The following is a 69,280-nucleotide window of genomic DNA, read 5'->3' on the forward strand; positions in this document are numbered from 1 at the left end:
GAGAAAGAGGCTCCACTACGGTCCCCCAAACCCGACCCACCCCAAGGGCCGCCCTCCGCGGCCTCTGCCCCTCACGCTCGAGGCCGCCTCACGCCGCGCACCGCCTCGCGCACCGCCTCGCTCTGATTGGCTGCACCGCCTGTGGGGGCGGGACCGAGAGAGAGTGGCAGCCAATCCGCGCCGCGATGAACGTTTCCCGCCGGGTGGGGGCTGCGCGCAGGCGCGGCGGGGCGGGGCCGGCGCGGGCGTGAGGGAGGGAGCGAGCGGGGAGGGCGTGAGGAGCGAGCGGCGGGAGGGAGCGGGTGAGGCGAGGGTAGTCCCGCGGTATCCGCGGCGCCTCGCCTTCCAGCGGCTTTCTCTTCAGCGAGCGCCTTTCCTATTCCGCGGAGCCCCCATCCCCCTCTCCGCCCCTCAGACGAAGTCCCCCGGTCCCGCCGCTATGTCTCTCGGCCAGCGCCTGGCCCGACTGGCCGCCCACCTGCAGGACCCGCGCAAAGTGGCCGCGTTCCAGCGGCTCTGCGGGGTGGAGGGGCCCTCGGGCTGGGCCGGCGCGGAGCAGCGGGGACCCGTGGCGAACGGCGGCCCCGCGGGCGGGCAGGAGCATCCCACCGGGAACGGGGCCGTGCCCGGCGCGGCGGGAAGCCCGCGGCGCTGGAGGAGGAGGCCGCGCCGAAACTCGCTGACGGAGGAGGAGGACGGCAGCCAGGAGTTCGCCACTCGCAGCCGCTTCCTCTACTATCTGTTCAGCCTGGGCACGGAGCTGGGCAACGAGCTCTTCTACATCCTCTTTTTCCCTTTCTGCATCTGGAATGTGGACGCCTGGCTGGGCCGGAGGCTCATCATCATCTGGGTGTGGGTGATGTACCTGGGGCAGTGCACCAAGGATGTGATCCGCTGGCCGCGCCCTGCCTCGCCGCCCGTGGTGAAGCTGGAGGTTTTCTACAACTCCGAGTACAGCATGCCCTCCACCCACGCCATGTCGGGCACCGCCATCCCCCTGGCGCTGCTGCTGCTCAGCTACGGCCGCTGGCAGGTAATGCTCGCACCTCCGTGTCCTCATCGTGCGCCTTCCAGCCCCGTGTGGCAGACCTGATTGCTCCTCAGGAGGGAGGTGGCTGAGTTTGGTTGGGAAAACGTCACATTCGTACCTTTTTTCCTTGCCTCACTGTTAATTTTTTTTGTCGTTCTGCTCAGGTAACGAGAAGTGTTCTAGTAGTTCTGTCTTGTGAATGGAAGCTGTGCTGGTTTTGGGGATTAGCTCAGCACGCGTGAAAAGTTCGCAGTAACAATCTGCGTTTTGTTCCGATGAAGGTTTTTTTCCAGCTTGTCCATTTGCGCAAAGTTTGGATAAGCATCTAATGTTTTCACACGCATTTGGTTTTACAGAGTGAGAATTTAGTGGAGAACCAGTAACTAAAGGGCTTCTTGTTGATCCTTCTTTGCTTCGAGTCACTTTGTAGCGTCATTGAGTTGTGGCTTTAGCGTTTTCTTTAACGATTTTATTTTCATTAACCACGACCTGGAAATGATCCTAGTATTTGTACTTTCAGGAGGTTCTACCATCTATCAATGTGTTCATAATTAGCAGGAACTGATAATCTGCGATATTTTCATCACCTTCATTCAGCAGAATCTCTAAAATCTGGCTGTTGCACTTGGGGTCAATAGATAAGTTAAAATAACACTGTTGATCGCCTGCTTTACGCAAGCAGTGGCATGTGCTTTGGCGCTGGCTGCTGGAAGTGCGGCAGCAGCAGCAGCTCCAAAGAAAGCACATCCAGCTCTAAATCACTGCACTAAACCACTTTCAGCAGCAGCTGAGAGAAGGCTTTCCCAGGTAAACGTTTTAAGAAGTTAGGCAGTAATTAGACTCTTAAGTTGTTAGTGTTTACTAATCCTTACTGTAATACCTGGTTTAAGGTGGATATTAGTCATGTCGGTAGAGAAAACTAACTCTGATCCTAAGCTTCGTGCAGGGGCTTAACTCTTGTCTTCCCAGTTACAGGTAACAATCACCAGTTGTCTGCTGTGGCTCTATCTCAGCATCTAGAACGGGTGACTGAAAGGAATGGCATGATTGAGGGTTAGAGATTTTATTTGGCCTCTCTAACCAAAGATTATTGATGTTTCTGCAAGGTGAATGCATGTGCCCAGAAGGAAGCTCTTAGGGATTCGGTGAAGTATTATATGCCGGAGTTATGCAGGCATAATAATTACATATATATATATATAAATAATAATGTAATGTTCTGTGAGTATTTGAAATAAATATTTGAAGTTTTGCCACTGAGATGTTTAATCTCAAAGTTGTTTGAGGTGACCAAAATGTGTATATATGCGATTATTGCTTGTTAGATGTGTAGGGCTGGTGGCAGCTGGAAGCGCAGACTGGATTTGCACTCTTTGCGTGTGGGAAAGCTCATTGAGCAGTTCCAGCCCATCAGCTTTGCACAGACCGATGCCGTGTGTGCAGAGCAGAGCCCGTCTCGATGGCCTCTGCAGGAGCAGCAAACAGGCTGTGAAATGTGCGAAATGGTGTTTTGCCAATGAACCCGGTTCGATCTGTGCTTTGCCAGCCCTGCAGCCTGTGCAACGCTGCTAATTGAGTGAACCGTGCGTGCATGGTGAGGAATCATAAACATTCAGCCTCGTGTTCCTGTGGGACTGTGCTTAAGGAATGCAGAAGGAAAGTGTTTGAGTCTTGATTTCAATTCCTTTTTCTTAGAAAACGAGTATAAGACCTCTCTGAAACCAACTTCTGTCCTTTCAAAATACTCATGTAAAAAAATCACTTCTGATTTTTACATTATTTCCATAAATTAATCAGTAATTAACCAGTGGCATGTCAAGAGCCTTTTCATTAACCTTTCATCTTCTGTTCTCCCTGTTTTACTTGTGTTGAAAGGGAGTAGAACCTATGTGACACCATTTTGTCGTGGAAAATGGTGTTTTTCTGGGAATGGTGTTAAAAAAGACTGACCTCAGAAATTCTTGGAAAGCTATTAAAGAGGTTTTTAGTATTATGTTTATTAAATTGTACGAATTTACTAATAGGTGCAGGTTGCTGGATTTAAACCTGTTGGTTTAACCTCTTTCTGTGTATATTTAGTATAAGGAATACTCATGTATACTTATATTTAGTATGAAGAATATATTTAGTGTAAAGAACACAACTATGAGGTGGGCATTTAGAATTTATTTTAATAAATCAGAGCCTGATTGGGATGTGACAATGTTGGGACTGTTGTTTCAGCAGATCACAGTGGGCAGAGGCTGAATTAAAGCAGATACAGGTGTAACTCTGCAGGGACTTTTTCTCTGGAATGCAGGCAGCTTTGGGTTTGGCACTTTGGAGTTTATACTAAACCAAAGAAAGCTCCCCTTGCTCTCAAAGATGTTACACCAGTGAGGAGGGAATCTCCTTGTGTGGCTGATTTCCAGTTTGCCTTCAGTGATCTATGACTTCCTCCTATTGTGTGGTAGTTGTTGTCTATCCAAGGCAAACTATTTCAGTCTTTTTCTTGAAGAAAACAGAGAAAATGTGCTCCTGTTTTTCTAGGTGTGGCCCAGATTGTCCATTTAAGAACGTTTGGATTGCAGTAAGTTTTTCTTAGCCTCTTGACTTTGTGCTTTTCAGTTTTTCAATGCCTTTAAGCAATTCTGTTACAATTATTTTTACATAGTATTCAAAAGGATTTTTGACTGTAAAACAAAAATACTTTCTAAAAATGCAGTAGTTCTATTGAAGTAAAATATTTTCAGAGATAATGTATTTTAAAGATGGTTTTGGGAAATTATCACAATTAGAGACTTTGGGCATAGGGAATATTCAGTGAAACTCTTTCAGACAGAAGTGAGTTAGATATTAGGATAAATTCCATAGTAGCTAACTGTTCTGTCCATTGTATCCAAATTTTTCAGTTTCTTCTTGTATTATGAGAGCTTGCCTGAAACTTTTGATTCTACTTTCATAATCCATGTTCATTTATTTATTTAATATGTTACATTTCTGCAGGGAAAACTATTTATTTCAACAACACTTCAGTAACCATGAAATATATAGCTCATGTCAAAGACTCATGAGAATTTGGGAGTGTTAAAAATTGATTTTTTTTTTTTAAAGTTGATTTTTTTTTTCCCCACCCTCTGTTTGAAGTGCTGATACCCTGAAAGAGGAGGGCAAGCATTTAAAAGACAGTGTGGTTGTAGATCTTGATATGATGTAGGAAAAAACAACCTTTATCACATTGGGGAAAACTTGATTTCTTTGAAGTCTTGACAGTTTGAGCCAGGCTGGGCTTAAATCATGTCCCAGATGGGATGAGGAAGAGATAGTGTGAACTGCTAATTATCCACAAAATCTCCAAAGGCTCAGGCTGAGATTACTGGAAAAAGTATTTTTTATATTTTGTTTGATTACGTTGAACTGCTGATTACAGATAGACACCAAGATGTATTTTATTAGAAATAGTCCTGGAGTTGGGATGGTACCTGAATGTGTCAGAACTCTGCTGGCTTTTGAGGAGAAAAAAATAAGTATCAGCCAGGGGATATGTAGATTAGTAGTTCGAGCCCACCCAGAGACGCCACTTGTAGATTTCTATGTTTTTCTTTTCGCTGCTGATTTATGTTTGGTTGATTTATGTCTGGAGAGAGATAGCTCAGAGATGCTACTTGTTCGGTTTTTTGGCTGTTTAGGCTTGTAAGGTTTTCTGTGAGCTGTTTAGGTGTTTTGGAAAGGCTTAGGGATGGCTTTGAAGAGCTGACGCTTCAAAGGACGAGGAGAGATTTCTGATCTTGTCTCGGTCTTGGTGTTTATTAATTGTTTATCTAAAAGATTTTTTTTCAGCCCGACAGAGGTCTGCACAGCAAGTCAGCCATGGGCACACTGCGAGCCCCCGGGGCGGTCACTTGTCTTTATACTCTAAGTTACGTGTACAATATTTATCATTTCTCTCTAATACTTTCTACTCTTATTAATTGGTGCACTTTTAGTAATAACTAATCTCAAAGTGCCACTACTACTACAGAAGATGGAGGCTAAGAAGAAGAAGAGGAAGAACAGGATACGCTTCAATTCTTCTATCTTACTTCTTTAGACTCCTCTGTACTAAAATCTTAAACTCTGTGTTTTACACTTTAACTTATCTCTTCACTATTCACTCAGTGAAATCTTCTCAGTCTTCATACAGGTGTCATTTCTTGTGTAGGATCAAAATCTTGCTACTAGACACTTCTGGTAACATTTTAGGATTCTCGAGCCCCCCAAGGGTGGTCTCGGCTTCTCTGCACCTCTATCTTGAGGTGCTGAGATCTCACAGGGATACAGAAAATTCACAAAAATAAAGAAAAATAAATGTCAGCCAGAGGATAGAGACAATTTGCTTGTATTCAGAGTTCCTCTAGGATGCAGCCTGGCAGCAGCAGTGGCTGTGTGCATTGGGAAATGAGGGGTTTGCCCTCCCTCCTGAGCTCAGTGAGGAACTGAGCTTTAATCTGCCTCTCACTGGAGCCACCGAGCGAACTTCAGGAGCCCAGGGCTGGGTTGATGAGCAGCAGCCTTTGACTGCATTAACAAGGCTGATTTACCTTCTGCAGCAGCTGGTGCTGCTGAATGTGACAGCCTTGCCCTCCCTGCTACCTGGCTGGCAGTGTTTGATGTGCAGAGCCTGCCATCAGTGACTGACCCGGATAAACAGCACTGCTGAACCTGCCCTGGGTGCATCTGCTCTCCAGTGGCCTCTCTGATGCAGTTTTCGTTCCCAGTTTCATTTGCTCAGTGCTCTTTTGACTCTCTGTGGTCCTGGTTGTGTAAGGCTCTTATGTGGTACCACGTGAAACTCCCTTCCAGAAATGTTTCATCTGCACTGTGACTTTTATCGGCCAAGGCTGCTGAGTGTAATTAAATGAGATGGGTTTGACAGGATCTGTGTTGGGATTTCAGGGAGATCTGCTTTGCTCTGTGATTGTGGCTGACCCCTATTGAAGATTACCTCTAGAATTGTCTGCCTGCTCTTTCATTTCCAAACTCTCTGATCCCCACTGGAAATGGGGAATAATTGGTTATTGGGGGTGAATAAACAGCCTAATCACAACAGTGCTACAGTGAGAATTTTGCAGAAAGGGGCACACCCTTGTTTTAAATGTTTGTCCTTGGTGAAAGGCTTGCATTTGCAGTGAGATTGATGTAGTGATAAACTGGAAGCTGCACACAGAAAACCATCTCTCACACACGAAGTGTGTGTGCAGAGCAAGTGCAGCCCCTTCAGAAAGAGACACATCACCCCTCAGAGAATCCCAAATGGGCCCTTGGCTAAAATACTGAAATGTTGGCAAAGAGATGTGTGCATGCTTGTCTGATTGGTCTTCATGAACATGTTTCCTAAACAGTCCGACAAAAACTCTTCTGACATGGGGAGCACAGCTGAAGGGATGATCTGAAAACACAGGATTACCCACACAATGATTTGAGAGAGAGAGAAATGGGAATTTGGAGGGTCAGCTCTGGCCTTGTCTTGTGTGTGTGTGATGTAAGGTCTTCCACGGGCCATATTAATGCCTGTAGTTTGTTTGTAAGGGAAACTGAACAAAGTTGTTTTTTGCAGGTGTTAAAAGTTTAAAAAGAGCAGAGCCAGTTCTGACAAATGTCACTGGGGAATCTCTGCCAGAGGAATACAACAGCCTGTCTCATTAGACTCTGTTGATTGTCATTAAATGTATTTTTCAGTTTTGCCTAAGCAAATCTTTAATTAATGTAAAGGGTCTTGGGAGAAAACATGTAAAAACAAATGCTCTAAGGTTGGATACAGAGTTTTTGATGAAAAGGTATTCAAAGGAAATACTTCTCAAGCAGTTTCTGTTTCTTGGTGCATTGTACACATGTAAAAGCACTCCTTGTCCGTTAAATAGGGTGTGCTGATTAAACTGAGAGAACATTTTGCAGAAAAAATGTAGTTTTAGGTACTGGGGCATAAACAGAGCAAGCCATAAGTAATTCTTGCTAGCTGTGTTCAGAGAGGAATTATTTTTTTAATGGCTGCAATGAAACGAAATAACAACCTAATTCCTATTGTTACTCCTCAGTTTGTTTTCAGATTAGGTGTAGCAGAAAATGAAATGTTTTAACTTCCTTCAGGACTGGCATTGAAAAGTTTATCTTGGAATTTTAAGAAGAGGTTCTTGTAGTGACATGTAACACTGAGGTTTTTATGTCTCTTGTTATTAATGTTGGTCAGTGCAAGAAAGGAGAAAATCATTGATAAATGTAGATTAACCAGTGGTGTTTACCACCTGGCCCATTTTAAAGAATTTGTTTATTTTTCCTAAAATGACTGGTGGTCTCTCTTTTCTAACAATCCTCTTCTCCCTTTTCTTCTGCTCTCTTCAAAAAATCATTTTTATGCTTTGCTTTTTGAACTCATCTGTCCAGCCAGGTCTGGAGTTATTCCCATAAACACTGATTATTGCTTTTCATGACTATTGTCAGTACATGGCCCAGATACCTTATTAAAAGCCTGGTGCTTCAAGTGATGTTTGGATTCTTTCTGTGAACTTTAGCCCAAAATAATTGTCTCAAACTCAGGTTGCACTTCTGAGTTATGATATGATTAAAAAAAGATCATTGAATACTGTAGAACACTGAAAATATTAGAAAGTTACTTTGGAGTCATTTGTGGGTGCTGCAAACTTCTCCTGTGCTTTAAAAAGGTAAAGAAGTGAGCATTTAGTGTCTTTTAATAGTGTTCCCTTATGAAAGGAGGAATTTTCTGACCTAGGTCAAAGCTTTTAGGACAGATTGTTTCCTTATAAGCATTTTTAAACAATGGTTATGTTATTAAGACTCTTGGCAAAAAGATCAAGGAGCAGGAGGAGGATGGGAGGGGTTTTGTGTGTGGTCCAGTCAGAGGTTTGCAAGCCTGTTGTGGAGGATGTAGTGGAATTTTCTATAGGATGAGAGAAACATAGGACATAAAGTTCTAAAAACTTTATGTCCTAAAAACATAGCACATAAAGTTCTCAAAGACTTACTGAGAGTATTTTCACTGCTGTTTTACAAATATGAATTTAATTCAGTTTCTTTGATCAAAACAAGATTCTGGATATGGGAACAAAACTGGGGTCTGAAACACAATGAGTAGTTTATTCAGTCAGCTTTATCCCTGGCTTTACCTTAATAGGTGAAGTTAAGAAATCAATTAACTTCTTAAATTTTTTTAAAATAACATGCTTATTGGTTTGGGTGTTTTTAAGTTATAAAAAAGAAAGCAGTATGCAGTTAAAAAAGAAACCATACTCAGAATTGTTGAGGTGGCATGTTGGCTGTGGGGAGGCACAAGGAGTTTTTGAGGATATACATGAGATGGTCCTAAAAGAGGGCATGGAGACAGGGTTTGACATGTTAGTGTCCAAAATGGGCTCCTCCTGAGTATCTGACTGAAAGTGATACCAGGATTGATCAAGATTGAAGATACATCAATTCTTTTATCAAAAAGAGCAAGCTGAGAGAATGAGACCTGGTTTCTGTGTGTACCTCTCCAGCTGTGATCTCTGACAGCCTTCCACACCCTCACCTGGAAGCACACGTGATGCCACTCTGCCTCCTGATGCCCAGGTGAGCAAAACCAGCAGTGAATTGGGGAAGGGGGTAGAAGCAAACTTGTGATCTTTTGTCCTTTGGGCCTCTGTAGGTCTGATCTGGCATGCCAGGAACCATGGGACTAAACCTGCTGGAATTCAGCTGTCTTGCTTAATATCTCTTATTAAAATAGAAACCCAAGTCAACACAGTAAAAAGTGCTTATGACTTTCTTTCCTGAGCACTTGATACAAGTTTATATTCAAATTTTTACATTAGTCTTTTATAAAACATAGAAGACTGTAAAATATATAAGACTGTAATATAAAAGACTAGTAAAAGCTGTTTTTTTTACTTTGAATATTCATTTATTATTTGGAGAAGAGATTTTTGAAATCCATTTTCACAAAACAGTATTATTACAAGGCTTGCTGGTACCTCAGCCTTGCAGGCAATAATTTGGAGCTAAGTTTATGGCATCAGCTTTTTTTCCAAGGATCCAGGTGATGTCCCTGTTGTTGGTGTGACTCACATGCTGCTGAGCTCAGAGGTGTGTGGGAGTGCTGATGTTCTCCTTCAGTCACCTTGTGCTCTTAGCCCTGTGTGTGAGGACCAAACACAGCCTGTCTCACCACCCCAGGGCAGATTTCAGCAGGTGTTACCAGTTTGATGTTCTGGGAATTCTCAAACCCAGTGGCTGCTTTGAAAGGTAGGAGTTAAAACAACCAGGGTGTTGTGCTTCATTTGTGATCAGTACTTAAAAGGTGCCTGCAAGAAGGATGGGAGCCAGATCCTGTGGGCCTCTTGTGGCAGGAGGAGGGTGATGGTTCTGAACTGAACGAGGATTCATTTAGATCAGATGCAGGGAAGAAGTTTTGTGCTTCTGCAGGTGAAACACTGGCACAGGTTGCCCGGAGGGGAGGTGGGTGCTCCATTCCTGGAAACATTCAGGGCCTGCTTGGGTGGGGCTCTGAGCAGCCTGTTCTAGCTGAGGGTGTTCAGGCTATTTTACTGTGTTTTGCTACAGAGAAACTAAACTAGCCCGTGTTCTCAGGGTATTTATGCAGAATTAAAGATATGACAGAGCCAAATAATCTTTCCAAAACATTCTTCAGAGCTGGAGTTTCTGTTTCTTTCTTACTCTAACACCCGTCCCCTGTGAGTTCCCTGACAGCAAGCATCTCTTCTTTCATTTTCAGAGTTATTGTAGTCTGCCTGCTGTTTACAGTCACCTGCTGAGGACTCTTAAAAGCAGACTTCTCACCTAGCTATTTCCTTCATACTCCTTGTTCTCAGGATTTTGCTGTTTAGCTGCTCTGACCTCTTCCCTTCCCCAGTCCCAACCTCTCACCCACAGTGTCATGAGCAGCTGCTGAGCCTGGTGCTTCATTCATCTTCCTGCTAAAGCTCCTGCCTCTCTCTGTCAGGTCCTGCAGAAACAGGACAAGTCTTTATTAAAGAAAAGCCTTACCCCTGATGGGGCTGTGAAAGCACAAAAATGTGTATCAGGAGACAAGGATGGACACAGGTATCAAGTGATGGCAAAGCAGTTTGAAACTCGAGGCTGCTCTTGGGGGGTACAGCTGTCCCTGCACAGGCAGCGCTTCTGTGGGGCTGCAGGGAGGGTGTGTGGCTGTGCAGGCAGCATTCCTGCTACCCTGGGACCAAAGCACAGGGACAGAGGGATGTGGCTGCACTTGGGAGGCACCAAAGGAGCTGCTTTTGTGGCTGCTGCAGCAATGTTGGTGTCTGATAACTCTGCAGTTGTGTGTGACAGAGTTACTGGTGCATTGCCTGGGAATAGCACAGTTCTGAAAGGCAGGAAACTGAGTTTGTTCCTTCATCACTGCAGTCAGAAATGAGTCACAAATACACAGTTCTGTTTAGATCCAGTTTGTAGATGAACGTGATAGAAGCAAAGATAAATGTTGCTACAGGAAATTGTGTTCCATCTAGACTAAACTCTACTATGAGCTGTTTAGTATTTGTTATGTTTGTGTTTAGTATTTATTTTAATGTGAAATCTGCTTCTTATGTGAAACATAAGCTTCCTGATTTTCTCTTAGTTTGAGGATGTTGTTTTAGTTTTGTTTTGCCAACATGGTCCTGGAGTTGAGAATTCAGTGAAAGTTGGAAAAATGCAGAAGAGTGATAATCCTGTGTCAAACCTTTTACAGAAAGACTGATTTTGGAACTCTACAATCTGTTAAATGGCCTTCACAGAGGACACAGAACTTCCTCCAGTAATTTTAAGGATATTTTCTTGGATTTCTTGGATATTCCCTTCAGGTTACCTATGAAAGGAACAAGGGAAAGGGCAAGAAAGCTGCCTGTAGATTTTGTTCCTAGGCTTGGGTACATCTAGGCTGCCTGTTTATATTGAACGTTTATTGTAGGAAGAGAAGCAATTTTGGAAACTTGCCATTTTATCTTGTGACTGTGTCTTTTATAGAATAGTGGCAAAAGAGGAAGCTGTATCCTGTCTTGTACATTTTGCAATAGTGGGGAAAGCATTTCTGACTGTGCTGTAATATGTAAATTAGCATAGCTTTATCCAAAACCTGAGCAGGTTAAGAAACTATGTTTTTCCACATGATATGTGCTTATTAAAGCAAAGTATTTAATTTCTTCCTGATCAACAGTCCTTATTAATTAAAAAAATGTGAGAAGGCAAAAATAATTGGAAGTAATTGTTATGATTTTTGTTTAACAAATATGGCTTGTAGGAGGAAATTTATGTGGGTTTGGAAAGAACAGGAAAGGTTACTGTTTTAGGAGTTTCATGCTGATGCCCAGAGATTGAGTCAACAACTGCAGAAGCCCTAAAACAAAGAATTGAGGAAGGAATTGAATTTCTTTGTAATTTTGTTATGAGTTCCTTCTTTTCAGGAAAACAAGTGAAGCCTTGATCCTGCCTGGGTAATTGCTGACAGTACAAATATGTGATGGAGCTGCTTCACCCAGTGTGAAACTGCTGCAATTTAACACACTTGTGGGCAGTTTGGGATATCAGAGCATGGCAGGACAACTGCTACAGAGATTGAGATGTTTCTTACTGCTTTGAAAAAGTGATCAAAACACTGAATTCATATATCCTGAATGCAAATAAAATGGGGAAGATTAAAGGTTTGACTTAGCAATTTATCAAAAGATGCTGTGCTAGGCCTGTGGAGGTAGGGCAAGGAAAAGGGTAAGCATCAGTGGCATTAATTGGAATTAATTATAGAATATTCATAGAGTGATTTTTTTTAAATTTTTTTTTTCAAATTCTAATATGGTTTCTGCATTTTTCTTCCCTACCAGTATCCCCTTGTGTTTGGACTGATCCTGGCATTCTGCTGGTGTTTTTTGGTTTGCTGTAGTCGAATTTATATGGGAATGCATTCAATTTTGGTAAGAAAATAATCTAATCTACTACTGAACTTCTGGTTTAATCCTGTTCTGATTTAATAAACTTCCATCACATTGAAGGTTTTACAGTGCAGTAATTATATACAGATGTATTTTTGTAATGTTCTACCATACAGAAACAGAAGACTTAAGATTTCTTCAGCATAGAAATTGATAAAACAGCTAAAAGTGGCTCTGACCCTACTTATACTTGTCTTTTATAAACTCAGTCCATGGTTGAAACTTAACAGGTGTTGAATGTCATCTTTTAGTGCAGAAATTGATAACTGCTCTAAAGTGTAGAGTAAATTTTCCTCTACAGAGTAGAGATCATTCTGCAGGATGAGAAAGTGGCTGTTAAGGTTCACTCCACGTCAGCTGCTCAAAGCATGTGCAGTTTGGAGTGCCACTCTACATGCTAGAGTTTCATTTACCAGAGTTTCTAAATCCAGGTAACAAAGTTGGCATCTTTGAAAAGCAAACTCATTTATTAAACGGATGAAAACTCCCCAGACTGAAACACAAATGTATGCAAGGTAGAAATGAGAAAACAAGAGCACTACAAAATGGCAATTGTGATGCAAGATCACTTATGAGGGTGGCTAAGGACGTTTTTGAGGATCACCTGCTAGAAGCAAAGCTAACAGACAGAAAAGGGTAAGTCTGGTAGGGAGTTTAAAAGCTGGTAGATGAACACAATGTAAAAAAGAACATGGGAAAGTAAGACAGCTCAGAAAAACAAAACGACATTTTTGCATCAGTAGTTAGGAGTTTCCAATCTAAACCACTCTGTCAATATGATGTGATGCACTGATAGTTCAGCTGACACAAAATGTCACAGAACAAAGTCGTGCCACAAATAGTGAGCAAGCAGACAGAGCTGTTTTGCAGTTTCACATCTGAATCCTCTGCAGAGTTTGAGGGAGTGGAGTTCACCATGTGGTGCCTGCAATGTACATCAACCACAGTGCCTGAGTTTGGGGGGAGTAGGTGGCAAATAGAGCAGAAAGTTTTTTTTTTTGTTGCTTCTGAAATGAGCAAGTCTGATGTTTATATCAGTCAGTTTTTTTAGAGCTTTTATCAAGCTTTCAATTAGTGGAAGCAAATAAAAATGATTCATTGAAGCTGGTGCAATACAAACCCTGCTGATTGAAGTCCCACCTTCTGGCTCATGTGGAAGAGCTGATAAGCATGAAAGTGAAGGCAGGCCACTTTGTAGTGCTTGGATTGCACAAATTCTTCTTTAACAATCAAAGGTGACAAAAGTAGCAGTGAGTTCCATGCAACTGAGTGATCAGTTAACTGAAATTTAATGCTGGAGTAAAAAAATCATTGGGTAATCTTTTCATTAAAAAAAGGCCTTTAAAAACTGAAATTCAGTTAGGAAGCCACAGAGGTTATCTCTTCCTCTCCTTTAATATTTGGAAACAGTTCCCATTCTTCCTGCATTGTTAATTCTGAAGCTGCAGTGAAAGTTGAAGCTGCTCTAGTGCCTGACTGCAGCAGGCCCTGACTGCTCACCAGCTGCTGCTGCTGCTGCCAGTGTTGGGAGTGTGGGCACCCAGGCCCTCAGAGCCACTGTTGAGCTGTTTCAGCAAACCTAAGTTGGCAGAACAGATTTAGCTGAGCTGGATTTTTGCTGTGACTGTAGGTTTGAATGCCCTGGCCCTGGACAGGGATCAGTGTTGCCAGCAGAAAAACCATAGAAGAATCACAGAATAGTTCTGGGTTCAAGAGACCTTTAAAGATTATCCAGTCCTAGCCCCCTGCAATAAGCAGGGACATCTTCAACCAGAACAGGCTGCTCAGAGCCTTGTCCACCCTGACCTGTATGTTTCCAGAGACAGGGCATCCACCACCTCTCTGAACAACCTGTACCAGTGCCTCATCATGCTCATTGGAAACAAAAATATCTTCCTTATATCCAGTCTGAATCTCCCCTTTTTTAGTTTAAAACCATCACCCCTTGCCCTGTTGCAACAGGCCTTTCTAGTAAGTCCAGACCTGCAACCTCAGTGAAGAATCCTTTGATCATAACTTCATTCATGATCTGGTCAGGATGCAGGTGATTTGTGACCAAATGTAATTCCTTACCTATGTTTAACATAAGAAAGAGTTTATCCTTTAAAGGGTAAAAGATGGGAATCTACAAGTTGCTTTTAACACTACAGCAGCTAGGCTTGAATTCTTGTTAATGTAACTTGAGGGCTTTTTTAAAAATAGTCATAGCACTGAAACCCTATCTTTCTCTTCAACAGGACGTTATTGCTGGATTTCTGTATGCTATTCTTATCCTGGTTATCTTCCATCCACTTGTGGACCTGATTGACAACTTCAACTTAACTTACAAATACGCACCTTTAATTATCATCAGTCTCCACCTGGCCCTGGGCATCTTCTCTTTCACCCTGGACACGTGGAGCACGTCACGGGGAGACACAGCTCAGATCCTGGGCTGCGGTGCCGGCGTGGCCTGCGGCTCCCACGTCAGCCACACGCTGGGCCTGCAGCTGGACCCTCCTCCCCACAGCCTGCCCCTGTCCCTGTCCTCCCTCACCGTGGCCGTGTTTGGAAAGGCCATCCTGCGCTTGCTGCTCGGGGTCATCGTTCTGTTGCTGACAAAGGTGGCCATGAAGAGAGCCACGATCCCTCTGGCGTGTCGGATGTTCCGCGTCCCGCAGCGCGACGTGCGCAGGGCGCGGCAGCGCATGGAGGTGGAGCTGCCCTATCGCTACGTTACCTATGGAATGGTGGGCTTCTCCCTCATGGTCGTTGTCCCTGGCCTCTTCCATTTCATTGGTCTTTCCTGATGCAGTCTGATCACTTTGGTAGGGAGAACTGAGCTAGTTGCTTTTTGAAGAGGTGCACTAGTTTGCTAAGGGAAGGCCGGCCAGCTGGGCTTTAGCAGAGCCTTCCTGTTAACAGCAATACAAAGCAAGCAAAGCATTTAAAGGGCTTTGCACATCTCTGGGGATGGTTTAGGGCCAGCAGTCAAGCATCAGTCCAGGAGAAGTGCTGACCTCTGTAAATGCTGATTTTTGGACTTATTGCTGTAACCAAGTCTGTGTGTGTGATGCAGTGAATGTGTCTGGGATGGCTGCCAGGCTGTACCTGTGTACACTGACACTTCAGCAGGTGTGTCTGACAGCTGATCAGAAGGCTCCATTCATGATCTGTTTGCCATTTCACGGTAATTAATTCAAGTTGTTGGACCATAAACTGTTACATTTGCTTTCTTCTAGTCTTTCCTGAAGTCCTGCTTCTAGGTATTTCAATTAATAGGTATTTTTAATGGACCAAACTTGTAATGAGGTTGAATTTTTCTAAACAAATGAGCAAAAGCCTTTTTCTTTAGCCCCCTTTGCAGAGAAAAATGTCTGGATTAGCATTGGTAGATATCACTAGAGTATATATAATTCAGGTACTGTATTTTATGGTTTAATAACTGTGCCTTTCTGTTGCTGAATTAAGAAATGCCATATATACTGTGATGTAAAAATGCCTAATTTTATGGAAAATCCTACGTAATTAGGCAGATACTAAAAAATGTTAATTGTCCATGTTGCTGACATGGTCCAAGTTAACCAGAATGTCCAGTTTTTACTGATCAAAATTGCATAAATGAAATGACCCAGGAATTGTGTCCTTGAGCTCAAGATGTTGTAAATGAACAATAGTCCCTTTTGTAAGTATTTTTAATGTGTATTGTAAGTTACTGCAAGAGGATATATTTTTCTGGAGATTGTTTATACAGTGGATGGATATTCAAAATTAATTATTTAAACATATAAACAATAAAAGCACCCCATTCTGCAAAGAAATGGGCTTCACTTATTATTCCAAACTAATCTAGAAGGACCACTGCTTTTAGGTATTTGGTTAGAAAATATTATTCTAGAAGAACTTGTATTTTTATGCATTAACATAGCATATTTAAAGGTGATAATCACTTTTACCCAATTAAAATAGTTATAAGACAATATAACAATTAAAGTAAACTTGTAATCATTCTGATTGACAGATTGTGAGGAGTCAGGACAGTATGGTCAATGCATGAATGGTTTGTGATGTCTAAATTTGGCAGGATTTTATTATGTGCTTTTGAGCTTTTCATGATCTTTTTCCCTTCCAGTGTAATTTCATGTGCCTTTTTTCTGTTTCATTTTGTCTTGTTCATGTGTTGCCTGATCTGTTCTTTCCATGTCAGGAACACTGCAGGAAAGTGTCTGAGCAGACACAAATGACTGAATTTTGTATTGTACTTGTTCTGCAGGAAAAGCATCATTTGGTTGGCAAATACGGTGATTAGATAGAATGTAAAGCCTACATTTTTTGTAAGCAGTATTTGATTTTAGAAGGATTTTTGTGTTGGAGATCTCTCCAAGCTGTTAATATGGAGATTGACAAAATCAGCTTCACTTTCTTTGAAGCAGACGAGGTTTATGGTACGCTGGCACTGGATGATGTGAAAAACTCCACTTTTCTGGTGCATCCTGAATGCACTGCTATGAATGTATTCAAACTGAGGTATCCAAAACTGAGAGTGTTCAACAACTTGCACAGCTGAAAAGACCTCACCCAGTAGAAAATGGTTAGCTTGTTTCAGTGTGTACTTCTGGATTTGATTTTTGTGTCTGTTCCTCTTTTGCAGTTCAATGCAGAATGTGCAGTGAAAGGTAAATTGGTTTCTGGGGTTTTGAGAGTGGGATTTCCACTGATCAGGCTTCACACACCAAGATAGCCATTAAATAAACAGCTGGGGGAATGTACACAAAATGCCTTATGCTTAAAGCCCTAAGCAAGTGGTGTAGTTTCAATTATACTTAATTAGTCTGAGGACTGTTAAAAATAATAGGATAACTTTCTCTGAAATTTAGAGCATATTCTCCTTAAATATCCTAGCTTTACAGTTTTTAGCAAAAAATGTTTAAATTCTAGCACAGAAAAGGTAAGTGAGTAAAACTAATTTTTTAAGGTACATATTTGACTTGTAGAAACTTGGAGTTTACATCATAAAGGGCATAATTAAAGCTGTATTTTCTAGTTTGCTCTCTTGTAGTATTGATGGAACATGAGATGTACTGTGGAGGATCTGGAAGGGGTGAAAAGATCACACAGAGCTTTCAACAGGCTAAGGAAAATTGCACTGTAGCTTATTCTGCTGTCATAAATTTATTTTTTATGTTTTTATACAGTACATTGAGTAAGTTCAAAACATCATGTTCCATGTTCCACTCCCCAGGAAATGTCCATCAGAATGTCTATACAGCACCTTCAGCAACTGCTTCACTGATGTTTACTTGAGCAAAAGTTCTCCTGTTCTGTTTTCATGTTTTATAAAGGGTTAGGCTCAAGAGGGCAGTTAGCACAGAATGTCATGCAATATGAATACCTTTAGAGGATAAAGAATTACAGACATGCAAATGCTCAAAAATCCAAGTAAAGTATTTGTATTGTTGTATAATTTTGTTTACTGATAAGCTAAAATTCCTTGGAATTGGGCATAACAAAGCAGCAGGTAAAACTGGAGCACTTTTTTTGCCCTGATCTATTCTTAGAGTTAAAAATGAGAAATATTTCTAGTGTGAGCACCAGCTGGTACCAAATTCTTTATAAATAAAGTTAACATAGCTTTAAGAGGTAGTCAAATGTCTTTCTGCAGGAAAAATGCTTGAAAACCTTTATGGCATGGTGCAAAAACATCCTGCTAGTGAACTCCCTCGGTCCCTGGGAGAGATATACTTCATAGAACCAGGTATGAATGCACATTTATTACAAAAAGCTGCAGGCTAAATTTGCCTTTTTTAATTATTGTGTGAAATAAACCTTTAAACCAACAGGCAGGTAGAGAGCAGTTTGACACACAATTCTGTTTTCCAAGAGGCTGAAGAGATGCAAATTAGTCTGAGACTGCCTTAAACATAGGAGCAGGAATTTCTCTGGCCTGGCCCTCACTCAGAACTGACATGTGCATCTTGGGTGAGTTTTAGAATATGTTATTTTAGAAGAAATATTTCATTTTTATAAAAAAGCATTGCTTTTGCTTTCTCCTGTGTGGTCACCTGTGAAACTGTTTGGTCTCTGAGCAGGAGGTGGAAGAGCAACTTGCAGGTAAATTGGCAAACCAAAGGGACTTGGGTTTTGTTTATTTATTTGGAATTTTTTAAGGTTATGTACAGCATTTCTCCTGGAAAGAAAAACCAAACAGAAAGATGCATTTCTTTTAAAAATGGCATCTCCAAATGAGATATGTGGTTTTTGTGTTGTTTATTTTTTTTCTTACCAGAACAGTGTTAAATTGTCTGGATATTAGAAGCTAATATGTTTTCCTTTGTTTTGTTTTTTTTTCTTTAATTACTGCTCTCAGTATTTTTTACTCCATTTTTTGCTTATTTCTGAGAGAGTGTCCAGAACTTCTGTAAGCAATTGCTACTTATGTGAAGATTGTAATTTTGAACTTGTAAATAATTAAGGGTTGTTAGCTGCAAAAATCTATAAAAACAAATCCTTGCATGCTGTAAGTAAATACATCTGTTGTGCTCAAAGTTGTTTCTGTTTCAGTATTTGCTTTCTCAATTAAAAACACTCAGTTTTCACAGACATGACAGAAGATATTTAATATTTCAATGGTATGAAGGGGCATTGCTGTCAAACTTTACTGGGAGTTCTGCACTTGGTTGCTTCCACAGGACACAGAATGAAGCCTGAAGGGCAAGTGCTGACCTGTGAGCAGTGAGTGTGAAGTGACTCAGCTGTAAATGTGACAGCCTTGCTTTTGGGTGATTCTCCTTGTTAAAATCACACTTTGCCCTGTTTTTATGAGATTGTTGAAGGGCTCAACTTGGAAGTCCATTCTCTGTAGGTGGGACTGGCTGCACATTTTGAACACTCCCCCTCTGAACCATAATTCTGTGAATGAAGAGACCCCAGAATAAAGTCAGTAGATAAAAGGAGAGGAGAATTGATTTCTTGGGGTGCTGTGACTCAACTGACTGTAACTGGTTCTTGAGTGGTTCTTTGGTCTGAAGTAGAAGTTTGTTGGTTATATAATTTATTTCTGTATTCTGCAAACGACTTTGAGGAAACTTAACTTTTTTGTGGGAGGAAGTTGAATGACTTCTTGCCAGACTTCATTCTTTAGGAAAGCTTAAATGGCCTTTTGTTTCAGAAAAAAATATATAAGCCTGTTTTGAAATTTACAGCAAATGATATATTTGTCAAATTGATAGATTAACTGGGTCACTAACATCCTTGTTCTTGCAATACTGAACAAAGGCAATGAAAGCTGAATTTGGAAACAAAATGTGATATTGTGTGGCAGAGAGGACAAAGCACTTTAGGTGTTCTCTAAAAGGCAAGTATCACATGCTGGTTTTGAAGCAAATTTAGCCATGCTTTAGAAAAATTTCTTTGCACTCCATTCTGTAGCAGAAATGATCTGCATGTTGGTAAGAGGCCTTGTAAGAAAAGAAAGGAAAGCAGGGTGTGCTTGCAGTATATGATCAGTAACTGTTCCTGTAGGATCAGAGGAGAAGAGAGGGTTCATGGGATAACAGTACCTTAAAGATACTGACTAGTAAATGTAAATAATTCCCATCAGGTTGGAGAATTGTATTAGTCACTGAACTTTGACTAAATTAGTCACTAAATTTTCCCACAAGTTTATTTGTGCTAGAAAGTGTAATGAAAGATAAGAGTGATGTTACTGAAATGGAAATTAGCTGTTAAGACAATTCTAGATGACTGAAGTATGAAAACTGAAAAAGATCAGTTCAGGAGCAAGTAATGGGAACAGTAAGAGTAGAGTCTGAGGGGGATTTTGTATTAAACTTAATGCACTTAAAAATTATGCCAAAATTTGGCCTACACTTGATTTATATGAAATCTGTAGTACAATATAGGTACATACGTATATATACACATTAAAAATATTGTGTACTGGAGCTTTTTTTTTTTTTATGTATAGTTTTTTTTTTCTCTGTTTACTGCATTCCCTGACAAAAGGAAGTTGATAAAATACAAGCCAGCATTGTCTGTGTAAGGTAAGGCTGTATGTTGGTGGCCTTTTGGGAAATAATGCAGTTGTAACCCAGTCTCTCAACCTCTTGGAGAACTGGATTTAAAAAAAAAACCAAACAATTGAGATGTAAGCCCTAAGTTAAGGATCATATGTTTGCTGTATAATAGTGTACAACTGATGTTTTAAAAATTAATACATCAGCACTTTTACTCTTGTTAATGATTTTGTACTCATTGTACACTTCCTGAGTTGTCAATTTAGCTTATATTGACTGGTAACTGAAGTGTCTAACTTCACCTGCAATGTGTGGGTAATAAACTCCTGTTGGATTCACTTGTGTTACTGTCTTTATTCCTTCCAGTGCTCAGGGACAAGATTTGAGTTTGTGGATGGATTCAAACCCCAAAGTTTGTTTTCAGAAAGTTCTTTTCCCCTTATATTTGTTAAGGCTGATTTGATTCGATTCAGTAGCTTAGCAAACATCAGCAGAAAATACATTCTGCTTCCGTGTCAGCTGAAAAATTACCTTGGAATATTTAACCCAGCATGTTTTTTCATCTCTCCTGGCATGCCAGTAGCCACATGTGGGTGGGAATTCCTGCTGCAGAGAGTTCAGTGCTGGTGGCTAATCAAATCTGCAACTGCCTTGGGAAGATTGCCAAAATAATGCCTGTAATGAAGAATTCCTTTGCAATTGCTTACCTCATGCTGTTAGGCAAAGGGATGTAATCATGTTTGCCTCCTATAGAATGATTAAATTTCAGAACATGATGACCCAGATTTCTACTAACTTGCAAAGATTTTTGAACTGGAAATTCAGGGATGCTGTTTCCCATGCTTCACTGGATGCAGCAGGTACTTTATTAATTTGGTTTTGGTGATTTAGTGTTTGCAGCATTATTCATGCTGCAAAGGCTCCTGATTGCTTAGTGGTTATTGCTGTGGACTGCAGTACATCAGCTGCAGCTGCTGAAACTCTAAATTAAATAAAGCTTTTACTCAAATTGACACTTCCAGCTTTAAGAGTGAGAATATTTTATCTGACATGTTTATGGGACATAATGCTTTCTCTGATCATTTCTAATAAGATTTGAAGGTGGAAAAGTTGCTAATCTCTTTAAGACAGTGGTAAAAGCACAGAGTCAACAGCTCTGGCACTCAGAGTGATTTCCCAGCGATGGTAATTAGCACTGCACTGTGCTTGCCTTGCAGCAGCAGCTCAGATCTTTCCTGATGCACTGGCTGTGTGTCAGTGTTGCTATTGTGTCTAGACTTCAGGCTGACTAACCTCACTAATGTACAGCTGAGAGAAAAATAATAAATGCTTTGGGCCAGGTTGGCTCTTTCACTTAGTGGCCTGTTTGGGCACCTTCTTTAAACCTCTGGTTGCTGGGTTTTTTCTTGTCAATGTAAAAAAAAATTATTATTTTACAATTTATATATATATAGTTATGCAATCACCCTGTTCTAGGATCGAGAGTTCTGGAATACACATCTGATACAGTGGCCTTGTGCTGAGCTTGGCTTTTGGGGACCAGCCTTCTGTAAAGGGATCATGGTGTCAATCTGTCTCATTTGGGGTAAGGAGATCAGATGCTGAAGCAAAAATCAAGATGGTACCCTCCCAACAAAAACCTGTACAGCCTGTGCAATCTGACAAATCTTCCTTCTCAAGGAATTGCCCCTCCCAAAGGGCAGTAAGCAGCAGATCTGAGCTGCTTCACAATGCATGCCTTTTGCATTCAGGAGTCTCACACGTGGGAGGGTTGGCTGAGGTTCTTGGGAAAAGCCAGCAGGAAGGCAAGGGCTCAAGCTTGGCTCCACTGTTTTGCCCCTGTACAAGCACAGAAAAAACTGAGCATGCATTGGGTGAACTGTGAACTTTGGGCGTTCCCTCTGCTACCTCTCAGGTGGAAGGAAGGCTCCTGCTTTGGTGCCCAGCTTCAGGCAGCAATCTGGAATTCTTGCCACTAACAAAACTGCCAATAAAAAGATCAAATTTCAATCTGTACACCCCTAGCAGGCCTGTTCAGGTATTGAGGATGACTAGGAAAACAGAAATACGTGTCTGCAGTCTGTTTTCTTACCTGAATGTGCCTAGAACATCCACTCACCTTCTTAGGGACAGCTACAGCAAACAGGGAGGCTGAGGAAGAGCCCTCAGTGCAGGGCCCAGGTTTTTCCTTTCAACAGGATCCAATATCAAATCCTAACCTGGCACCCTGTGCAGGTATGAGAAGCTGTGAGCACTGTTACCAACAGCAGCATTATTAAAGTTAAGGATTGCTGTAGCAAAGAGATGAAAGACACATCTCTGTTACTGCAGGATGAAGGGAGTTAGCTCAGGTTGTGTGAAGTCAGGCACTGCTAACTCTGAGCTGACCTCTAAAAATGGTGTCCTTACCCAACAACTTGACTTTGCAATCAAAACTTCCTTTTATTGTCCTCTGTAATTACAGTATATAATTTAACCAGCCCTTGATTTTGGTTTATTAAATGCTTATTCAGCACTAAGTGGCAATTAAGCATTGAAGTGCTTTCAGTGAATCCCAAAACCTGATTATCATCAGTCATAATAACTTTGCCTCACTTGTACATTTTGTCAAGTTCTGCAGATAAGACTGCCAAAAAATGCCGGAGAGAGGTTTGTGAGCTCCTCCCTCCCCCGTATCCCCAACAGAGAACTGACAAGTGAAACCAGTGAGCTGTACCTTTTAAAGATGTTAAAAATAAACCCCTTTCTCCAGCAAACTGCATTCACTTCTGCTACTTCAGCTGCAGGAATCTGCTGATGGAGTTGTGTTCACTGATCCCTGGAATGTAACACTTTGTCTCCATGCACATACAAGCTCTCAACTAATTACAAATCGTTACACTGAAAAAGTTGCAAGCCAAACTACACTGCCACAAAATAACCTTGGCATATTAGGAAGATGCAAACACACAGAAAAAAACAAAAAAAAAAAGGAAAAAGAAAAAAAAAATTATTCCAGACAATTTGCTGTTTGAGTTCTTGACCTCTGGCCTAGAGTACATGACGCTGAAACTCAGATTTGTTTAGACTTCAGTTGTTTTTAAGGTGAGGATCTTAAAGATTCCTTTCTCAAAATACCTCTTATGTCTGTAAAGTATCTGTCAAGAGTTAAAAGTGATCTCTGGAGCATCTGCCCTGCAATTCCTGAGGCAAACTTCACAGCTGCATCTCTGCCCTCGGTACCCTGTGACTCAGCAGCATTGCTGTGCTACCCAAAAAATATTTTCTATTAATCCAGCTGCTCTTGTGTGGGAGTGCTGGGCACCAACCCCATGGCTGTAAACCGAGGCTTTCCAGTTGATCCTGCAGCTGTTTTTACCACGTGAACAATGAACAGAAGGTATTTGATGAATTCGTGGCAACTGCCCCAGGAAACTCAGATGAAAAACTACCAGCTGAAAATATTGTTGTAACACTGATATTGGCAATACATTCTTATAATGCATATTGTGTTCTCAGTGGAATCATCTGCCTCCTGCTTGGAACTCTTCAGAACTAATCTCAGCAGTGTGAGCAGGCTTTAGTTCAGGGTGACAAAGAGGGAAAGGTATTCACTATGAAAACATGAGTGTGTCATTGGGGTCTTTGTGCTTTGATGTATTTAGATATTTTTCTATGTTCGCTGCACTGTAAAAATGTCAACCAAATAACTGCTAAGGAGCAAAAATAAACAATAAATGGGCACTTTTTCATGGCAGTTCGGTGAGCTGTGCATCTGTGACTCCTCAGGAATGCAAGTTCTAATAAACTACTCAAAATGTTGCAGAGCTAACAACAGAAAAGGGTAATCTCTGTCACAGACAGATAATTGCACTGGTAGAACATAAATACATGCATTATTTATAAGTAGAAAGAATAAAAATAACAGTTATACTGGAGCAAGAAGAATTAAAATATTGCATGTGGCTAGTGACAGACAAATGAAATTGTCAGTATTTTCAAGTCTTTTGATTGACTTTCTGCTTTAAGGTGGCATTAGACTGAACCACAAGGTGTGTTTTTATAATGCTCTATGGTCATTGTCCATGTAACTTGACCATGCCATTGGGTTTAGCTAAAGCATATTTTATCTTGCTAGAACAATACATAGCTTAAATTCTTAGATCTCCATTTTTATACAAACTTGGCTAAAGAAAATAATTCTATGTTTAAAAAGCATCTTGAAATAATTTATTTGCCCGTGATATTGGTAATATGATGATATAATATGATTCAATAATTTATTTGTACATGATGTTGGTAATTTATTTGTACATCATGTTGGTACATGATTTCTGGTAAATATGCATTTATCAGAAAAGACCATATATGTGATTTTTAACTGCTATGAAAATAAAGGTACAAATTCTTTTCCTCACTGAATAACATCCATCCATCCAAGGTTGTGGATTAATGCTACTCATCAGTGCTGAACGGGAAATTCAGAGTAGAACAAGGAATTGTGAATTACGAAACTTGAGGCAATATAAATAAAACATTGAAAGAAGCAAATGTTTAGTTATGCCATATTCCTTTTCATAGCATAGCCTGGATGTGTTAGCCTGGTAATTGGTAAATAAGAAAAGGAGAAAAATACTGTCTGGAAGTTTAACTGGAAAAAAAATAAAAAGGATCTGGGAAAATCTAATTAACCTTCTTGTCCTTTTTCGCGTTTGGGTCCCTCCTAGGAAATAATCCTCCGTGTTGCTGCTGTCCCGGAGGGCGCACTCCGCGTGTCTCCCGCAGCCATTCCCGATTCCTCCAACCCCGCCACGGCCGAGCGCAGCCGCGACCCGCCCGCGGGGCGGGGCTTCCCTGCGCCAGCCAATCAGACAGCAGCGATTGCCGGATGGCCCCGCCCCTCCGCCTTTACACCAATCCCCTTCCTGTGCGTCGTTTCCTTCCCCGCCTCCATGGACGGAAGATGGCGGCCGCTGCAGCCAATGGGCGGCAGGGGCGGGGCTGGCGGCGGCCGCGCGGGGCGCACGCGGCGGCTGGGCCGGCTCTGAGGGACCGGGACCGGGACCCGGGATAAGGATCCGGGTGAGGAACACCGGCAGGGACCGGGATAAGGACCGGGATAAGGAGCACTGGCAGGGCCAAGGATTCCATGGAGCGGCCGGGATAAGGATCCGGTAAGGAACACCGACCGGGACAGGGACACGGGACACGGCCGGGATAAGGATCCGGGTGAGGAACACCGTTAGGGACAGAGACCGGGACATGGCTGGGATAAGGAACACCGGCAGGGATCGGGATAAAGATTCGGGTAAGGAGCACCGGCAGGAACAGGGATAAGGATCGGGATAAGGAACACCGGCAGTGACAGGGATAAGGATCCCGGTAAGGAACACCGGCAGTGACAGGGATAAGGATCGGGATGAGGAGCACTGGCAGGGACAGGGATCCCATGGAGCGGCCGGGATAAGGATCCGGTAAGGCACACCGACAGGGACAGCGATAAGGATTGGGATAAAGAGCACTGGCAGGGACAGGGATAAGGATCCGGGATAAGGAACACCGGCAGGGACAGGGATAGGGACCGGGATAAGAAACACCGGCAGATACAGGGATAAGGACCCGGTAAGGAACACCGGTAGGATAGGGACCAGGACACAGCCGGGATAAGAAAAACTGGCAGGAACAGGGACCGGGACAAGGAACACCGGCAGGGACAGGGATAAGGATCCCAGTAAGGAACACCGGCAGGGACAGGGATCCCATGGAGCGGCCACAATAAGGATCCGGGTGAGGAACACCGGCAGGGAGAGGGGTAAGGACCGGGATAAGGAACACCGGCAGGGACAGGAACAGGGATAAGGATCCGGTAAGGAACACTGGCAGGGACAGAGATAAGGATCGGGATCAGGAACACCAGCAAGGACAGGGATAAGGATCCGGTCGAAAAACACCGGCCAGGACGGGGATAACGATCCGGTAGGGAACACCGGCAGGAACAGGGATAAGAATCGGGATAAGGAACACCGGCAGGGACAGGGATAAGGATCCCGGTAAGGAACACCGGCAGGGACAGGGATAAGGATCCCGGTAAGGAACACTGGCAGGGACAGGAACAGGGATAAGGATCGGGATAAGGAACACCGGCAGGGACAGCGATAAGGATCGGGATAAGGAACACCGGCAGGGACAGGGATAAGGATCCCGGTAAGGAACACTGGCAGGGACAGGAACAGGGATAAGGATCGGGATAAGGAACACCGGCAGGGACAGGGACAGGGATAAGGATCGGGATAAGGAACACCGGCAGGGACAGGAACAGGGATAAGGATCGGGATAAGGAACACCGGCAGGGACAGGGACAGGGATAAGGATCCCGTAAGGAACGGCAGCAGGGATAAGGCTGCCCAGGGCAGTGGTGGAATCACCGTCCCCTGGAAGTGTCCCAAACTACGTGGATGCGGTGCCTGGGGACACGGTTTGGTGGTGGCATTGGCAGTGCTGGGTTAATGTCTGGACTGGATCATAAATATCTTTTTCAGCCTCAATGATTTGTGATTTAATGAAATACATGGACTAGGAAGTTGTGCTGTAAGCACCACCTGACCTCCCCCAGGTTTGGTGCAGATGGGAATCTTTATTAATGACAGTGACAGTCTGAAACAACAAAAAAAAACCCCACACCCAGACAAATCTGGAAAAGGTCAGAAGAAGAAATGGAAGTTGCTGTTTGGGTTTTTTGTTTGCTAGTTTTACTTCTTTGGGGAAAAAAGGAAAACAAACTTTTCTATGGTTTTGAATATAAAAGTAGTTACAGAAATTACTGCCAAAGCTGTGATATCCATATCCTAAACTTTTATTTTATATAATCAACATATATCCTTCAGTATGCTGTGTTGCAGAATTAACTTTTCCTACAAGATACAGGGAGTGGACTTGTCAATTCTGTGTTTTGTTACTGGCTCATATTGGTCATAATCCTATAGTTCTAGATTAATTTTTCCTAGATATGTGTTACATATTTGAAAGAATGCAGAAACACAAGCTCATTTCTTAGTATGCTGATTTTTAGGTCTGTAAAAACTTTGTTCTCAGAACTAAGTTATGTTAATGCCTTTTATTTCCTCATATTTTCAGTGGGTTTCCTGTTTAAGAGAATAATCAGATTCAGTGAAGTGTGTGTGCAGAGCAGCTCCTGAAGATAACTGTCCCTGTCAGCAGAATAATTAAACAGGTTTGTGTTTGTGTGAATCCCATGGTTTCTAGGTGCTGATTTTACGTGGTGCTCGTTTAAAGTTTGCATGTTGTTTTTTGTTTGTTTCAAGACAAAACACATTTGGAGGAAAACACAAACAGGTGTAGCAGTCCCAGACCTTGTGGAAATAAATATATTAATTTTTTTTCCACATAAGAGTTCTTCTGTGCATGGATTGATGATGTCAAGTGGCTTAGAATATTTTTTTTTTAAAGAGCATAGAATCATAGAATGGTTTGGATAGAAAGGGACCTTAAATCACCTCATTCCAACCCCCTGCCATGGGCAGGACACCTTCCACCAGGTTGCTCCAGGTCCCATCCAGCCTGGCCTTAAACATTCCCAGGGATGGGGCAGCCACAGCTGCTCTGTGCCAGGGCATCACCACCCTCACAGGGAAGAAATTCTTCCTGTCCTCTGTCAGTTTAAATCCATTCCCCCTTGTCCTGTCACTCCAGTCTCTCTCCATCTTTCTTGCAGGCTCCCTTCAGGTACTGGAAGGCTGCAATTACATCACCCCAGAGCCTTCTCTTTTCCAGGCTGAACAATCCCCATTCTCTCAACCTTTCAGGATGAATTTTTTTTGAATGTTCTTTTCTTTCACTGCATCATTTTTGCAGGGCAGCCCTGGGGTCTGGGCTGTACCTGGCTGTGTGGGAGCTCTCCTGAGAGACCAGATGGTTGTTGCCTGCTGGCAGCATTCTCCAGCTTTGTTGTGCTTTTTACTGGAAGTATAAAAAATAATGTTTCCAAGCTTTTCTGGGGAAAAAAAAAGAAAAAGAAAAAGGGCAAAACAGAAGGAAATCAGCACTACCATGCTGCTCAGCTGTGTTGATCTGTGTTCATACCAAGCTGCCTCTGCAGACAATCTAAGAGTTGGGTTTATTTGAATGAAAAGATGGTTTTTTTGGGGCTCAGCTTCTCCCGTTGAGGACATGCCCATTAGTGGCTTTCACACCAGACATTAAAAAGAAGCATTGAGAATTGAATCAGGGTCTTGGCAAGGTTTGGAGTGTGCTTTTGCACTCTGGAGCAGTTCAGGTGCAAAATGGGCAATGGGGGATATAAGAAAAGCAGGAAAAGAGCATATTGCCCAATCCCTTGTGGGGTTAGGAAATTGAACCTCAAACAAACATGCCTTTGCCCTCCTCAGGGACCTCCACCCTGACCCACCACCCACTTCTCCCTCAGCTCTTCCCCTTCTCATGTCCCTGCTACTGTCCCCTTTCCTTCAACAGAGGGGTTAAACACAAGAGTTACATAAATTCTTCCTGGTGCATTTTCCTCTCTTATTTACAAAAATAAAGTAAAATTATTGTTTTGCTGTATTGTTTATAACCTTTCTTGCAATTGCTTTATTTCTTCAGCAAAAACTTAATTTTTTTATATTTTTAACTGATTAACAACTTTTCACTTGCACCTCTCTGCAGCTCACCATCTCAGCTCATACTCTCACCATACTGAGATCTTTCTTTTTTCCCCTGCCTCTTATTTCAAGGCAAAACCTTGCTCAGCTTCTCATTAAAAATAAGATACAAAAGTGCTGTACATTGGTGAGCAGTTAAATTGGTGAGAAGATAGCCCAGCATTTAGTTAAAATTGGCAAACTGGAGTTGTGTGCTGGCAGCACCTGGAATAGGAAGCTTCAGGTATTGTTCACTTTTCAGTAATTTGAGGATCTTTTCATAATAATAATTTGTGTATCTTTGTTGCTATGGGAATGAGTGGGAGAGCTGGAATTAAGTGTTATTACTCCTTTGTGCAATCAGAAGGGACAAGCAGCTGTGAAAGCAAAATTTCTTGTTTAGAAACATACCGCTCTTACTAGCAATTCTGACTTCAGTTTTTATGCAGTTCATGAAGGAGTTTTTAGAGGTAAGAGGATTTGATTTTAGTTTATTCAGTGTCTGGCAGGATATATAAGGAAATACATGACTCAGCTTTGAAAGGGAGAAAAACAGATTTAAAGAAAAGTTAATTCTAGTGGTTTAATATCTTGGGCAACTATTACTTTGCACGTGCATTGAACAGTCCTGCTTCAGGAATGTTTGTGGAGAGTGGAATGAGGTTGAGGGTGAGAGAGGAAGGGTTTTGTAGTTGCTGGGTTTGGTTTGTTGATCCCTCTTCCATAGGAAATGTGAGTGATGGGTGTTTGGACTCAGCATTTGCTGGATGCTAAAAGCAAATACAAATGCACACAGGTCAGTCATTTTCTGTGTTTATGTGTGCCTTGCGTGGACATATGAGCTGCATCTGGTATGAAGCCTGAATGATGGAAATCCAAATGAGACTTTATTAAAGAACTTGTATATTTTTAACCTCTGATAGTTCACAAAGAAAAGTTGTGGCATAGTTGAATTTGGTTGGGTTTTTTTCCTTCCATTTTTCGTGCTAGGCAGTTCTAAGCGAAGGCTGTGATTTTTGATTAATGGTCTGATTTGAGGAACGGAGACTTTTAAAAGGAAGAAGAAAAGTCCCGGTGCTCTATTAACTCCCGGTTAATTATTATTGTGTCGGTAAATCCGCTCCGCTCCGGGGCGGTCACTGGCGACACCCGGTGGCCGAGAGCGGAATGACAGCCCCAGGGCTCTGCCCCCGATTTTTGGGCTTTTCCCCCCAAACCTGGGCTTTAGGTGTGGCTGTTTGCTCAGCTCCTTGGGCCGCTGTCCCACAGCTCCAGCAGCGTGCAGAGGAGGCCACCTTAACCTGGAACCTCTGTGCACACACATGCTTTCTTACTAAATTCCTAATGCTGCTGTGGAAACTATGGGCTGAGCAAAAAACGTGTCCTGCTCTTGTCTGCCTGGCACTGTGGTGTCTTCCAGAAGGGAATCATGAGCCAGCTTATCTCAGAGTTGCTTGTTTCTCAACCTGCCTTCCTATTTGGGTTCTTTGCTGTGCAAGGACAGTGCTGGGTGCCAGCCTGGCGGGGTTATAAAAGCAGATGGAGGCAGTTAAAGTTTTTACCCCCACTGTTAATAACTGGGAAGTATTTTGTAAGATAAACTTTATGATTTCTGCTCCATATTTTATTTATGGTCAGTTTATACTTTTAAACTCTTGTGCCAGTATTGTTCTTGAGTAGCTCCCCTCCCTCCCTCCCCAGCATTAATTCCTTTGATGTATTTGTAGATAGTAATTGTATCCCCTTCAGTCTCTGTCTTTGCCAAGCTACACAAGGCAAAGCATCCAGCTACTTCTTGTGGAATAAACATTCCATTACCTGCAGCATCTCACCCTTCCTTCTCTGCCCTCAGCAAAGGGCACTGCTGGGAGTCTGCTATGACCCTGTGAAATGTGGCTTTAATTCAGCATTGAGAACAAACATGGCTTGAGAGCAGGGTTATTAAAATGCAAAAGGCTCTTGGCTTTGCTTTTTATCCCTGCATTGTTTTGGGGCAGCAGGCTGCTTAAGATGTTGGGAAGGTGTTTGTGGATCTCAGAAAAGTGAATTCCCCACCTAGGTTTTCGGGGTTTGTGGGTCCTAACAAAAACTTGGAGTTCTGGTTTTGCCAGCCGGGATTGTCTGTGCTGCTGCATACAGCAGATCTCTCGATCAGAAAATGTGGAGTATCAATACCTGCACACTTTCTCCTTTGTCCTTCCATTTCTTGATTTTATTTCTTGACTGAGTCCTAAATCACTTCAAGAGTGAAAAAACAGTTGAATGTGAACTTCCAGTGGAGTATGGAAGATCACTGTCCATTTGAGTGTCATGAAAAGTAAAAGCTGATTTTTAAAAAAAATCTTTTATGGCATTGGTGAAGCTGCTGCTGGAGCTCAATGTATGGTTCCCTGTCTAAAGGCTCCTGAAAACAAAGAGCTGAAGAAAGTGCCTTGCATGGCCTCAATGTCCACATCCTCCATGCCTTAGCATCTTTTGTGGAGATTCAAAAGTAAATTCTCCTGATCAGGATGAAGGCAACATAGCTCTGAAACCCCTTATTTCAGCCTCTTCCATCTTCCTGTTGTCACTTAGATGACATCTTTCCCTTTTGTCTGCTGCAAAGCATTGAAAATTGAGCTTAGGGCATGATAAAGATTCAGTAGAGCCTCCAGCTGTCAGACTGTGCACAAAGAGCATGTTTTGGAAACTGATAGTCTGTGAACTGCCACGGGCACACAGGGATCTCAGGTTTCTCTTGTTGCTTTGAAACTGGAGAGGGTCTGACAAATTACCTTGACGTGGGGATGTTCTGGAGTAGCTAAATATAAAAAAAAAATTGATATTGTGGGATGTGACTGGCAAAGACACTTTAGTGATCTGCAAGTTCTGGGGAAGAAGATGAGGAAAATGAGGAGAAGTCATTTTCCCTGCTTGGGCTTGGCAGATGTTTGTGCCTCTGCAACACATCTGGAACTGCAGAGAATTGCTTGGGCAGTGATATTATGTGACAGTGTTCACAGGGTCCTTAGATGAGGGAAGAGATGAGGATCTGACTCCATGTTTCAGAAGGCTGATTTATTATTTTATGATATATATTACATTAAAACTATACTAAAGGAATAGAAGATAGGATTTCATCAGAAGGCTGGCAAAGAATAGAATAGGAAAGAATGAATAACAGGTTTGTGACTCGGACTCTCTGAGCCAGCTGACTGTGATTGGCCATTAATTAGAAACAACCACATGAGACCAATCACAGATGCACCTGTTGCATTCCACAGCAGCAGATAATCAATGTTTACATTTTACTCCTGAGGCCTTTCAGCTTCTCAGGAGGAAAAATCCTAAGGAAAGGATTTTTCATGAAAGATGCCTGCGACAATATTAGAGTGGGGAGAATTACCAAGCACACAAATGTTGTTTGTCTTGTATTCCCCTACATCTGCATTGAAGGGGAATCTTCTCACCTGTTCAGCAGTGACTGATTTAAGCTTGGGTTGTTAAGAAAAGAGTCCTGAAAACATAATAGTTTGTGTTTCGAAGAATGAGCTCTGATAATGAAGTGTACTTAAGGTAAATTGCTGTTGTGAAAGAATTTCTGAAGTATTCTAGTAAATAAAACATTGACTTTATGTCATTGTAGGTATTTTGGCACCAGTGTGTGGTAGTAGAAGCTCTTTTTCCAATTACAGCAGTTTCTTTATATCCTTTTATTATGGTTGCTGCTAAATTCAGGCTGAAATTTCCCAGGCTTCCTGTGGTGTAGAAATAAATTATTTGGAAGAATTTCAGCAAGTTTTATTAATCTTTGGGAAGGCTTCTTACTTATTTCCAGGTTTCTTCTGTATGAGGATGCTGGTAGTAAATGACAGTGTCTAAATTGAAGGAAATAAATGGTGTTGTTTCAGAGTCACTAAATTATTCATGCAGCTGTGTAAGTAATTTTTTCCTTTCACCTTTCTCTGTAGGGTGGATCATTGGTGTTGCCTGTTCATGTGGTGTTTTGTTCAGCTTAAAATGGCCCTGAAAATCATCTCTCTTGGAGTCCTTTCTTGTAATCCCAAAATAGAAAGGGCATCAGAGCACTTTGTGAGTGTGGAATTTGCAGGTGCACCACGGTGTCACAGTGACTTTAGCGTTGTATTCTGCAGTGTGGACATTCAGAACAAGGCTTCTTGTGTGACAGTGTGCTGCTGGCTGTACTCACTAATGTTTGTGTGCACAAGGATTGTGAATTGGGCCAGCACTGTTCTTGTTTCACTGACTGGGAGGGTGAGGAGTGAATGTTGGCCCTGGCTGGGAATTGCTCAGCAAGCTGTCCCAGTCAGGGCTGGGAAGTGTTTCTAGGCCAGGCTCTTGTTCAAACCCACTTAGATAAATCCTTTATTTCTGTCTGGTTTGAAATGACCACCTCAGTGCCCAGTCACACAGCAGAGCTGTTGGACCCCTTCACAAAGGAAAATTCTGTTTGTGAGCACGAACCTCCTCTGGGCTGCTGTGCTGAAGTGTGAAGGGGTCAAAACTGAATGCTGCATGCAGGTGACCATTGTAGCTCCATGTCTGAGTGCCAGCAGCTGTGGCTGTCTGTTATTTGAGAGGCTGATGAGCCCTGGATCCTCTTTCCCTTGTTTGTGGTTACGAGAATCATCTCGGTGCGATGCGTTCGGTGGGAGGTGCTCACAGGAGAAAGGAAATGACTTTTCTGTGGTGGCTGTGGTCTGATGAGATAAGCACAAATGCAGAAGGCTGAGACTTGGATTCTCTTCAAGGTCTGCAGCAGATTGCCAGGACAGCTGTGGTTCCATTACAGGAGCAGGCACAGGGCTCATCTTTGACCCCCCTGTCTCAGTGCAAGAACCAGGGCCCAGCACCAGGGCAGCTTCCCTGTTCTCCAGAGTCCACATGAGGAATCAGCATTTGTTCACTTGTTCAGAAGCTTCTGAGAGTGCAATTTAGGCATAGATGAGCTTTCAGAGTGTCTTTAAATACAGTATTTTTTGCCAGAAAAAAAGATGAAAACATAGTATATTGTATTTAGAATAATATTTGTATTTAGGATACAAATAGCCCAATTGCAGTATCTCTTTCTGTAATTTCCCCTTTGCCCGGGACTCTTTCAGACCTGCCTTTATGAAATAGGATTGCTTCTGCTGCAGCTTGATCTGAGAATAGCCATGAGAGCAAAATAGAGCATCTCTTATCCTCTTATTACTCCTTTATTGGATGACCACCTCAGCCACACCTGGATGCAGTCACATCCTCTGCCTGGGGAGGTCACTGCAAGGAAAGCTCCCCCTCACAGGAGGCTTCTGGCTGTGTCCAGCTGCTCCTGGCACAGTGGCATTTCAGGGACAGCTGCCTCTGTGGCTCCTTTGTTGGTAGGTCTGTGTCAGAGGCATGGAATTGGATGAAAAGAGAAGACTGAAAAAGGGATGTTCTCAAATGTGTTTGCATTATTGTTTTACACAGTTTCTTAGAGTAGTTAGAAACTGCGTTTCCCGTGTTTATGTCAGGGTCTTCTAAATTGTTCTAGAGAAAGTAGGTTAGCAATCTGAGCATCATATTTTAATAAATTTGCCTTAATTTTGAAGCCAAAATTTGTAATTTGGCATTTTTATGGTTTTGTATAGTGCTCTCTACCTTATTTGAGTTTTTTAATTGTACATTGGATTATTCTACACTTTTTCAATTGGTCATCTGGCATTCTCTTTGGTTCATGTATTTCTGTCAATAGGCTTTCAGTTACTCAAGCTTGAATGTTAATTCATTGCACTTTGGACCTGAAGGCATGCCTAAATGTTCTAGATCTCACTAGATCTCCACCATATTTTCCAGTGTTGCAAAATCAGGATAGGTCTTTCTAGTTTGAATGCAGAATCTTACGCCAAAAAACCCCAATCTGAAAGTTTTCTTTTGATGAAAATAGTCACTCTATGGTTTTTATGATCTATGCATTTAAAGCTATGCTTGATCCAGTTCAGAAGTTGTTTTTGCATTCTCTCTTCATGGATGTCCAGTATAATATTCAAAAAAGGTTTTGTTTCTGTCCCCAAAAGATGAGTTCAGAACAGTTGTAGTTTCCATTTATATATTTTTTTTAATTATTGAATCCCAAAGCACTGAGCACCTGGGCCTTTTTCCCTTTATTCTTTCTTACCTCTTTTACTTTTTCCCTCCAGCCAATGCTGTTTAAGGCCATTTCCTTGGTTCTCTCTCCCACCTACAGCTCCTCTCTCCATTGCTAACCAGGATTGTACCCCAAAGCTCAGTCCTGGTGGGAGGACACAAATTCATTTCATGAAAAGCAAGTAGCTTGCTAGACCTAATTTTTTTGATCTTCCCATAGACTTTGTGTTTTATCTTTTTCCTCTTTCTATTCTACTGATACAATTTTCTCTGTACTGCAAATGAAGAATTACATGGAGCTTCTTTCTGACTGTGCCTTACATTTGGAAGCGAGATGTAGCTGATTGGAGAGGATGAAATAATTCTCTTGGCAGTTACATCTTGTCTCTGCACTTTAGTGTAGCCTCTCGTGCATTTTTTTCCCTTCCTGCCTGATGACTAAATGCTCTTTGCCTTCAGCAGGCTTTATGGGCATGCTGGAAAAACCCCTTTTCCCTCTGCTTGGGTGAAACAACAAACCCAGCAATGGGAGAGTGTGTGCTGGAGAAACTGAGCGTTCCTGAGGGGTGTTCTGTGCTTCCCCTCTGTGCTCAGGTCATTTGCTGGGGAGTGGTGCCAGTGAGGAGGGGTCTCTGCAGGCTGCTGAACTGGGGCAGTGCAGCCCTGATGTGTTCTCCCTTGTTGTCATTATATTGCTGAGGTTCCATATTGTTGGAGTTTTGTACCTCCTTGATGTTTCTCATAGGTATCTCCTCCAGGCACTGACTCCTCCTTATCCTCACAGCAGCCAACTGACTCCAGTCCCCCTCAGCCAACCCATCCACTCTTTTATAACACTCTGCTTATTGGCTCCAGCTGTGGCCTGTTAACATCAGGCCTGCTCCCAATCTCTAATAATTGGCTCAGCTGCAACTCTTTAGGGGGTAAGATTACTTTCTATATTACCTTTATTTACTTATGCTCTATCCCCCTACACTCCCTGCACTGGGGCAGTGCAGCAGTGATGTGTTCTGTCCTGCATTGGAGAAATGCAGCAGTGATGTGTTTGTTCTCCCTGCACTGGGGCAGTGCAGCAGTGATGTGTTTGTTCTCCCTGCATTGGAGAAATGCAGCAGTGATGTGTTTGTTCTCCCTGCATTGGAGAAATGCAGCAGTGATGTGTTTGTTCTACCTGCACTGGGGCAGTGCAGCCCTGATGTGTTTGTTCTCCCTGCACTGGAGCAGTGCAGCTCTGATGTGTTTGTTCTCCCTGCACTGGGGCAGTGCAGCAGTGATGTGTTTGTTCTCCCTGCATTGGAGAAATGCAGCAGTGATGTGTTTGTTCTCCCTGCACTGGAGCAGTGCAGCAGTGCTGTGTTTGTTCTGCCTGCACTGGAGCAGTGCAGCCCTGATGTGTTTGTTCCCCCTGCATTGGAGCAGTGCAGCTCTGATGTGTTTGTTCTCCCTGCACTGGGGCAGTGCATCCCTGATGTGTTTGTTCTGCCTGCACTGGGGCAGTGCAGCAGTGATGTGTTTGTTCCCCCTGCACTGGAGCAGTGCAGCCCTGATGTGTTTGTTCTGCCTGCACTGGAGAAATGCATCCCTGATGTGTTTGTTCTCCCTGCATTGGAGCAGTGCAGCAGTGCTGTGTTCTGCCTGCACTGGAGAAATGCATCCCTGAAGTGTTTGTTCTGCCTGCCTTGGCAGCTCTGCTGCTCCCAAATGCAAACCACATGTGCTGTGCATGCAGGAGCTGCCTCCCGCTGCCCAGAGCTCTGGTTTTGTTCTCAGCTTGCTCTGGAACTTGTAATAATTGTGAAAATAAAGGGAGGGTCTGCTTGTATTGTTTGTGGTAGGAAAGAGCAGTGCAAGATTTCATCTGCTGCTGTTCAGATCCCTTGCTATTTTTGGTGTTTGACCTCTGCAGAGAAGATTGCCAGAACTACAGGTCTCTTTCATTTTTATTACGTGTTTCTACCCTCCTACTCGTAAGTTACTCTTATGTTAGTGATTAAATCTTTGAGAATGTGCCATTTTCCCCTGTATTTTTCAAAGGAAATTTTGTATTTCTATATATTTTTGAGCTAACATTCACTTTTGGAAAGGAGAACTTGGCAGCATCTTCTGTGCACCACTCAAAGGAAAAGGGAAATAACTTATGATTTGCTGGTTTATCTTTTGAAAAGTGTTCTGGATTGAAGAGGACTGATGAGCCTGTTGGCTTGAACTGAAGCTGCAGAGTTTAGAATGCTGCACAAACAGCACAGCAGTAAGTGCTGGGACAATGTTAAGTTTAGTTTGTGCAGATAGGTGCTTTGTTTTTATTTCTCCTCCGTTGGAAAGGGCTGCCTTTAGCACAGCTGTTTGCTTCTAGTCTTGCTGTGTGGTTGTTTCCACACTCCACCAGTGAAAAACACATAACAAAGGCATCTGAAAATCCTGTCCTGCCTCTTTGGCATCACTTCCACTTCGTGCCTTCTATTCTAAACACTGAGTTTATTTCTTTTATAAAGGAGCCTTGTAGGATGCCCTGGAGGTCAAAATATTTTAGGTTATTTCAGAGAATGGTATTTATTCTGAGCTCCCAAGATGTAATGAGTTTTGAGTGTCCTTCCAGAAGCTTATTGTTTCTGGTAGTTGTGGTATCCAGGGGATGTGCAGGGGTTGCATGTAACTGTGTACTTAATTCATGGAACAGATCACCTGAGTGCAGTTCCAAATCTGGATACAATAACATAGAAGTTTCAGGTTTAATTTGTAAAAGGTGGCTTTTCCTGGCTCAGGGGATGCAGGTGTGGATGCTGCTGAAAGATTCAGCTGTTCCAGGTAAGGAACGGTGATCCCTAAGGATGGGATTGCACCTCTGTGTCAGGCACGAGTGACTGGCCAGAGCCAGCCAGGTGCTGGAGTGACATCCCAGTGGTGGAGGGGGTGTCCTGGCACCTTGGCATCCCCTGCATTTTGTCAGTGTTGAGACTGTAGGTCCAGACTGTGGGTGACTTTGCTGGAGAAGCTGAAAAACCTGAATTTAATGAATTAACTCACATTCTGAGCAGAGGAGGGTCCATGGGGAAAGAAGAGCTTTTTGCCAGCGCCCTCTGTGATTTTTTTTTCTGAGACTGGAGTAGTCCAAGAGCAAGCTGTTGGTACAACTCTTTGTGTCAGACAGTTTGTCATACAGACATGAGCAGTTCTCCTCTCTGATCAAACTGGCTGTTGTGCTATGTCCAGAACATTTCAGACTCTGATTTTGCCAAAGGATTCTTTGGAAAACAGATACCTCTGTTGTTGAGCTTAAGGAACTGAAAGTGCTTCAGTGCAGAGGAGCATGTGCTCTGTAGGTGGCTGCAGTCCAGTGCTTAGTTATCTCCTATTGTGTTTGGAAGACCATTGTTTCCTATTTGTCTCATAAATTTAACACAGATCCTATTCCTGCCATTTAAACTTTCCCATCAAAATACAACAGAGACTTCCCCTTCTGAAAAGGAAGGGCTGGCAGCTACACCCTGAAGTTTGAGCATGAATTGTTTATATAACCTTCAATCACAATTTCATAATAGTCTGAAGACTTTCTTGTTAAAGCAGACATTTTACTGAGTTTTTAGCAAAAACCTGGCTGCCATGGAACACAAGTCTGAGTTGTTGCAGTGGAAATAGAATTGAACCTTCACCTTCCTGATGGTAGAAATTGCATTTCTGTCTGAAAACATGCACATAATTTTCTGCTATTTCAGAATAGCTGTAGTTAAGTCATTCTGGGCAAAAGCTTGGGAGTTGTGTTGAGCTAATTTTATTTCCCAGAAAATATTATTAAAACTGAATGAACCTCCTTTTGCAGACTCTGGCTTTTTACAACTTCTGGGTATTTTCAGAGTTCCCTCACCTTCCCCAGCAGTAAAAGCTCTGACATGAGCCTTGTAGAAACTGCTTATTGAAAGATACTCTCTATCATAGTCAGTAATATTTAAACAACTGCAGCTTGCCTTCCAAATGGATGACATTTGTCAGGAACATGTCTGTTTGAGTTTACTTGGCCTTTTGAGTAGACGAAGTCTGAATATTTAGAGCTTAAAATTCAGGTCAGCTTGGAAAACTATATTTTTCTTACAAGAAATTCACAGAGAGAACCAGATTTTTTTAGTAACCATAGCACTGCAGGAGAGCTGGTTTACGAAAACTCCTTTCCCCACCCTCAAGCATGTGTGTTTGAAACTCTATTTAAATAGAACCTTCCATTGTAATTCTTCAGTAAATTGAATTAAGCAGTTTTCCTAATTAATGATGTTAAAAATATTTTATTTCTTCAGTTAATATTATTAATTTGCATGGCTGTTTAACAGTTTTGTGTTTAAGCAGCGTAGCAAACAGCATTTAGGAGCAGTTGGCTTTATGTAATAGTTCTAGTAAAAGCTTTTTTCATTTGAGGACATACCCAGAAAAGTAAGGAAGGAACAAGTTCTGTGGGTAGGTTGTGCACAGGGTAATGCCAGAAAACACGTTCAACTTCTTTGCTTCAGAGGGGGAAGGAGTTTCCACAGGATGTCTGCATTTTATGGCAAAAATGCCTGGTAGATGTGCTCTGAAAGGTTGCTTTGATGTAGAAGATTAACCTGGGGACCTCATTGTCGGGATATTACTGAGGCAAATCGCTTAGTGAGATTATTTGTGACTTGGGAATTAAGTTTTTATGTGTGCCTGCTTAAGCTGTTTTTTAAGAATTTGCTGGTTTGTCACATGGTGTCATGAATATTTGTGTACACCAAACCAGAGGAGGGAAAGCAAACCCCTGAAACCACAAACAATGCCAAGAAGGGGGAAAAAAAAGGCAGAATGCAGCTTTGTCATAGCAACTTCTCCTTTGTTTTCGGTCTCTCATAGGCAATTAAAATAATTGCAACTAAAGCAAGTAATACATGGAAACTTGCACATTCCACCCCTAAAAATCCAGCCTGGAGAATTTGCAGAAAAATTGATGATAGAACAGCTGGGAAGGCATGAGAATGTTTTCTCACATTCTGTGTCTGCCTGATTTTTTTATTCCTTTTCTCTTTGGATTTTTTTTTAAAGGGTCATTTCATGCATATGGTACCTGGGGTTGGCTGCTGGTCCAGCCCTTAAGGAGACATCAGTACCAGTGAGAAGTCACTGGAGTGTTGACCCCTTAAAACCTGCTGTGATTCCCTGAATATTTAGGTGTGGATTCTTTTTAAACACAGAATAGTGGTCTCATTGAACTTATGTTCTTGACAGAAGTGGATGACTGTAAGAACACACCTACATCTTGCTTTAAAAAATGGTTGTAGTTTGTGAATCCCTAAAATTATTGCAAATATCTCTTTAAAATTTAAATGCTGCTGTGCTCTTCTTGACTCTGGATTGATGGAGTCTTTACTGCAATTACAGAATAGAATTTTCTGTTGTGTTATAGAAAGGAAAAGTATGTTTTTCCTTTTTTTAGGGCATATTTTAGAAGTGAATTTGTGAGAGAATCCAAGAGAATTTTGTTTAATTTTGGTTTTGCTGGGTAAAGTTTGCATTTGTGTGCATTGCTGAAATAGTTTGGGTTTCTAGGAGGGTTCAGTAGTGCCAGAGAGGAGTTGCCTCTGAAGGGAAGATTTTTATCAGCTGCACTAAAACGTCTGTGGTTTTACAGGAGGCTCAGAGAACACTGAGGTGCTTAATTGCAGTGAGTTCCACAGGTGACATTGCCTGTTCAGGTGGTCCCTGACACCCTGGCAGGTGTTTCTGTGCGTCACTGGGCACCTAAATACTTGTGAAATTACCTCACCAGGCCATTTCAGGCTGCAGTGCTGTGTCATTTTAGTCTTGCTCTCTGCCTGCCCTGTGCCCGTCCCTCGGCACAGCAGTTCACTGAAGAAGTCTCCTGGAGCTGTAGTGATGCAGCTGCTCGTGGGCTGTGCTTCCTCGAACAGAACTGACTCCTCCTCAGGTACAGGGGGTGACTTCATTTTGTTTCCACTTGTGGAGAACATCATGTTACTTTATAAAAATAATAAAGCAAATTTAGCTGAGTGATTTTCCCAGATAGACTGTTTAATCTGTTAAGGGGATTATCCGGTGTAGGGCTTACAGACACGAGAGACTGAACTCCTTCAATCAGGGAGCCCTTTCCTGTCCTGTGCTCCTGTGAATGAAGTTGTGTGGGGAGGACATGGGGATGATTGAATTTTATCTCCGTGCATCACCTCTGCACAAGATGCTTCCTCATAGGAGTTTTTAAAGGTAACCCTGTTGAAGAATGTTGTAATTAGAGCTCTCCTTGGCTTTTATTTGCTGCAGGTTGCTGGGGGGATGTCGGCAGTGGAGAAGGTGGAGCAGCAGCTGGCGGGGCTGCGCATCGCCCGGCGCTGCGTGCCCAGCGAGGAACCCGCCTACCTGCTGGACATCCACACCTCCAGAGCTGCCCAGCCCGGGGCCAGCCCCCTGGTGGCCGTGTCCTGCTCCAATGAGTCCCTCAGGGTGTACGACGGGGCCACGCTGCGCCTCCTGCGCGAGTACGGCGCCCGCGGCGGGGTCCTGGCCGGGGTCAGGTTTGCACACACCTCTGCCAGCCTGGTGTTCTCAGCCTGCAGCCAGGGCACGGTGAAGTGCTGGGACGTTCGCTCAGCCACGCAGAAACCAGTGCAGGTGTTCAGTGGTTATCCCTCCAACGCCTTCATCAGCTTCGACGTCAGCTGCAGCGACCTCATCGTGTGTGCCGGAACGGAGAAGGTTGAAAAGGACACGTTTCTGGTGTTTTGGGATGCAAGAGGCATTACAGACTGTGCCAGTGCCACCAAAGAGCCCTTGGGAGTCTATTCTGAAAGTCACAATGATGACATCACCAAAATCTGTTTTCATCCTGTGGAACCCAATTTGGTTGTGTCTGGCTCGACCGATGGCTTGGTGAATGTGTTTGACATCAACAAGGACAATGAAGATGATGCTTTGATATCCACTTGCAATTCAGATTCCTCAGTGAGTTCTCTTGGCTGGGCTGGGGAGGATTACAAGCAGGTCTATTGCATGACACACGATGAGGGGTTCTGCTGGTGGGACACGGCTCAGCTGGACACCGAGGAGCCAATAACCCTGCTGCACGTCCTGGATGCCAGAGAGTCAGTGAGCACTGAAAACCAGGGCCTGCATTACCTGGTGGGAGGCTTCTACCACGAGAAGGCAGGGAAACTCTTCCTGCTCGGGGGAACCTCCACAGGAGACATCCACCTGCTCAGCTGCAGCACCGAGGGCCTGAGCCTGGTGGGGACCCTGCGTGGGGGACACTCGGCCACCGTGCGCTCCTGCTGCTGGAGCCCCACGGAGGAGTCTCTGCTGACGGGTGGAGAGGATGCTCAGCTGTTGCTATGGAAACCCGGGGCTGTGGAAAGGTCCCTCACAAAGGAAGCATCTCTGAAGATCTCTTCTTCCGTGCAGAAGAGAGTGAGAGTTCACAACACCTCCCTCAAAAGCAGGAAAAAGTGAATTGCCTGAAGTGAGAATCTCTGCTGTGTAGAGCTTTCCTGGTGTTTAATCTCTCCAGGCAATACTTGGCCGTGTTTTATTTGGAGGTTTTCTGTGGAAAAAAACAGTGGTGCTTAAATTCCCCCTGGGAATGTATTTCAGTCATCAGAAGAATGCCTTTTATTTTTTTTTAAGTTCCTAATATTAATCAGACAAGAGTAAATGTTTGCTCCTGAGTTCTTGAGCAACAGATGCTAAATCATATTATATAAAACTGTTTCTGTGGTTATTTAATGTTTCAGACAATGTTTTAAATGTGTAATACAGGCCTATGGCTTGCAAAGTTTGTTATCTTCCCAATGATATTCCCCTGGCACATTTTAACAGCTTTTGTATTCCATGCTGTATCCTGCTTTCTTCACAGAAAACTTAATGAAATTGCTCAATTTAGTAAAAGATTTTATGTCACATCTTAATGCCTGAAGGAATTACTTCTTGATGAAACAGAAAATAAGTAGTTTTGCACTGTCACATCACTGGTTTAGAACAAGCTCATAAAGAAGCAGCTGATAGAGCCATCTTTTTCATAGCAGATATGAATGTATTCAACCAACAGCAGCTAATTTGTATGAGAACTGTTCAACTGGCATTATTTCCTGCATGAAAATACCCAAGAATTTTGTAAGCAGCTTCATTCTCTCCTCCTAAGTGCACCTGGAAGAGTGGGGAGATCTTTGGTGGGTTGGAGAAATTGATGGCTGTAATTACACCAGTGGTGCTTAAAATCCCAAACACTGGTTTGAAAGAAACTGGTATCACATGCTGAGTGGGGATGCTGAAACCCAAAAATGAGCGCTGCCTTCAGAGTGGAGGAACAGACTGATGTGAGGAGACTTCACCAAAACCTTTCAGAGGTTGGCTGGGTCCTTTAAGAAAAGTTTCTCTCTGCAGAGAGGTTTTTGCTTGGACATCTCCCTAGGAGAGCTTTGTTTTATTATTCCTCCAAATCACTGAGTGGTGCAAAACCAGCCCTGTGCTTGTAAAATGGGTGAGACTTCATGTTTATTCTGCTTTGCTGGCAGACTCCAGCCTGTGCTCCTGGCTCTGCACACACTCACCTCCAGCCCTCCCAGGAGCAGGCAAATGGTGTTGGTGTTGAGGCTGTAGTTACACATGTGCACTACAACTGAAAGCAGCACCAGAGTGTTTCAGAATTGCTCTCTTATAGATTAGCTGGCAAAGGATTTAAGAGGGGTTGGGTTTTTTTTTTTTTTTTTTTTGCCCTGAGAGTAGATGGGCAATTCTTTCAGAACAACTCCAGAACATGAGGTTTAGAAGGTTATCCTGGAGTTTAGAAACAGTTTCTGAGGTACAGAAGATACTCCAGTGTGTGGTTACAGCTGTGCTGAAGACGCCTGAATCATCTCTGGAACTGAATCCGTTTCAACCACAAGTATTGAGTTTCCACATGATTTTTCACAAACTGTTAATACCCTTTAGCCACAACTGTGATTCCATTGTTGGTTTGGGTTTGGTTGTTGGTGATAAGTAAGATGATTCACTTGGTTTGTTACTGCTGGTTATTTAAAAGTGCAGCTTCAATTTGAAAATCACAGCTCTCTACACCTTTTTTGTCATTTGTTTTAAATTCATGTTGTCCCCAACATCCTTATCTGTTGCTTTCCAGATTACATTGTGCTATTTTGAGATGAGGTGGGCACTGAGTGCCAGGGCTATGATGCACCTGGATCATGTGCCCTCTCAAGATCTATTATCCCAGATTTTTTGCCTGTTGTGTAAGTGAGTGGACCAAGAGTTTCAGACTCTGAATTCTCAGTAAAGCCCTCATGGGCCTGACTTGGTTCAGTGCCAAATTGAGGGTGGGGAACTGAAGGATGATTCTGAGACTTATTTCATTGCAGGTACAGTGTATAACTTGCTTTTTAGATGTTTATCCACTCTCTCCCTGGTATTTGACACATTCATTGGAGTGAAGTCGTCGGGTCTGTCTCATGCTTGATTTCTTGAAGACAGGTTTGTGTGCATGAAGAGAAATGCACAGAGAGGGAGCTTGTGCTTGTCCCACTTGCTTTCAAGTGTCTGCTGAGTGAAATTCCAGTGTACTGTGCCAGCTGCCTCTGAATTAAAGCAGCAGAGGTGGGAGTCTGGGACTGAAGAGTTTGCAGTATGCAACCTGTGCCTGTTGTCTTGTTCCTGGATGAGGGGGACATTGATTTGTTCTGTATCAGTCACAGCTGAAGCCATTATTTTCTCTGGGAAGCTGATTTCTCCCTTTTACGTGCATAACAGAAATAGCAGCAGAAGGGAAAAAATGTGTGTCTGTATCTTAAAATTCTGCAAAGGCACAACAGCTGTCACGAGACTGAGGCTTGTGTTGCCTCTGAAAATACTCAGTTTTGTTGTTCCTCTTTTTCTTTTGTGTTGACTTCATTTCAGGTTAATACTCACAAAATAAACATAGATGGAAACCACATGTGAACAAGTTATTAGCACTGCTTGCTTCTGTAGGCTGCAGACAGTATTTCACAGACCACAGAGCACAGGCAGAATCCATGTGTGATCACATAAATAATAATAGACTCAAAATCAGGTTAACTTGTCCAATAGTATTTAATCTCTTAGGACAATTTTGGCATCTCCAAGTTGGCTTCAGCATTGGTCATGGAATCATAGAATGGTTTGGTTTGGAAGGGACCTTTAAAGGCTATTCAGTCCAAACCCCTGCAAGGAGAAGGGACATCTTCAATTCAACCAGGTTGCTCAGAGTCCCATCCAACCTGGCCTTGAATGTTTCCAGAGATGGGGCATCCAAACTGTGCCAGTGTTTTACCACCCTCATTATAAAAAATGTCTTCCTTATGTATAACCAGAATCTACCCTCTCATTTCAAAACTTTTCTCTCTTGTCGCATCCCAGCAGGGTCTGCTTTGTCCCCATCTTTTCCATAGGCCCCCTTCAGGTATTGAAGGACTGCAGTAAGGTCTGTCAGAGCCTTCTCCAGGCTGCCTCTGTTCACAGCAGAGGTGCTCCAGCCCTCTGAGCATCTCCTTTGAGCCATCTCTCCTGTGCTGGTCCCAGAGCTGGTGCAGCACTGCTGGTGCCTCTCAGCAGAGGGACATAGGGACAGAATGCCCTCCCTGGCCCTGCTGCCCACACTGCTGGGGCTGCAGCCCAGGGTGGGATTGGCTTTCTGAGCTGCAGGCACACATTGCCAGCCTCTCCAGCAGGAGCACTGGGTCCTTCTTGGCAGGGCTGCTCTGATCCCTTCATCCTGAGCCTGGATTGATACTGAGGGCTGCCCTGACCCAGGTGCAGCACCAGCACTCGGTCTTGTTCAGCCTCATGAGATTCCTGTGGTCCTGCTTGAGCTTGTGCAGGTTCCTCTGGATGGCATCTCATCCCTCAGGAGTGTCAGCAGCCCCTCTGGCCTTGGTGTCACCTGCTGATTTGCTGAGGCTGCACTGGGTCCCACTCTCTGTGCTATTAATTAAACAGTGCTGGTCCCAGTTCAGACCCCTGGCCTCTGGCTGGACATGGAGCTGTTGGCCATTACCCTCTGGATGGGACCATCCAACCAATTCCTCACCCACCCAACAGCCCAACATCAAACCCATCCCTCTCCATTCAGAAGGGTGCAGGAGGGGACTGTGCCAAAGGCCTTGCAGGAGTCCAGCTGTGACCTTTATAGGCCTTACGTCACTGAAGTTCTGTGCAAGTGGCTTTAGGAAATCATCACTGTGTGAATGCTTCAACCCCAGGGGAAGCTCTCATTCCGGAAGCAGGATCAGGTTTGTTCCAGTAAATGAAAAGCAGAAATCCAGATAGACTTCTTAAATGCAAAAAACAGTGGCCATTTTTATTCAGAGTTTATAGTAAACCTGCTCTATGATATATCTGAGCAGCAGATTATCCTGCTATAAACACATGAAAATTAACTTACTTGCATTTGGCATGTCCTGAAATGTACTCTTAGTTTCTTTCTCTTGTCTCTGTAATTAAAGTGCAGTACTTGCATGCTCATCTTTGTTCTTCAAGTAAAAGATGTTCAGGATGACATCCCACAGTCTGTGGATAACTTCATCAATTACTTGAGTGTAGGATTTTGCCCACACTCTGGAGTTGAGGTGGAAATTATTTGACAAATCTAAAGTTGTGAATTCATTTCTGGGTGGAATTTATTTAGCTAATTCCCAGCCATAATCTATTCTGTGGTCAGATTGTATATGGCACATGTCCTGTGTATTCAAACTGCATATCTACATTCAAATATCCCTCAGCAGAGAAGCTGATACAGTAAAATATTTTAAAGACATGAGTGCAAGCTTTACCCTGTTCCAAATGACAGCTTTCTCTTGGCTCCTGCTGTGGCTCTGTGGGTCAGAGTGTTGTGTGAAGCAGGGAATGCTGATTCAGCCCCTGCACACTCCTGGAGCTGCATCTTGTGTTTTTCAGGATTCTGGACTGGTTGGGGTTGGAAGGGACCTCTGGAGATCACCTGGTCCAACCCCCTGCTCTTGCAGGTTCACTAGAGCAGGTTGCACAGGATTGTGTTCAGGCAAAGTTTGAGTATCTCCAAGAGACTCCACAGCCTCTCTGGGCAGCCATTCTGTGCTCTGCCACCCTCACAATAAACAAGTTTTTCCTCATATTTAGATGGAACTTCCTGTGCATCAGTTTCTACCCATTGCCCCTGGTCCCATCCCCTTGGCACCCTTAAATATTTGTGTTTTGGGGAGAGGCTCCCTTCTGTCAGGAGGATGGATGCAGTTAATTGTATTGTCAGTCCATCAGCAAAGCTTTTGTACTCCTGAAAGAACTGACATACTTGCCCATCTCCTAAAGATCATCTGCCATGGTTAATTTGGAATTTTTTCTCTTCACCTCTTCAAAATGGTCTACTGTTTTTTGGCTTCTTGGTCTCTTTTTGGACAGGGTAGTGGGGAGTTGTGTTGGCTGCTTTTCTGAAGAGATGAGTCCTGTTCCTTTCCTCTGGGACTCTCCTGCCCTGTGCAGGATCTGCTGGACTCTGCACTTCCAACCACACTAAATGGGGAGTGGGAAACAGAGGGAGAGAAGAAAAAAGGAGGTTGGCCCCAGCTGAGCCTCTGACAGGGCATCTCTCCAGGGAAGCTCCTTCATAAGGAGCTGGACCCTCTTACCTTTTGAAACACATGGAAGAGCTTATTCTTGAGCTTGATGGAAGCAGGATAGGACCTCAAATAAATTATGCAAGACATAAACACCCTTTAAGCATAAAAGCCAGTTCCTGTTTGTCTGTGAGATTGTCTGTGTGATTTGGCAGTGAAGCGTGTGAGAGGCAGGAGGTGATCACTCACCAGGGCTGGCTGTTCTTTACTTCCAGGAGCTGTGAGCCACTGGTTGAGCCACTCTTGCTCTCCCTGCTCTGCAGGAACCAATGGATTTGGGGATTCCAAGTGCCACGAGAAAACAGGAGGGCGGGAGTTGCTGTGGGGATGACAGCTGAAGGCAACAATTCAGTCTGAACTTGCTGCAGTTGGTGATTGTACAGCTCCCTGCTTCCTTAGCAGAGTTATTTGCTGATAACCTGTCAACAAGTTCTGAGGATATTTGAGAACTTTTTGTTTTCTGTTTTCTTTTTCTGCACCAGTTGTGACCTGGCACAGGGGAGAGGTGTTACCTGCAGTGCTGCCACTGCAGGCCTGGCCTCAGCTTCCTGACAGGCTCTTCTGTCCTGCTGGGCTTTCTACACGTGTGTTTCTTCCAGCCTTCCTCCTCCTGCCTTTGGATACTTTGAAATCGGTATTTTGAAAGTTATCTTCTTTTCTGGAAATAGAATGTCAGAAAATACTATTCTGTATACTTTTCCTGCAATCTTGGCACCAATGTTTTTAAGGGAATAGATTACATTTTCAATAGCAATTTCAGTCTTACTCTCTTATGCTTTAACTAAAGATTTGATGGAGCTCCAATCCCATAAAGGTGGTACCTGAGCAGGCTGCAGGAACTCAGAACTGGCAGTGAGAAATGCTGGGAGGAGTTCAGGAGAGCTCTCAGTGGTGATTTAAAATAATCATTTGGAGAAATGTGGGAAAAAAGAAGGTCTAGTAACTCAAAACACACAGTAGGGCACTGAAGGACTGTTGCATCCCAGGTAATATATTTGATATTACTGATTTGGATAATATATTAGATAAAAACTGAAGCAGTTTTAGAGACTGAGTCCAGTTTTCTTGATGTTTTTAATACAGAAATTCTTGATTTTTAAAGGAATTTACCTGCAAGTACAATGTATGCCAGCCCTCAGTATTTCACGTCCAAATTAAAATAAATTGAATTTATTTCAATAAATAGCAGTCCAAACAGCTGGAAGTGGCTCCCTTAACTTTTACTGGGACTTCTGGAGAGCAATGCCCACAGACCAAGCACAGTGGTTCTGATTTTTGTCTTTGATTTCAGGAATGCAGATACATGGAAAATGAAGGCAGAAAGGTGGACTGACATGTCTTGAAGAAACTGAGGCTGACACATTTTTCTGTTGGGAACTCTGACTGGTACAAGGAGATCTCAAAGGTTCCTTTAGAGGTTTTTCACTCAGGCATTCAGAGAATGCAGAGTGCAATGTTTTCAAACAGTAAAATTTCAAAATTTCAAACAGAAATTTGAAAAATTTCATCATTTGAAGAAGGAGGGCTCAGGACTTCACTCTAGCAATGAACTGGGTGAATTATCTCAGTTTAGGACTGATACATGAGGGATCAGGATAAACAGGGAGATGTTTCTTGGATCAGTTAGAATGGTGGTTGTGCTTCACACCCCAAAACCAAAGACTAGTGTTTATTAGAAAGGAATAAGCATTTTAGAAAACAATCTTGTTTTGATAAATGAAGACACATAATGCTGTATGGGTCAGGAGGATACCTTGAGATAGCAACCCATCAACCTGGCAGTAATAAAGATCTTGTGTAGCTTTTTAGATGTGTGTGGTATGAAGCCACAGGTAGATAAAATCATTGTTGGAATTCTTATGGTTTGGTTGAACTTATGGAGTCCTAACTGTTGCAAACAGAAGAAAGCATGAAGGCAATTCAGGAATGTAGTAAAAGGAGCACACAGGCATCCCAGCACATGCCAAGGAATGAATAGTGGAGCTTTGTTAAAACATTTTGGCTAAAATAAGCCCAAATCCTTATTTATTCTTAATAGTGTTATTATTTTAACATTTCTGTTGTGGTTTATTGCCAGGATGCCTAGACAGTGAGTGAGCTGTAGCTCAGCTGTTGTGAGTGAGCTCTGGGCCATGTGCAGGGGGTGGGAGCTGCTCTTCCCTCTCCTGTCCCCACCTCCTGTCTCCCAGGCTCACCTTGCTTTTGTTTCAGATGTTCTAAAACAGCAAGTTTATTCTATTCCATAGAAAAATTTGTTCCCATTTATTTTCTAAACTGTTAGAATGCCCCAGGACTGCATTTAAAGGAGACATAGCTGAAGTATTTGTGGTTTCTTACAGGGGTGTGTATTAGACCTATTTGCTGATTTACTATTAGACACATTTAATAGATTTACTAGCATGGCAAAATTAACGTGAAGAATTACCTATTTATACATTAATACAGCAGTTTCAACTGCCTGGTCAGTCAGACACACAAAGAAATTCCTGAGATTTGATTACAGTTGACAATTTCTGTAGGTGGGGGTGTTTTTAGAGACTTTTGTTGGTGCAACAATTCCAAAAAGCTCCACAGTATCTTGTAAATGAAGAGCCACTGTTTTCCAGATGGCTCTATAAATAAATTTGGTAGATGCAGAAATAAGTGAAGGTATTTCAAGAGCTCCAGGCGTGTTTTTGCACATGGTGAGCTAATAGAGGAAATGAACTTCCTTTTGTTTGCAAAGTACAAACCCCCTCCAGTCCTTAACGTGTTTTCCACCCTGCTGGGTGAGTCCAGCCATGGCTCAGCCTTTCCCTGTGGATCCTGGGCTTCACCTGGACCATGCTCAGCAGCTCAGGGGAGAAAGGCCACAGGGAGCTCTGCACAGCCCATGTGGCTGCAAACCACAGCATTCTGCTGGCTCAGAATCCAAGGTCCAGGAGAATAAACCCTGCACGTGTGGAGCAGGATTTATTGCTTCTCCTAGAGGACCAAGAGCTGCTGTGTTCGTGTCTTCACATTCTTTTCCCTATTTTGTTTTTCACAGATTCTTTAACTTCCTGTGCAATCTGGTGTCATCCTATTACACAAAGAGAGTGTTACTGAACTGACACTTGAGGCAGCAGAACCCAGGTAGCCAAGAAGGCCAAGGGCAGCTGGGCTTTGTCAGGGCAGTGATTGTCCCCCTGTGCTGTCCAGTTCCAGCCCCTCACTGCAAGAGGGGCTGGGGTGGGTCTGGAGAAGGGAATGGAGCTGGGGAAGGGGCTGGAGAACAGGTCAGATGAGGAGCAGCTGGGGGAGCTGGGGGTGTTTAACCTGGAGAACCTGTTGGACTCTGCCAGGCCCTGACAGGAGGGTGGAGCAGGTGGGGATTGGACTCTGCTCCCAGGGAACGAGGAACAGGATAAGAGGAAATGGCCTCAAACTGGGCCTGGGGAGAGTTAGATTGGAAAAGAAAAAAATTCTTCACAGAAAAGGCTGTCCAGGGCCGCGGGGGAGTCGCCATCCCTGGAGGGATTTAAATGGTGTTGATGTGGCACCTGGGCACAAAGTTCAGTGGTGGCCTTGGCAGGGCTGGGCTGAGGGTTGGACTCAATGATCTTAGAGCTCTCTTCCAGCCACAATGGTTCTGTGGTTCTGTGATCTCTAAGAACCTCCTGTTCCCTGCCTTCCTCTTCCCGATTGATCTCAAACCATTTCTGTTCTTTAGGCAAAGGTGAACCTGACAGTGACCAGGAAAATTCCACCTCCCTGGCTCCCCACACAAGCACTGGGAAGCCCTTGAGTATTTATTCTCTACTTCCCACAAAGTATGGGATCAAAGACACAGGAAACATGCTGCTTATTAAAAAGAAATAATTTTAATCCCAATCTGCAAAAATGTTACTGAGTGCTCCAAAAGCACTCTCCTGCTCCCTGACATTTTGGGCCGTGGGGCTTCACGTAGGATATTGAAAGAAGAGTGGGAAGTGCATTGTGCCCCCCTGCCCTGTTCCCTGTTGGAATGTGCAGAGGGATCAGGTGTGAGCAGCCCTGCTCAGATGCTGCTCTGAGAGGCACTTTGCTCCACTTTTTGGAGCTTGGAATCACTTGTGAATGCCAACAGCTATCAGAAAGGTTTTAACATAGTTGACATTAAAGGAACTGTGTTAAGTGGAATAGTCTAAATATATACTTGGAATAATAAACTAGTACTAATCTCCTGGAAGAAAATGGTCCTCTGTCACTCAAAGATTATTTTTCCCAGATTTTAGACAGGATTTAAGCTGGGTCTCCCCCCTCCCACTATCTCCAGTATAACTGAAATAAACTGGATGATTTTTAAAGTTATTTATTCTCAAGCAATGAAATTAAAACCTCTAAACTTTAGAACCCAAATGAAATCTAGGTTTCTAAAAGCACAGATTTTTTTAAATATAAAAAATTACACATTTTGTTCCATCAGGAGGGTTTAATTATTATATATTTCATGAGCAGAATGGTCTTGAAACCCATTGATAAATATTGTATCAGCTTTTAGAAAATGGTACAAAACAGCATCTCTCTTTAGCTTCCTTAGAAAAGTCTTCTCTGAGTGCCACTGACTTTTTTCTGACGTGTTCCCACCTGCTCGTGGTGTTTACTGTGACCAGCAGGGCCCAAGGCTTTCCTGCATGGATGCACAGCTCTGTCCAGGCTGCCTGTGGTGTTTTGTGGATAAACAGTGATTGTCCTGCCAGAGAGCTTGTCCTTTGGGTGTGGATGTTGTATTTTTCATTTTAGAGAGGGAAAGTGAGGCAAAAACCTCCCCAGCTGCACGTAAGAAATCGGTGCCAGAGCTGATCAGAACCAGGAACTCCTGCCTCTCTTCCATCCCTCTGCTCCACAAGGCTGCTGCTGCTGCTGCTTTGGCCTCTTGTGGAGTTTATAAAGTCATCACCTGGGGTAATTTATTTTGTTAATTTAAACATTTGAAGCTTGGGGTCTGGAACCCCAGAGGACAGAGAGACAAGGGGCACAAAGCTGATGCACTGAGGGAATAACCACTCAGGGAAGGGGAAGGAGATGAGAACAGCAGCAATACAAGGTCATCAAACCAGAAACCCCCAACCTTTCCCCAGCCCCTTCCCATTTCTGTCAAGCTTTTGCAGACTAGCTGGCAGGGAGGGGAATGAACACATGATTTTAAAGGATTCTTAAAAGAGAATAAAGCAATGGCTTGGTGGTTTCCTGAGAGCCCCTGGGGAGAGCAAGGAGGGGCAGCAGTGGAGAGAGCAGGAAAATGTTCATTTGGAAGTCAGACAAAGAGGTGATAAAACTCCTCCTAGATGTGTATCAGGCAGGAGTAGGACAGGTGTAACCCGTGTGGCCTGTCCTGTGCTCCATCAGTGCTAAACTGCAAACTCAAGGGCTTCTGAGGGATGGCAAGAGGGCTCTGAGGAGGCCCTTATTACAGTGATTTCTGTTTTCCTAAAGCAGAAAGCCTCAGAGAGATTGTGGGGCTCCAAAACGTGCTGGAGATGCAGCGAGGCTCCTGTCGGTGTGAGGCTGCAGGGCACTGACAGATAATGATGAACCTTCACAAAACCCAGAGGGCAAATGTTGGGAGAGAGGAGGAAGAGTCAGGAAAGTGGGACTGGGATGTGCAGGAGGAGCCCAGTGCAGCCCAGGCAGGGTTTGGAACCAGCTGAGCTGTCAGCCACAGTGTTTTATGATGATGCCCTGCAATGTGATCTCTGTTTACATTTTAATAGATCCATTTAGCAAACGCAGTGCTGGGATTGCTGCCAGCTCTGTTTTCCTTGCTAATGAGTGTGAGGGGAAGGGAAACACAGGCAGGGAACCTCTTGTGCCAGTCCAGCAGGAGCTGGGCCTGGGGATGGGGGCAGTGGGGCTGAGGTTTGTGCTTAGCCCAACTCCTCTCCCCTCAGCAAGGACTTTTACCAAACTCTGCCCTCTGAAACGTCCAGGCTGTGATCCTCTGCAGCCTCAAGATAAAGATGAATGGAGGCTTTTTACCATGGGTGGCACTAAAGCAACCTTTTGGTGTTTTCTTTTGCGTGTTTTGTCCTTAAAGAGCTGGATGGGAGAACAAGAACAGCTGAGGGTGATGTGGAGGAGGTGGTGAGAGGTGAGAGACCATGGGGCACCCAGGGGCTGTTCCCTTCTGTCCTCTGCTGCAGGGACTTGACTGCCCTGCTGTGTTCCTGTGTGGGTTTTAGAAATTTTGGGAGCTCTTAACACCACACACACTTGGGATACAGCATGAAGTGTGTGCAGGAGCCTGTCTGTGCTTGCTGCCATTGTGCATTATGTAGGAAGAGATGACAAACCAAGTCTGTTTCATTTCATTTTAGCTTGAAAAACCCACGGATCTCTCCTGTGGCTCTGTTTGTGTTTACCAACACTTTAGCAGTGTTGTATTTACTGCCCTAAGGGCACTGACAATCCCTTTAAAATCATCATTCTGGGAAACCAGGACAGGTCTGAAATGGCTGTGAGTGTCCATGGGAAGGCTGAAGATGTTTTTTGTACTGTGTTGCTCTGGCTGGGATGGAGTTAATTGTGCCCAGAGCAGCCCTCCCAGGGCTGTGCTGTGTATTGGAGGCTGGGAAGGTGTTGATAAATAACACAAAGCTGCTCTGGCTGCTGCTGCCCAGCGCTCCACAGCACCAAGCTGCCTCTGCAGCATCCTCCCCTCAGCACGGTGGACCAGGATTTGGGAGAGGACACAGCCAGGACAGCTGACCCCAAGTGACCAAAGGCATGTTTCAAACCATTTGGTGCCTGGTCATCAACTGGAGAAAGAGGGAGGGCATTCCATCCTTCCCTGCACCACCCCAGGAAGTGGCTGGACCCTGCCTGCTGGTGGGAAGTAGGGAATAAATACTTTGTTTTCCTTTGCTTCCATGCATGGCTTTGCTTTTGCTTAATTTAACAACTTTTATCATGACCCAAGAGGCTTTTTCCATCTCATCTCCCCTTGTCCCCATCCTGCTGAAGGAGGGGACTCACAGAGTGGCTTGGTCGGCACCTGGCTTCAGCCCACTACAAGCAATTGTCTTTTTCTAGGTGTTTTATCTCAAATACTGTTTAATACAGCCTGTGTGCCACTGAGATCTATTTACATGTGAGAAACATCCAGACTTAAGCATGTTTAAAATTCCTTTTGCAACAGAGGCTTCTGTGAAGACATCACAAGTAGTAGTAAAATTAATTAACAAGAATATTACACTATTTATTAACAATAAAATTAAATAGCCAAGAATATGAGTCTCTAATCCTGCCACACTTCTGTGAGAATAGCTGAACTCAGGTTTGGTGGGATGACCACCAGAGTGGGATGCCTAAACTCATCAGTATTTTCCTTGCAGAGGTCACAATGTACAGGGGGGAAAATCAAACCCCAAAACTACAAGGCTGGCTCCAGGGCCTCTTCTCCACTGACCCTGCAGCCCTTCCCCTCCCCTGGGCTGGGAAACCACAGGAGAGAAGACAGAAGGTTTTATCCTGCTAGAAACAGCCTGTGAGCACTGCAGACTCTGATCTTCAGTCTGCATACTGGAATAAATTCAGTATTGACAATATTTTTTACAGTAATCAACATATGACAGGATGAATGTCTGGGAGCCAAAATTGGACATAATTCCAATAAGAAATAATGTACATTATAATGGCACAGGTCAAAATTAACCATTCAGCAACTTGCCTGCACCACACAAGGCCACAGCACAGGAAATACTAAAAATTAAGATTGGGTTTCCTTCACAAGAGATGACAACTCCTCATTTACTAAAGCATCACAACTATTTTCATACTCATATATACTTTCATATATTTCATATATTTGAGTGTATTTTCATATACAATTTCCTTTTTTTTTCCTTCCTCAAAATAATTTCCCCGATAAAATGGATTTTTCAGAATGGATTTTTCAACTCTTTAGCCAGGAGTATGAACTTCCATTGAATTCTTCTCCCTGCTTTCTCTCCCAGTTAAGAAATTGTCACTCTTGTTAATTCAGTTTAGTAATTCTCTGAAAGGATCATGCCCTCCTCACTCTCATAAATTCTTGACTTTCTCCTATTTTTTAGCTTAGGTGTATGATTTATCAATTTTCAGGAAAAAGCTGCAGTAACTTGGTGCATCCTGGAACATGGGAATGACCAGAAGCCACTAAAGGACAATACAGGAGACAGTTGTGTCTTTCTTAGAATGATACCTAAATACCCTGAAGGTTTTTAACTGTGAAAGAACTGTTAAAGAATAACAAAGTTACAGAGGAAAATGATCCTGAGGAAGAAAGAAAAACAATAAGCAATTCACAGGAATAGGAGAACTAGGAGATGGGAGAAACTTGCCTGATAAATTGTGCATTGTGAGGCACTGAGTGGTTTTATAGTCTCATACATGTGTGCTCAGCTATGGTATTTTTGCTCCAGTTTCCTCATAGGTTAAAAGCTGCAAAGAAATCATTCTGGTTAAGCTGAAAAGAATGGAGACATTGGTATTTGCAGAGGAGAGGCATTCTTCACTTACTGGGAAGGTTTGAGATTTCTGCTTGCAGCAGGATTGGCCCTGGTTCATCTCTCTTGTTTATATTTTGAATTTTCAAGGCACATACTGAATTTTGCCAAGTGACAGAAGGGAAAGTGTCTGTGTGGAGCAGTCATGCCCCCACAAGGAACTGGCTTCCTTGGCACATCACTGTTTTCAGGCACTGGTGACCCTCTGAGTGAGAAATGGAAAGAGGAATGGTGAGCCAGACTTCCAGACAGGCACACACAATTAAACACATTTGAATGGGCCTTACCTGTACCCGTAGGGATTTGTTTGTATTTCTGTCCTGAACAGCCTGAGCCTGCTGTTACCTTCTTTAACAGCCACAGAGGGTCAATGCCCTCCTCAAGGGCCTGGGCTGGAGCTTGCTGCCCTCCTTCTAATTACAGCAAACATCCATAGAAATGGAATCAACAGAATGGTTTGGGTTGGAAAGGACCTGAAATCACCTCACCATGGGCAGGGACACCTTCCACCAGCCCAGCTTGCTCAAAGCCCCATCCAGCCTGGCTTGAACATGTCCAGGGATGGGGCAGCCACAGCTTCCCTGGGAAACCTCTGCCAGGGCCTCACCACCCTCACAGTAAAGATTTTTTGTACTATTATCCAATCTAAACCTTTGCTCTTTCATTTTGAAGCCATTCCCCTTGTCCTGTCACTCCAGGCTCTGGTAAAAAGTCCCTCTCCACCTTTCTTATAGGCTCCCTTCAGGTACTTCCACCTGATTCCAGCTCTCTTGTTGAGGAATAAATGATTTTGATGCCTCATTTGATCACAGGTATCATTCGTGACAATTTTATTCAAGCCCACTTGGGCCAGAAACACAAATTTTTGTAGAGGTGGAAAAGTATTAAGAAAAATTTCTTCACTGAAAGGGTTGACAGCCATTGGAACAGGCTGCCCAGCGAAGTGTGGAGTCACCATCCCTGGAAGTGTTCAAAAAACGTGTAGATGTGGCACCTGGGGACATGGTTTAGTGCTGGATTACTGGTTGGAATCAATGATCTTAGAGAGCTTTTCCAACCAAAATGACTCCATGGCTTTGTCTCATTCTTTTTGCTTTGTTTATGCTGTTGTCCCTCTTCTCAGATGCAAAACCCTGTGGCCACTGCAGCAGGCAAAATGGTTCACAGATGCTTTTATTGAGTTTGAAAAACTCAGTGGAAAAGCCCAAGAAGCACTGCTGTGGTGAAAAACTGTAAGAGAAAGGACTAGATACAGCTTTGTGGTTCATACTTTATTTACAAACACCTTTGAGTGGGTCAGTACAACCAGTTGTAAATCTTCTTGATTAAAGAACCAAAACCAGAGCAGAAATATTGCAATTTGCAAAATATACTGAATTATTGGCAGAGTTCTCTGGCTGCAGGTTATCCACCTGATTTCACTGCCCATCCTTTTGTGGCTGGGATACATAATCAAATAAAGCAAATGTATGTAAAGGGAAATGTTGATAGGTTGTTTTTTTCTGTAATATTGATTTTTCTGAGCACAGCCTTTAGTCAAAATGAAAAAATCTCAAGAAAGTCTTTGGCTGCCTACCCCAGTCAATGACACTCAATCCCATTAGTGGGAAAAAAAGTCATAACCAGCTAGAGAGTGTCTCTACAAGTACAGAAGCAGCTGTTGGAAGAGAAGATCAACAATTTCATCACAGGTTTTGACCAACAGTGTGCTGGGCTTAATAACAGTTTGTTAAAAAAAACAAAACAAAACAGCAATGAATTGTAAACGAAATTGGAAGTGTGAATAACTTTGATGTAGGAAATAATGAAGACTGCTTTGGACTGTGACTAGCCTGTTGAATCCTTAATGGAAATATGCACTCCAGAGCCACTGGGAGCAATTGAAGATTGGTGTGATGGAGGAAAATATCCCACGATATACATTAATTGTGTATTGGGTTTGCATGACCAGAGAGGTTCTGGATGATGAAGGATTATTAATGCTAGCCTAGCCTGCACACAGACATTTTTATAATCTGTACATTTGGAGGAGAAACATCAGAAATGTTGTAATTCTTTAGAATTACTTCCTGGTTTTGATGATCTTGGAGGTATTTTCGAGCCCTAATGATTCTATGATTCCAAACAAATGGCATCATTTTAGGGCCTCTGAATGCAGCAGAACAGATGTGGGGCCCATTGAAGATCATCCATGCAAAGAAATCAGAGCACAAGTTGTAGAAGAATGCAGGTGTTCTTTCAAAAGCCTTCTTTGATGCTAAAAACTCCAACATGAGATGGAAAGGGGGCACAAATGGCTGAGACTGAGCCTGTTGCTCAGTGGAGAGAAGTTTTAAGTAAGAGAAGATGAAACCCCCTCCCAAGCTGCCCTTTCCTCAGGACACAACATTCTCAACACACTTAGTACAGGATGTTTGCCTGGACTTGCAGCCCAAGTAACTCCTTTATTGCCTCCTTCTGGGAGAAAAAATGAGTGGGAATGGGTCCCTGAACACAGCACACACATGCAGGGTCAAGTTTCAAGCTGAGAAAAGTTGCCCAGAGAAGTTTTGGATGCCCCATCCCTGGTCAGAGCCAGGCTGGATGATCCTTGGAGCAACCTGGTCTGAAAAGTGCCCCTGTCCACAGCAGGGGTGGAATGAGATGATCTTTGAGGTCTCTTCCAGCCCAAACCATTCCATGATTCTGTGATTCCTGCTAAGTGACCTGGACACTGAAATGCTCCTGATTCCACACCTGGGCACTGCTGCTGCAAGGACATTTGTCTGTGTCCCCTGAGTGTTACCTGAGGTTGAGAATATACACATCACCTCCTGCAGATCCTGCCAGCATCCTGAGCAGGAACTGGCTCTGAGCACCAAGGAAACCCAGTCCTTCCAGAAAACACCATTTACCTCCACAAGGTACTTAATCACAGAGAGAAAAAATAAACATACACAGATTCTAACAAATGCACAAAGGACTTTCAGGCTTGGTGTTTAAAGACTTGCACGTGGATGCTGTTATACTGAAGATTGCAATGCAAGTTGTTTTCCATTACCATCTGCATGGCAGTTGTCTTTTGCCAAGTGGGCAGTTTGCCTTATCTCTCTCTGAGTGATCACAGTCATACCTCCCTCAGGAGGGGACATTGCTGATAACAGCTACTGAATGTCACTGCATGGCTGATAAGAACTACAGCATCCCATTGGGAGATGTGAGCCCAGAGGGAGGAGCCAAGCATTGCTACCCAGATATAATCCAGGAGTTTTTGAGACACCAGCACGGCTTCTCCACAGGATTCCCCAGAGGAACAGCAGCTGCCTCTTCTCCCACTGGATCTTCAGAGGAAGAATACATCCTTCTCTACAGGATCCCTGCTCCAGCAGAACCACCCCTGACCCTGCAGGAGGGCTGAGCCACAATTCCAATGGGACTGCTGCCAACACCCTGACCCACAGGGTGTCAGGTTGGGTTCTGACTCTGTCAATGTTGTTCTAGTGTACTGCATTGTTTATTTTATCCTTTCATTTTCTTCCCTATTAAAGAACTGTTATTTCCTGCTCCCATATTTTTGCCTGAGAGCCCCTTAATTTAAAATTTATAGCAATTGGGAGGGGTGGGGAGGGTTTACATTCTCCATTTCAGGGGAGGCTCCTGCCTTCCTTAGCAGACTCCTGTCTTTCCAAACCAAGACATGTTACCAGTCCACCTGGCTCAGCCCTGCTGTACATCCATCCCAAAAAGCAAGAGGGGCTGAGCTATGGAGAATCACCCTGTAGGACTGATTTGGGCTAAACTGCTTTGTGGCTGGATCCACGTTCCCACCTTCTGGAAGTATACTGGGTTTGGATTCCAGAAATAAGTCTGCTGCATGGGAAATGCGATCCATCCTATTGCTCACAGTTTGCAGAAGCAGCAGCCATCTGCTGGGGTTTAGAGAAGGCTGAGGAACACAGGATGTTTGCTTTCATTCAGATGTGCTGTGGATGTGCCTCGTGTGAGCAGACTTGTCACAATCCTAATAAAACAACTGGGACATCACACTCGAGAGGAAAGCTTTGCCTTATGGGGTAAAATTAAACTCGAGCAAGATAGAAAGCACTACAAATACACATGCACACATGCATATACATAATCATTTAAGTAAAGGTCAGCAGAAAACAGGCCAGGCAGAAATTCCAAGCAAATGCAGCACTAACTTTGAGACTGAATTAAATGCTTTCTGAGGTGTTTGATGGAAACCACTCCCAAGAGAAAAAAAAATCTACTAAAGGTATAAGACAAGGAATGGTCCAGTTGCAAAATAAACCTACATGGCAAAATTACAAGATGAGATTAATTCAGATAAACTCTCCCACGGGGGATTTGGGATTACTGACAGAACTGAAACGTGGGTGTGGATTGACAGCACCAATCCAAGGCTTGGGAAGAGCAGACAGAGGCACTCCCTTATCACAGGCACTGATCACCACGGCCACCTGGGAGACTCACAGGGAGCTGGGCTCAGGTGTCTGCAGCTGCAGGAAAATGTCATGCACAAGGAGAGTAACTCCATGCTGCTGCTGTGAATGTTAGTCACAAAGGGGACACACTCCCATGGGAGCAGAGGATGCAAGCAGCATCCTGCAAATGCAGGAGGAGCAACCAGAGATGCAGATGGAGGTGCTGGCAAACAGCATGAGCAGCAGCTAAGGCTGTTCCTGCCAACAAGGGAAAAAGTTAAGTATGGTAAATCAAATAAAATTAAACATGCAGCAACAATGGATGCCCCACTTTTCTCTGCAAATGTCTTTTACCCTGTTTTCCCCAGGAGGTAATGAGGATTTTTGTAAATCTCTGTCAAAAGCAGACAACCTTGCTTGTATTTCTGTGTAAAGGCTTGAATAAGTGGAGAATATATCAGGTGGCAAATATTTTTCCAACAAAAATAAAATAAAACATTCTGCATATGTGGCATTGAGGTTGAAATATCCTGTGGATGATCACCAGCAGGACTGACACTACTGGTATTTTCTGTGAAGACAGCATTTGAATGGATGAAAGGCACTGTATGAAAACTTTGGTGAGTGAATTTGTCAGAATCCTGTCAATTCCTCAAAAGCAAAGCAGTGAGGGAAGAGGGGTCAAGGTAAATTGCTTACACAGATGCAGATCAAACCAGTTTGCTGATGCTACCAGGAATTCTGAAAAAAGTCTCCTAAGCATATTCACTGCTCTGTATCAGAATGGTAGTGTGCAACTTCTGTAACACATCCCAAAGAAAAACCCCTGGATCACACTGGGAGAAGGCCTGAGGTGGGTTTCACTGGGGGCAGAATTACACTTGATGCGATCAGAACAGTTTGAATGTCATGGAATAAAATTCTGGATGAAAATCAGTGCACTTTGGAGGAAAGTTTAGTAACTCAGAAAGGATGCTTTATGAAGAAGATGAAAAAAATCTATTTTCACATCTCCCAGGATGTGACTTACATAATACTTTAAGATCTTAAATGAAGATGCAGAGAGTTTTCAAGAAGGAAAGATCATAAGATCATAATATGAATTTGACCTAGCTATAAATCAGAGAAAAGACAAAAAATTATATTTTAAAATTGTACTCAAGCAGACATTGAACAGCATTTCCCTGGAGTATCTCACACTCATGCATCAAGATGGTGATAAAATTTCAGGAACAAAAGACTCTACAAAGATTATGGAACTAAAAAAATGTCTCAACAGCCTATCATTAAAAGCCAGTAATTGCAAGAAACTATAATTATTCTAAAACAAACTTGCTGAGAAGTGCTTGTCTGAAGGGCTCTCATTAGCCATTTTACTAAAAGCTTTCAATATTAGAATTTCAGTGCCTAGTGTATTTTTGATGGCCTTTAACTCATGAAGTAGAGGTGCACACCTATAGAATTGCAGTTAGAAATTACTTTGCTCCAAGGCAGGAGATCTTAGAACTAAACATGACTCAGAAGCACACAACTCTCTAAAATATTTCTTTATTTATTTGTATTTGAGCTGAAATGGCTCAAGTGGGAGCTACAATTTCTTTGGATGTACTAAATATAGCTTAAGACAAATTTTCCAGAGGTGTCCTCTGGTGCCACTTGGTGCCCCAGCAAATTGTGGTTTTAACTTCTCCTTGCTTCTTAATAAGGGAAATCTCAACTCTGTTTTTGATCAGCTCTCACTCAAGCCTTGGCTATTGATTCTTGCCATAAATTCTTCCAGGTCCCACCTGACAATGTTGAAAATTCCCCAAGTGTGGGGACTGCACAGCATGTCAAAGAAACCACTCAATAATGATAATATGCCAAATATTACACATCACAGGCTTTATATTGGTTCCAATTCTTCTGTATTTACTGAGCTATCTTACCCTAAATCTGGTGTCTAGACTTCTCTACAGAGCAGACTTTTAAAGCTGAGTGGTGCATTTTTATTTAGTATTTAGATGGGCTTCTCCACTTATTAATGTGTCATGTATGTTGCAATTAAGGCAGCCCATTAAATATGAGGACAATTTAATCTCCTCAGTGCCCTTGAGCATCTGGTTTTTAAAATTTTGTTTTATTGAACCTGTTCAAACCTTTTGCCTCCCTAACAGGATGTGGAAGCTTGCAATATTCCACCTTGCCAGATCAGAACAAAAAATACAAAGCAGTTTTGATATTGATAAATAACTCATTCATCTGTCTCCCTTCCACTGAAGATCTTGACAAACCTCTGTCAAATTCAGCATGAAGCTTTTTTAATTCTGAGGTCAAGATCACCAGAGTGTGAATCCTGTCCCTCTGTGGGAATTGTACCATTTTATTATTGCCATCTTAAGCCATTTTATTTCTTGGCTTTCTCTAAATTACACAGAGTTGGAGATAAGGAAGGATGCACAATGGATTTGTACAGTGGTATATTTTCTGTTTATTTGCAATTCTTTCCCTAACTTTGGCATCCTCAACTCTTTTGGCCACCAATGGGGAGGCTTTAATGCCATTCCTTCTCAGTGTTTCCTAAAAATCAGTCCTATCAGAGAGCTCCTTTAAAGTGAGATGTCCTCATCTCTTCAGGCTTTTAAACTTCCACAGAACACCAGTTTTGTTCTTGTTCCAGTTATCTATTTTTGTGTGGTCTGCTTAGTCATGAGATTATTTAGGCATTTCTTTGCTATTTTCCATCTCAATCTAATGAATTTCTGCCTTTTTCTAGGATTTATAGCTTTTGGATCCCAGCTCCAGTTCCTGTCCCACACAAAGTCCTTTCTTACTGGTCCTGTATAGGGTATCTGAAATTCCTGTACAGGGTCATGACAGAACTACAATCTCCCAATTAATGTCATTTTCTCAGTGGCAAAATTATCCTATTTGTTTACCTGACAGTGGATCTCAGAAGACTCTACAAAATGCTTTACCTTTCTTTTTCTATCCTTCCCATTTTGGCAGTATTCCTACCTATCTACTCATCCCTACTGCAAAATTTGGAACCCATTAAGATTTGTATTTTAAATTTAAGTGCTGCTAGACCCCCTCTGATGTTAAGCATTCCTTACAATGCTGAGCTGAATCACTGACTATAGAACACTTCCATTTGCTGTAAATTGAAAATTTAAAAAGTATCCAATAGGTTAAGGCTGTACAATGAGATAGAGATAAAGCAGGTTGCAAAAATACAACATGAACACTTGCCTGTTCTCTTTTACAACAAAGAGAACGAGACATCTCTGTCTCAGCCAACTCCACCCTCAGGGTCTCTGCACTTATGGAAAAATCCCAAGTTTTATCAGCTGCTGCTATGATCACCAGAGATGCACCAAGCCTGGGAGGGAGCTGGTGATGCTTCAGTGAGATTGGGAAGGGCTGCAGTTCACTCACGTTGTGGGCACCTGCACCCCCCCCACACACAGAGGCATTTTACTCATTTCTTCTTTCCAGGGTGATGTAAGTAGGAAGCTGGGCCACAACAGAAGGTGCCCACCTGCAGAGGATGGTTTTGTGACAGTGCATATATTGGTTTGTAATACATTAAATGCAGAGATAACTGAGGAGACAGAGCCAAGGAATGGTTTGGGTTGAGAGAGACCTTAAAGATCATTTTGTTCCAACCCAATGCCACAGGCAGGGACAATTTCCACCACACCAGGCTGCTCCAAGCCCCATCCAAGCTGGCCTTGAACACTGCCAGGGATGGGGCAGCCACAGCTGCTCTGGACAACCCGTGACAGCACCCTCACAGTAAAGAAATTTTTAGTAATACATCATCTAAACCTCTTCACTTTCAGTTTGAAGCCATTCCCCCTTGTCCAAAAAATCCCTCTCCATCTTTCCTGTAGGCTCCCTTCAGGTACTTGAAGGAGATTTGATCACAAAGCAAAGAGCACAAGCCAAGCTGGTTTCACTGACATCCCCCAGGGGCCCAGGTAACACCCGAGGCTGTTTCCAGGCAGATCCGGGTGCCAGAGGCTGGCTGTGCTCAGCCAGGAGACACCTGCCCTTCTGGGAGGGGGTGGTGCTGAGCCCCCTCCACAGCCAGTGCTGCCAGCAGGTGAGTGCTGCAGCCTTGTTTCCCTGCAGAAATCACAGGATCCCAGGATGGTTTGTGTTGGGAAAGGATGGCAAAGATCATCTGGTTCCAACCCCCTGCTACGGGCAGGGATACCGTGTGTTCGCAGGGGTCTTAGGATGAGGGAAGAGATGAGAAGGTTGAGTCCATGTTTCAGAAGGCTGATTTATTATTTTATGATTTATATTACATTAAAACTATACTAAAAGAATAGAAGAAAGGACTTTAACAGAAACAGAACCTTCTGAGGCAGTTGTGGGTGGCAGTTGGGGCGGGCAGGGACAGTTGGGGAGGGGGGTTGGCCCAGCAGTGGAGCGCAAGGCCTGAGGAAGGTAAGAGGTAAACAGGCAGGGAAGGAAAGGGAACAAAAAAATTCAGAAAACTTGGCTTAAAGGAGTGCCTGGAGGCAAGTTAAGGCGCTGGGGGAGGGGAACAAAGCAGGAACAAACCCATGAATCGGGGAATAAGTGAGAGCAGTGCTGTGCTGGAGGAGGCAGCTAGCCAGCTGCCAAGGCGAGCAAGCTCCTACTTATCTTGCCATGTTGACTACAGAAACAGACCTCAAATGACGCAGTGTCTATAAACAGAGAGGAAGAATTAGTTCCCATGCTGGTAGTTGTGTCTATGACCCTAAAATGCTTACCCCACACACAGCAGGAATTCAGTTCCTGAGGGCACTGAGGGTGCCATGGCACAGCTGATAGAGGAGGAGCAGGAGGAAGCTGTAACAAGCACTTGCTTATTATTAGAGAAACTTGGGATGGCAATTGCAAACACTGCCTAAAAGCCACACCACTCCTCCCCAAAACCAAAAACATGAATCAGGAGTCAACTGCAGGGTGAACAGGCTTTAGCAGAATGCTTTCTTGTTACATGCGAATTGGATTCCAAAGTAAACAAAAAAATCTCAGATTGTGCCCTTTCAATCCCAGTGATGGAGCAGGACAGGTACTTTGATGCTGTGTTCCACAGCATTCATTTTTGTTAAAAGATGTATCAGAAAAGCCTTGTTCAGATGCTGATTTGCCTCTTCAAACAGCTCTGCTGCTTCTTCCATAACACTTTCTCTGGCTGGTCTTTTTCCTGATGGTCTGAATAATTAGTTCTCTGGGGAGATCAAGTCTTTTCTTGCTTCCTACTATTGGAACAGGGAATATCTGGACTAATCCCATGGTACCCTGATAATGCTCCCTTTGACATGTAGGAGATCCTTTATGGAGCATGATGTGACCCTTCCTGCAGACAAACACATGTCACATGTGCCAGGTGAAACAGGCTCCAGCTAGATCCATTTATGTTTATCACTCAGTACAGCAGGACTTGCACAGTGGTATCTCTGCAGCAATCCTGTTTGATAAGCTGCTCTGCAAAGAGCAGAAAGCCAGTGTGGATGAGAGCTCCTGTATTCCTGCCTGGGTGGCCATAACAGATGGTCTATAGTGGAACTCCAGACACACAAAAAAACGTGAAGTGGCACAAATCTGAGTCACTGGTACAAAAATCTCTGTTCTGGAGAGCGCTTGACTGCTGTTCCAACTGTCTGGGTGCTAAAAAGCAGAGCTGAACTAGTGAGGAGCTGGCCCTGAAAACTCCTTTCCAGCTATTTTTAAAAAGCCCTTTTGTAGGAGAGTGAGGCAGTGTAAGTTTCCAAAAGAATAGGTTTGTCTTGTACCTTTGATAGCAATGGAAAAACACTGATCAAAAGCATTTATTATTGCTTGTAGATCTCCAGGAAGGGCTGCAGGTACTGAATGTGCACATATTTTCATATATATGCCCACACACTAGTATGGCAAATGTTGGTCACGGGAACTTTCATCTGAGGAAAGTTAATTTTTATTCTTGCAAATTGGTATTACATGTATTTATACAAACACATAAGCATACACAGATACACATCTATGTAAAACACCTGCAGAACTCAGTTCTTCTCCATCTCTGCTTGGGATTCACATCATCATTTTCAAAGCAGCAATTTTTACAAAATACAGGCTAAACAGAGAATAGGAGAAGGAAAAGTAACAGTACCCCTTTAAAACATCAGCAGTCTTACATTCATGTCTTATGTTGTGCTCTGAAATCTCACCACAGATGAGGACTTCACAGATTAAAGCAGAAAAAAGAAAGCGACCAGGAAATAAATGGGAAGCCCACTGCATAAAATCTGATGGCCACATGATAAAGAAAAGGTAAGATTTGTTTATTCCCTGATAAAGCCTGTATTTTTTCCTTGAATTGTTACTGTCCAAACATCACCTGATACAAAACACATCATAAAAATGCTTTACACAGCCAAAATGGGCCAACCAGACTACATGGACCATCTAAGAAATGAATTAGCTGAATGCATTATTTACCAGCTTGTTCAGCTGTACTGTAGAACTAATTCTGTAGTTATTATACAAAGTCAGAATGAAGAGTAAAAACATCTGTGTGCACTGGACAGTGCACTTGGACAGCACTGTTGATTTTTATCCCTTCTATGGCAGTTATTTTAATAGATGCCCCCATCACAGGCTTCAGTTTTAGATATTTGATGTTTTAAAAAGATGGATTAATCGCATACTAGGAAAACTGAAGTACAGTCATGTAAAATGACTTGCTCAACTGCACCTGAAGTGCCAGTGTAGCCATCAAGCTGTGCTAGAACCTCCCTTCTGCAGAGTGTGCTGCCAGTAGCTTTATGAGCTGCTCATTGCACTGCTCCCATCAAAAGCAGCACACAGGACAGTGAGCAGAACTGAGCAATTCTGAATTAACAGAATTAAGCACATGGAACAGCACAACACACACAAATGCAGGTTCTGTCCCTCACTAATGGGACATTGCACTGGTTTTGCCATATTTTACCTTATATTGGTATAACTCCAACCCATGTTGTTATCCACCCTTGTTTGCATTTAGACTATTTTAGCTGGTTTAGTTTAAGAAAATTTAAAGTTTTAAATGTCTACAAATGCATACAAATAACTCTTCTAAACTTAGAGTTACACAACCCTTCTGTAACTGTGGCACAGTTCAATCTTAGTTTTGCTTTTTTAAATACAATCCTTCTGAGAAGTGCAATCGATTTACAGAGGATGACAAATTCTACAGTTCTCTGACTTAACATCACATGGAATTTCATCTTAAAAGATGTCTTGACTGCTTGATTATAAAATAAAAATGAAGGCATGGCATTAGGGCTGTTGCAGGAAATAATTTCTCAAGCAGCATTACTGTCTACTTGAGGGAGAAATACCTGGCTTGGGAGGTCAGCAGAAATGGATGCGGGGGTAAAACAGGTCAGCAGGATTGTGAATAGATCAGACTGACTCAAAAGCATTTGTATTGGCAGGTGTGAACAGGAGTGGGGTCTGTGACAGGCAGGACAGCAGATGCTGGCCTTGCTGAGGCCTTAATTTTAGTAATGTCCAGTCTTGGTCACTACTGTTAAAAAAAAATAAATATGTGAATGATTTTGAGACAACACAAGGAGAAGACATAAACATCTTAATAGATGTAAACCTGTGCCACACCAGGAAGGATTGAAAGGAAGCGAAATTGCTTTGTCTGTAGGTAAAAAAATATAGGGGAGACATTTATCTTGAGATATAAAGATGCATTTTGAGATATGAGAAGCAAAACCACTCACATCCATTACAGTTATACTTCAGTGGCCATGAGCTTTTAACTAGTGCTGCAGGTTCCTCAGTGGGAGCTGGACCAGGGAACTGGCTGAAAATTAGCAGTTTTGAAAGCAGTTTGACAACAGCTTAAAGGACTTTGAATCAAGTCTGACACAGTCTCACTTCCTCCGTTATGCCAAAAGCTGAGTCAGGAAGCTGAGTAGGACAACAGCTAGATATCCTTTGCAGGGTTAGTAATTTTGAGGGGATTCAGTACCTGCACAAACAGCAGGGATGTGGCTGACCCACCAAAGCAACCAGCTCTCAAACTGCCTTTGAGCTAATTTCCTAAAAAAAAAGACTGTATGTCAGAAGGATTTGGTCATATCAACATAGGAGGGCTGGTACTCATAAATGTCAACTTTCTAAAAAACATAACATTGATATTAACACCATTACAGAATCTCACAATCAGTCAGGTCGGAAGAGAGCTCTGAGATCTAGGACTGAACACTACCTGGTCAACCAGACCATGTCACACCAGTCTTTCCTTAAACACCTCCAGGGACAGTAACTCCACCGATCTCCCTGGGCAGCCCATTCCAATGTCTAATTACCCTTCCTGTACAGGAATTCTTTCCAATGTCCAACCCAACCCTCCCCTGGCTCAGCAGGGATGTTCCCTGACATCCCTTACTTTGTCCCTTTATTTCTGTCACTTGTCTGAGAGAGAAGAGACTGAACCCTGGCTACACCCGCCTTTCAGGGAGTTGCAGAGCACTAAAATCACCCCTGAGCCTCCTCTTCTCCAGACTAAACATCCCCAGCTCCCTCGGCTGCTCCTCACAGGACTTGGTGCTGCAGATCCCTGCCCAGCTTCGTTACCCCTGCAGCCATTAGATGTATTTTGGAAAAAAAACCCCGGCAAAAACAAACCAACCCAAACCATCAAACATCAAGCCATCGGGTAGATAAATTTAACCGAAACTTATGATATTTAACTATGGCATCTACAAGCAGTCATGGTGCTGGTCCCTGGTTCCAAGTATATATAAATATACTTGGGGGGCAAAAAACAAAAAAGAAAAAAAGCGACGCAGGCAGCGATCACACACTGGGCTGAGAAACCCAAGGGTGCAGAGCTGCAGCAGAGAAGAGTGAGGGGAGTGAGGGGTGCAGCGGCTGCTTCCCAAAGCAGGGACCCGCCGGCTCGGTCCCTCCGGCTGCACCCAGCGCGGCCCCTCGCCCGCAGTCCTCCCCGGGCAGCGGCTCTGCGCCCCCCGAGAGGCTCCCACGGGGCTTTACCTCAGCCTGAGCGCGGTCTCC

The 69,280-nt window shown here is 43.2% G+C and overlaps 2 protein-coding genes across 3 annotated transcripts; both read left to right on the plus strand.

The window, feature by feature from the left end:
- The first annotated feature begins 312 nt into the window (after positions 1–312).
- On the plus strand, positions 313–20,288 carry SGPP1 (sphingosine-1-phosphate phosphatase 1). Its single transcript, XM_058807334.1, has 3 exons — positions 313–1,033; positions 11,878–11,967; positions 14,223–20,288. The coding sequence occupies exons 1-3, from the start codon at positions 440–442 to the stop codon at positions 14,772–14,774; spliced, it is 1,236 nt and encodes a 411-aa protein (XP_058663317.1). The 5' UTR covers positions 313–439; the 3' UTR covers positions 14,775–20,288.
- A 4,735-nt stretch (positions 20,289–25,023) lies between these two features.
- Positions 25,024–42,724, plus strand: WDR89 (WD repeat domain 89). Of its 2 annotated transcripts, none has more exons than XM_058807583.1 (3): positions 25,024–25,132; positions 27,093–27,189; positions 41,003–42,724. In XM_058807583.1, the coding sequence occupies exon 3, from the start codon at positions 41,015–41,017 to the stop codon at positions 42,182–42,184; it is 1,170 nt and encodes a 389-aa protein (XP_058663566.1). In that variant the 5' UTR covers positions 25,024–25,132; positions 27,093–27,189; positions 41,003–41,014; the 3' UTR covers positions 42,185–42,724. The 2 variants fall into 2 exon arrangements, with proteins under 2 accessions (XP_058663566.1, XP_058663567.1); XM_058807584.1 differs by lacking the exon at positions 25,024–25,132 and adding an exon at positions 25,415–25,432.
- The last annotated feature ends 26,556 nt before the right edge of the window (positions 42,725–69,280 follow it).

Source organism: Ammospiza caudacuta, chromosome 6, assembly GCF_027887145.1.
Source record: "Ammospiza caudacuta isolate bAmmCau1 chromosome 6, bAmmCau1.pri, whole genome shotgun sequence".
NCBI classification, from domain to species: domain Eukaryota; kingdom Metazoa; phylum Chordata; class Aves; order Passeriformes; family Passerellidae; genus Ammospiza; species Ammospiza caudacuta.

Coding starts and splice junctions, on each gene's coding strand:
- WDR89 (XM_058807583.1), top strand. CDS start 41,015: ATGTCGGCAGTGGAGAAGGTGGAGCAGCAGCTGGCGGGGCTGCGCATC.
- SGPP1 (XM_058807334.1), top strand. CDS start 440: ATGTCTCTCGGCCAGCGCCTGGCCCGACTGGCCGCCCACCTGCAGGAC. Junction 1,034..11,877: donor TCAGCTACGGCCGCTGGCAG/GTAATGCTCGCA, acceptor CTTCCCTACCAG/TATCCCCTTGTGTTTGGACT. Junction 11,968..14,222: donor TGGGAATGCATTCAATTTTG/GTAAGAAAATAA, acceptor TCTCTTCAACAG/GACGTTATTGCTGGATTTCT.